Source organism: Aquila chrysaetos, chromosome 24, assembly GCF_900496995.4.
Source record: "Aquila chrysaetos chrysaetos chromosome 24, bAquChr1.4, whole genome shotgun sequence".
Classification (NCBI taxonomy): domain Eukaryota; kingdom Metazoa; phylum Chordata; class Aves; order Accipitriformes; family Accipitridae; genus Aquila; species Aquila chrysaetos.
In genome coordinates this window covers 17,648,347-17,719,958 of record NC_044027.1, presented here as the reverse complement: position 1 = coordinate 17,719,958, position 71,612 = coordinate 17,648,347, and the positions used below count along the sequence as shown (strand labels likewise).

Here is a 71,612-nt window from a genome sequence, read left to right as displayed (position 1 = left end):
TAGTTAGATCTCTGCACCAATGCTTCTAAACAAGTTTAAAAAACATCTTGGTTTTATTTCTACTTCCTGCCTCATTTGGGAGCCCAAGTTGCTGGAAGACTGCTAGGAATGTAGTTCTGTCTTACTAGTACAATTTGGAAGCTTGCTGTATAATAAACACTTTGTTAAGCATCAGACTGATGCATTATGACACGATTCACAGACAAGCGCTTAAAAATACTCTGCCCACTTCCAGGCCTGGGCTTCCCAATGGGAACCAGATTACTGCTTGTGGTTTTCTCAAGGCCAGTTAGATTGATGGTCTGTTATTTCACCTTATGCCCAAGAGTCATAGTAGCCAAAAATCTTTCCTTAGCTACCAGATACAAAGGTCACATAGAAAATTACTTTCATGTGCATCCATGAAAATTCCCTGAATCAGCAATATCCATGTATTCCCAGCCTGAGATGTTTCATGTAGCTCTCTGCAGTTAGGAGGACCCTGGACTTCTTGCAGGCATCAGCAAGGAGTCCTTCTGTCCAGCAAAATACAAGATAGACAGTTTCTACACACGGCATACAAGATTTCATACTGTCACTTGATTAGTTACTTTCAAGAAAGGTTTCAGGACAACCCTTTTGTTGCATTAACCTTTAAAACCTGAAAACAAAACAAAACAAAAAAACCCCAACCCTTTTCCCATCTTAATTTCAAGGGCTCCTCACTCCTGTCTGAGTCATAGCCCTCATTATAAATTGTAAATTTTTTCTAAAAAAGGGTGAGAGAATGATCTGTTGTAGCTGGGAATCCCAAAATAAGCTGTAAAGCTGGCCCATTACCTCTGACCTCCTACAAAATGATGAAAGCCCTTTTCCAGAAGCTCTTGCAGTGGTTCAGCAAGAGAACTACCTTCTGACAGGCACCTGGCCTTGTTTTAAAGACTTCAGTGGCAAGTATCGCCACAGCCCATGGGAAGTGAGCCCAGCAGTGAATCACTAGCACAGCACTGCCTGAGAAAATGTAACAGGTTCAGTTAAGAATTACTGGAGTGAGACAGTTTCCAGAAAATATTGAGGCTCTTTTAGAAGAGATCCTGTATTATTTTTCAGTCTCTTAGAGTACAAGGGTCTAAGATCTCCTTTGCTGAATATTTAGTGAACAGCATCTGCAGCATCTTAATTACAGTAGCTGTTCTCATCTTAATCTCTTGCTTCAGAATAAGGTTAAGTGTAATCTGTCCTAGATTCTTATACAGATGGTTCATTTCTTAAATACTTGAGAAGAGTTTAGTCGATCTTTAATTCCTTAATCTGGGAACCAAGACCAACCAACCTGATTCTGAGCGATATTTTACCAGATTTAACAAGAAAAAATGTAATACACACACCCCTCAACAGGGGTTGATTTCTTTTCAATTTTTTTTTTTTTTCATTCCAATGAAAGTTGCTGGAGGTGAGAAGATCCACACATGACTCTCCCTTCCTCCCATTAACCCCAAGAAGTACACAGCATTATGGATAAAGAGCATCTGAGTGGCAGGAGAAGCTAGCAAGTACCTTTTTCTTTAGTTGAAATATAGCAGTTTCTAAACAGTTCAATAAAACATTCAGCAGCTGGTTTTTTTATCTATAGCCAGATTGCTGGCATTGCCAAAAAATACAAATCCTGATTGGACATAGATTTCCTTTCTACAAGAAAACTGCGCCTAACCAATTATGATTCTGGCAAGGAACAAACTAAGACACAGTTTTCAATTAGGTTCATATTGAAACACAGTGTGATTACAGCTGTGAAAATTGCCGATATAAAATTTTAAAACAAAATTTTGTTTTGTAATTGTTTATCTGAGTCTTGAACCAAACTTCCTGACCTTCATATGCAGCTACAAACAAAAAAGGGTAGATTTTTCACTCAGACTAAGGGAATAAAAACCACAAGGGTTCTGACTACCCTTTTTCTTGTCTGGTTCAATTTCCCTTTATGAGCTGAGTTTCTCTCTATTCTCAGTGTTGTACCAAGGGAACCCCAGCTGATATGAGAGCACAGTTACGCTAGCTGCTCTACACTCCTAGTGAGAAGTGATGTGAGCCCCCAAAAGCAGCCAGAGGAAGCGGTTTCAACTGCAGTTGTCAAATGAGAAATCAAGCCCCAACATCCTGTGGCAGAGTCAGCCCAGGGCCCTGCATCTCTGGAGTCACAGCCCATTGTCCAGCACATGGCCATTCTTTTCACAGGAAATAACTGTGTGTTCACTTCTTTAAGCTAATAATCACTTCACCAATTTAATTCCCCAGCTCTTGGCTTGTGCTTATGATTTCAAGCTTTGCATTCAGTAAGACCCTAAAGGAAGCTCAAGAAATGAGCTCCCCAATACAGTCACTTCTCTTTGTGAACTCTTCCAGAAGCGGCTCTGCCTATGTTGACCTTTGGCAAGCTTCCAGGGAGGGCATTTTCACACCCTTTCTAGCAATCCTGGTAGCTCCACGTAAGAATAATTGACATGTTTTATTTCCCCTCAAAAAACCTGAGTTTGTTATGTGGGCATTTTAAAAACTAACCATGATGCTCCTAATATTGCTCTGTGCTAAAAGCAGCTGGCTCCAGAGAGCCCTTGAGATGTTCCTATTAAATGCAATCGTCGCGAGTTTCTGCAGTACGCTAAAGTGGCACGTGGCAAAGGCATGCTGGCTGCTGCAGTCATGGCCAGGTCTCCTACCTGTCAGCAGGAGGTTACTGCACAGACTTTTCAGGCAAAACTTGTGGCAGAGATGGCAATGAGCTGGTCCGATTGGACAGAAGTCATTCCACCATGAAGAGAGCCCAGAAGGCCCCAGATGAACCCCTTGTAGGCCAGCAGCAGTCCAGACCCCAACCCAGGTGACACTGTTCAGTGCACACTGAGTCAGTGCAGTTGCCACTGCAGTTACCTGCTTCCTCCAGCCCTTCTTTTCTGGGTGTTTCCCGGTCCGCAGCAGACTGGGAAAGCTTCCCCACACTCTGTGTCTCTATGCGTGGGAGAGCGAGTGGCCAAAGCCATACTAGAGCTGCATTGACCCCATCCTGTGCTCTTGAGCACCATCCATAAATCGTGTGTGTTGCTGAACGACCCTGACCACCGTTACCCCGGTTCGAGAAAGATTACCTACACACTTTATGCAAATACTACCTCAGTCATTACAAACACATTTGAGGACGGGGGATGTTATTGAGAGGGATTCATTCTGGGGATGCAAACGCCTGCCAGCGCACAGCAGCAGATCCAGAGATCTCTTTGTTGCCCCCCTTCCCCGGACCGGAGCCACACGGCGGGGCCCTGAGGAGCCCCTCGCTGCGCCGCACCCGCAGGATACCTGCGCCAGCCCTGACAATGCCCCCGGAAACCTCAAAGCCACATGTATTAACGCATTGATCTCCGAATTAACAGTAGTCTCCATCTATCTCTCCTCGATAAATCAGCGGCTCCTCAGGCCGAAATCTCCTCGCGGGCCTGACAGGACCCCTCCTGCGCCGTGGCTCCCTGCGCAGGCTCTTTGTCACAGCCCCTTCCCCCCAGCACACGCTCAACTTCCCCAACTTCCTAATGGGCCTCTTGGCAAGCAGCAATTTTTCTCCGAGATTATAAATTTCAGCTGTTGCCCTGATACAGCAGATGTTGGTCTTCCAGCTCTCCTCGATTGGTCCCCGGTGACAGGAACCGATCGATTTTTCGCCTCGGACTGCGTGGACGGATTAACACAGTGATAAATGGCTAAGGATTGATTTGCACTTAATTGACAATTTGGTGAACCTGTTCTAAAACCCCGAGGTTTGGCCCCGGCAGCGAGCATGCCGGCGTAATATACGGCCCGATCGATGAGGCCTGGCCTGGCCTCGCCCCGCCGCCCGGGCTGAGGCGCCGCGGCCGCGCGCGGGCCGACAGGGGGCAGCAGAGCCTGCGGGACGGCGGGCGCGCGGGGCGGCCGTTGGAACCGTTAAAACCGTTAAAACCGTTAAGGCGCGTCCCCTCAGCGCGGGGCTGCCGGCTTCCCCCTCAGCGCGGGCGGCGGACCCCGCTGAGGGAGGCGGCGGCGGCGGCTGCGCCCTTCCTCATCACACGTTTCTTTCTCCCTTTTATTCCTGCCCGCCCCCCCCCCCAGGCCCATCGCCTGGAGCGCAGAACCTCTGCCTCAGGAGGGATGGTGCGGAGGGACAACCTGCTGCGATGCCCGGGCGCTTTCTGAGGGATTTTTGTGGGAACTGGGAGCAGGGGACAGAGTTGCAGGCAGCCTGCCTGCCCCCCATTGTCACACCCCGCCAGCCACCACGGCTGGGGACTGGCCTTCAGCACGCCGATTCCTGGCATGGTGATAGCAGGGACCATGCCACGCTCCCAGGTCTGCCCCAGCGAAGAGAAAGCCCCCAGGCCTGGACCCTCCATTTCCACACCACATCCACCTGCCCCATCGGGTCCCAAGCCCTCCTGCTCTCTATCAGCCTCCTGTGCCGCCTGTCCCTCCGCTCTCCACACTCCATGGCCCAGCTCTTCAGCAAGCCCCATTTTTTGTGCTGCCTTCGTTACTGCTGAATAATCTTACCCCACCAGACTTAGTGGCGGAGTTTCCCTTGCCCAGCTGCTCAGGGAATGGTTCCAAACTCATTACCCCCGGCTTACCTGCCACTTTATGTTTATCTTAAATGTAACATAACCCCCCCCCAAGGCTCAGTTACCTGTGACTACAGGGCTTTATGGACAAAGCAGGGAATTGGATTGCTGGTAGTAGTGAAAGTAAAGGCCAAGAAGGAAGTTAATTAACAAAAACTATAACCTCCATTTGCCTTTTCTGTCATCTTTTGTTCTTTCCTGCTGTTGTGCCAAATCCCAGAGCTTTTACCCAAGTAATAGCCCCACTACATAGTCTGCATTGAGAGATTATAAAAGCTCTGTGCAATTCACGGCAGCGGAGCAACATTATCCTCCAGTATTTATCTATTATTTATCAGCAAGGACTTGAAGAGTTGACAAGAGAAGCAGTATGAAGTCAACCTGTTGAACAACTTAACTCAGTCCCATCTCATGTGTATGAATTTTCTAAAGGGCTGTGTAACTGTGGGGCTGTACCCCCACAGTGAGCACGACCCAGTCATTCCCTAAACATAAAGGATGTCTGAATTTGAGTTTTTTCCAATAGCTTTTCAATTCCAACTAACCTGGGCTTCGGCAACAGCATCCAGAACCACCTCTGGATTTCAGTCTCTAGGTTACAACCACAGCTGCTAAGTCTAGTAAAATAAATTGCAAACAAAGCTAAATCCTTTATCTTGAAGAATTACCTTAAGCTTCACACCTTCTTTTCCCACTCACCCCAGCCCCATCTCACGCCTGTGAATTTGGCAGAAATTCTGCAACAAGCTTCGGCCTCCAAAACAAATGCAGGACCCCAGACTTTATGATAGTCTGATCGAGCAGAGCAGATCCTGCATTCCCACAACCATGTGCGTACATTCTGTCATTGCAGAGCTCCTCTGAGTAACCGAGGCTCTGAAACTAACTACACAGCCTGCAGCAGGCATCCCCCCCGCAGTGGGCTCTGACACTGCAAGGCAGCCCTTCCTGTGGGGCAATTGGGCTTTGCGGAACACACAGAAATGAGGCAGCGGTAAGGCTCTGATTGAGGGCAGCCAGTTTAATTTACATCTCCCTGCTGCATGCCTGACTTGTAAAGCTGGGCTGCTCACCAACTTTGGGACTGAACTGTTGTTATTGCTTTCTCCTTTGCTGCGTGTCCTGGATTTGAAACTGCCCAGAGTACTAGCCACCAGCCACATGCTTTGCATTTATTTTGAAGCAGTGAAGGGACATTTCGCTAGCACAAAAATTGTAAGGTGACATGATGGCTTCCCAGATTTTTGTGTGTTCCTCTTAAAAGCCCATCTCAAATACAAAGCAATAAGCTTTGTTTTTCCAAATTGCAGAATTTGTCTTCAGCTCTGCTTCAACCAAGGATGCCCAGTAGTACTGAAAAATTAGGCCCACCTTCCCTCTAAGGCAGCCTTCTGGGCTATTTTGTTATACTGGTTATATAATGGAATGGAGATAGAGAGGCAATTAATTATGTGGGATAAAGAAAAGTTTTTTAATGTCACCTGTAGCTTTGTGGCATCTCTGTATTGATTGCACCAAAGGGAAAATAGTAGATTACACGCCAAGTCAGAATGCACCGTCGATACATTTAATTGTAAATGAAAAGACAAGTTTACTAGTTAATTAAGAACTATATCAAAAGAAGGCTAAAATTACATGAGAGAAAAACTTAAAATTTCTCTGGCCCCCGAATGACCTCTAGTCCTACCTGAAGCTTGCTTTTTATATTCAGCATAGCCAAATCTGTGTTCTTTGTCTAGAGAAATGGGAGTGTAGCTGGTAGTGCCAGTAAGCAAAGTGGCTCTGTATTCATTTGTTATGCCAACGACTTATAACTCTTTAGCACGGAGAGGGTTTAAATAATTATATGTTCAATAATTTTATTTCCTTATGCAAGAATCAGTGGGTTATATAAAAGGATTGCGCTGCTGAAACCGCTAGAATGAAATAACATCTTCTGACAGTTTCAGCATGGTAAAAGTTGGTGAGCGCTGAGCATTAGGGTTTTAATTATTGGACACACGCAAATCATTTATTAGACATTGATTTGCTTAAGAATGTTCTGGTAGCATGAAAATAGCTGGTAATTAACCTACGATTAGATAGATTTACCTCCCTTAGCAAAGCAGGGGAATCTCTGAAGGCTTACATTTATCAACCATTTCTCACTGTTAATCCTAAAAACAAGTCAAAAGCTCATATGGCCTTGCTGGGGACATGGAAATGTTCATTTGGAAAGTCAGAAAAAACTTGTCAGAATTCTCACTGTCCAGAAGAGCCAAGAGTAAAGATTCCAGGTTCATAACATTTAGGATTGTGCCTGTGATTTTATTAGATTCCTAAGCTGTATCTGAAGGAGCAGCTAATTGGATATTAGGTGTTCATTAGTTGTTCAGAAAAGCAATATTGGTAGAAAATAGCTGAATCCTAGGAACAGCAGGAGCTGTTTGTTTGATAGAGTTTTGCATAATATACCACAACATCAAGTTCTAAATTCTACAGCAGTCCCGAGCCCAGAAGCTGCTGATATCCAGTATTTCTGGGGAAAAACCAGTTTATCAAATGTGTGAACTCAGGGAAAGAGAAGACATAGTAAGCATCAAGCAGTATCTTTATTCACCCAGAAATGGAATGTTTTTTTCCATTAGATGGTTACAATTGGTACCTATTTCAGCTACAGCTTTCCCTGTGGTAAAGTTCACTGTTCTCTTAGACAGTGTTTCATTGTTCTGGATGGGAATATTTGGGGGGAAATTTGAGCGGAGTGACAACAGTGCATTTTGTGAGTTCACTTTCTGAAGTTGGAGATGTGAGGTGGCAGCCTCTAAATTTGTGCATTCAAATCATCCTGGAAGAATTATTATTTCCATTTCCATAAGAGTGTTCAGCCAAGGATTTCAAATCACCTACTAGCCACAGATGAATTAAACTTTCACCTGGCAAGTACAGAAATATTATTATCCATCATTTTAGAAAAGGGAGGTTTTGAGGTAGTGGACAGCTAGGAAACAGAACCCAAACTTTCTAGCTCCCTGTCCTCTGCTTCATTCCCAAGATCACCCTTCTGGGAAGCAGGTTCAAAATTAGGCATTTTGGGTAAAATCCCAGGCTCACTGAAAACAAGGGCCAGACACCTGCTGGCTCTGGTGAGGTCAGTGTTTCATCCTGTAGCTCAGTTCAGAGGCTTGAAAACTTGTCAGCTGATGAGTTATTGTATTTCCTGCACTCTTACAATGGAGCTTTTAAAGATACTTTCCTCTAAAAACAAACAAGAAGGAACGGAAATGAACCACTTCATAATCAGACAAGTCAGTGCAGCAAATGAGACTGGCTGGCTTGAGTTTCTCATTCGGATGCTATTCAATGCCACTTATTTCTGAGCATGATGGTGTAGCCAAGTCTGGAAATGGAGGGATTTGGAAAACAACAGGAAGAAATTCCATATCCCCTACTTGTCCTGTGAAATGTTACAAGAGACCCAGGGATAATTATTACAGGGCTGTACCGATTGTAATCTGGGTCTGCACTAGGTGACAAAGGGTTAAGCCTGAGTTATTTTGAACAATAGATTTCACTTTATTTTCCTGTGTTTCCTACTTTGCAGACTTACATTCTGAGGCTTTACTACTTAATCCCCACTGTAGTAATAAAATTTTTTAATCCTGTGTTTAAAATATGAGATTTACTTGTCAAAATCTGGATATACAGCAGGAATTATAATCGCTGTTCAGCAAAAGCAATTCCCTTCAAGTTCAGGCTGGTGTTTGAAAGAGTTTGTCAGGTCCTTTGTGTTAGCGCTGGAGGTATGCGGCTTGCAGAGGTCAGAGGAGCTTTCCCTTGGCACTGGGAACACAATCAGTTCACAAGAATTTCATAGGTACCAGCTCAGGTTTCCCATTTTTCCCTTGTGGTTTTTTTGTTGGCTTTTTTTTTTTTTTTTTTTTTTTTTAATCCACCCATTCTTTCTGTGGTGTTAACAGTAACATCGGCTCCCTCAGCCAGCACCTGCCAGACAATTAATGGGTAAAGTCTTTGTCCAGAACTGAAATGTAGAGCAGGTTTGCCATGTCAGCATCTCACAGCCAAGGTTGGGCAGCACTCAGCTAAAGCCTTTTGCACAAGACTTTAGTCAGGGAGTTTTAGGTAGTGGTGTGAATCATGATGTAGAGAAGATACCAGGAGAGCCCTGCAAGCCTTTGCAGAGGTCACTTACCTGCACCAAACACACTAAGCAGACACAGGATGGCCAGACCTCCTCAGCATGGGCACTGCTTCAAGAGGTCAAGGCTAAACTTTAATTCAGGAGAAGTATACATGCTGACAAGGAACAGATGTAGGATCTAATACAGATTAACATCCAATTGACAGTACTGCGTTTCTGGGACGGTGAATTCCAGGCTGGAGGATAGACATGACCTGGCCACTTTAATAGTAAACTTGAAATATACTCCTCACGAACAAAATTTATTTTCTTCACCCAATATTTATTCAGAGCAGATCTGGAATGTGCCACCCACACCTACCAATCTTTTGTTACAGTAGTATGACAGAAAAGATTAAAGTCCTTTATGTTTTAGTGTGGTAAAATTAATGCCAATATCCCTGAGCTGTTTAGTGAATTCTTAAACAGCTGTAAGTTCTCATACATGTATCTGTATCTAGTATACAGATATTGGCATAATTGTTTCCAATAAATGCATCTCCAGGAAAAGGTTAAGTGCCAGTTTATCAGCAGTTATGTCTGATTTTCTTATGTTTGATTGGGTTTGAGACCAATAAGCTGGGAATGTTGTATTTGTCACAATGTCACCTTTCCCAATGTTGATCTCCCGGCTGAGGGGAAAAAAAAAAAAAGTCACTCCTTGGATTCCTGCCCCCGCCTCGCCTTTAAACACAAAACCTGCCACTTTGGTAATTGTACTATTTCCTTTGCTTTTTCTGCAGCTCATCTCACCTTATGGATTAAAAAATTTGATGCTTGGAAAGGAAAAGGAACATACTACAGTGAGCTAACATGCATTTGTAGCAGGGGAGGCTAGTTATTCTGGGGTTAGTCTTCGCAAAATAGCTGGTTATTTCAGCATTGCTTTTAGATTATTTCTAAATTAGCTACTGTTTCAACAGAACAGCCCTTTGTCTTGCTCAATGGCAAAACCATTTTTGCTTTCTGGCTAAAAGAAGGTTTAAATCTAGATGAGGAAGAAAAAGCTAGGAATAGCAATTATTTTTTCTTAATGGAAAAATATAAGCAACTATCAACTAAATCATCCTTCATGCTAGACATGACAGACTTAAGCACTTTGAAATGATTTGTTTTTAAATGATATTATGATTTCATGGTTGAAACAGCAATACTTTTTGCTTCACCAGACCCTGCGTATCAACCCATTCCTTACCCAGCAGACACACCATTAAGTAGCAATTGGGGACACTTATTACTAACAATGGAGATAAAATTACATGATTTCATTTGTATAATGCCCAGGTGTCTCTGCCATGCCAGGTCATGTGTACTACACAGGGCTGGCTTTACCCAGGAGACAGTGCTGCCCTGCCTTCTTTTTCCTGAGAACTGCCCTGGTGGCATCTTTCTGGTGAGGCAATAGGGGCACAGCCTCTGGCTGTCCCACCCAAATCACACCTGCATCCAGCCCTGGCTTTCTCCCTGTTGGTTAAGCCACTGCTTCATCCAGGTAAAAAACTTCAAGGAACACATCAAAAACCTTTAAAATATAATCAGCCCTCAGCTGAAAATCATCTCACTCAGTTATTCTGACTTGAAAACCCATGCCACAGAACCAACTGTGGGTTCCAGCTCCAGCAGCTTGATAAAAATGAAGATATTCTCCCTGCCTCATTGGACCCAGCACGAACTCCCTTCCCAGCACATCCAGACGCACCTTTGTCCAAATACTGTGACCTAAACTGCAACAAATGTAGCCAACCTTTCCATCAAGAAAGGCTTAATTTATTGTGAGCAAAGAACAACAAATCATAGGCTTTCAGATTTATAGCCCCCAGGATCTGAATTGACCATACAGTAAAGCAGCCTCTCCAGCACTCTATTCATTTCTTTAATAAAGTTGAAAATGTAAAATATGCATGCATGCAGAGCCATCCGATCTGAATTTTATGTAAAGTGCACAATAAGTTTATGGATTGTAGTAGCATATGACTCCTTGTAATTTCATTATGTAAAAAGTCACAGTTGGGATCTCTTAGGCCCTTATTAAAAAATTTATGAATTAAATAATAGAATGTATGCAAGACTGGGATTGGAGAACAACATTTTCCAATAGGCAGAATTGATGGGGAAGTGTTTTCAGTATTTTATGAGGCTGTAACAATCTCTTTGCTGCCCAATTAGGAGAGAGAATCTAATAGGTAACAAGGAAAAAAACCAAAGGAAAGCAGAAATCTGTCAAGATGGGGAGAAAACAAAACTTAGTGCAAATTTAGGACCCGGGAACAAACCTGCCCTGAACCTCAGATAGTTCTAGGGTCAGATCTGAGTGCAAACTTTAAGACTCACATCTGTCACCCTAATGGCAGCAGGAGAACAGGTTCATGCTTTCATTGGGCTCTGTTACTAGCATGGCACCAAAGCCTCAGGGCAGGCACCAGAGCCCCGTCTAACCACTAATAAAAGAAGCAGCACCAGAGTGCTGAAAACCAATGAAGAGTCCACCGATGAAGTGCAAGGACTTACTTGGTGGGCTTAGCCACATGCAGCAGTGAACACAGCACAAACATCAGAGGAGTGCAGGGAAGGCAGTGAGAATCATCATCTGTGCTAAACTGTAGCTGTAAACCTCCCCATCCTTTGGCTCTCCCTCCGATCCCCCTCCCTGAATCCACAGATGAGCAGATGATACTAATTCATAATCTTGGAAAGTCACCATATGAGCTCTTCCATGGCCCTTCCCAGAGGAAGTTTAATGACACTATCAGGCACGTGCAGCTATCTCCACTCAAACTGCACACTGTTTGTGGGATCCACTGAGACTGGTGGTAGTACCCAATAGCCACAGGTGGACCCTGTGGCTCCAATCTGTGAATTCAGAGCACCTAATGATTACTACAGCAGCTGTATGCATATACTATGGATAAGATTTTGCTCTATCTTGTCAGACTAAAAAATAAATGTGTTCATGCAAATAAATGTGTTCATGCCCTGGATCTGTTTCTCACCTCACCCACCAACCTTCCAAAAGTCTTATATTTAATTTCATTAAGCAGCTGTCACAAGTTTCTTTGTAAAATAGTTTGGTCACAGTGGCAGTATAACCAAGGAAGGAAAAGCATCAAGTAAATTTTGGTTTTATGATGGTATGCATGGGACATTTTGTGCCCTGAGTTAAACAAACTCTAACCTGTTTGGGCAATGCCTTTTGGTCAATAGAAATGCCATTATTTAGACTATCACAATCAATAAATTGGATTTTGCTTTTGCAAGTGAAAGGGCTGTTATTTTTCATACAGTTTGTCAATAGGCTCTAGGTTATGAGATATATGAAAGATATTCTACGCAGGCCAGAGAGTTATGAGCTCTCAGGCAGATGAATTATTTAAGTTCTTTTCACTTCTATAAAAAATAAATACAGAGATGGCCAAAATGGATGCCATAAATTGTGGTTTTGATGTAGGATTTCCATCTTTTCTTGTCTGTTCTAAAAAGCCTGGGTTCTTTGTACTGAAAATCCTTTTACCATTTGCATCCATGCAGGGAAAGACGTTATTATATACACTGAAATAGTGTCCCATGAACTGGACTTAGAGGTGAAGACTTTCTACACATGAGAATTGAGAAGCAAAAGTGTACAGTTCTGGCTGGAAGCTGGAGGGAAAGATGTAGTCTTCCCGGGTTGAAGCCTTTTCTTGTCCAGTAAAGGTGGCTTGCAAACCAACATACTGCTCTCTACAGACAAGCAAAAAGCACCATCTCCTAAAAAAGAGCTCTGGCAGCCATCCTCCAGGACATCACACTGGATGATCAGGAGCACTGCTACTTCCCAGGACATTTCTGGCCCCTGACGTGTAGCCACAGGAAGGGCTCCAGCTCACCAACACCAGGCTGGCCCAAGCTGTTAGGTCACCTGGGGAACTGCAGTGGCTGAAGATGTTTCATTCTCTCCCCCTTGCTCTCCCCAGAAAGACTCACAGCTCCAGTCCCCAGTGTATCACAGCCAAGGAGAAGGCAAAAGGGCAGAGTTTACCTTCCATTTTTTTCCTGACAGCTCCCCCGTCATTCCTGCCTCTCTGCCACAGTCTGGAGATTACCTGTCCCCATGAGCTATTGTAAAGAAACCTTAGCAAAGGAAACTAATTCACTGCAAACAGAAATTAGTTATTTGAGAATACAATAAAACCTGTTTAATCTGGACAGAGAGCTCTTATGTTCCCATGGTTTGAAACCTGTCTTCCAGCCTGCCCCTTCTCTTTGGCTTCAGTAATTCTCGCTAGCCCTCACAAACCAGTTCAGCAGAGTTTTCTGCCCTACCACTCCACTCTGACATGATCCATTATTTAATATTAATGTGCTCCATATACCGCATCAGCACGTTCAATATATTTCTTTCATTTACAAGTGCGCTCAGAAGAGCCAGGGCAGAGAATGGGGCCTCTGTTGCCAGATGCTGCAGGGATGTTTAAGCAGAAGGGGAGTTGTTACGTCCAATCTCATGTATTAGGATATTGCTTCCTTTTCCCCACCAGCATGCGCTTGAAGCACTCTAAGACAGCCTGCACTGCCCTTGCCATTTCCTTACCCAATCCACTCTAGTTAAATACCTTTTTCATAAGGAGTTTTAAATTATAAGTCTAAATGAGGCCAATAAATTATACTTCATAAAATCCTGTGCACATCATTTTCTCGCAGAAAAGGCTCCAAAGAAATATCTTCCATGCCACCACCTATGTTCCCATCCCTTTGCAATATAACATTTATTCTAATATTAAAATGGCAGCTGCTCTATAAATTGTGAATCATTAGCACTCTTCATTGATTTTTTCCTTGCAGCCTGCAACCCTGGGCAGCAACTGCGTGTGAATATCAGTCTATTGGATTGAGATTCATATCCTATTTGAGGGTCAAAGACCGAGACCTCATGAGCTTGAACTTCTATCAGCCTAAAGCTGATCAATACTTGGAGATATATTTGATCCTGGCTGCTAGCACAGATTAAGTGGCCATAAATACAATCAAAAACGTGAGGCTGCTGGGATAAGTGGCTGGGGAATGGGAGCACAACCACACACATGCCAGTTCCAGGGGGTTTTCTGGGAGCAGGGACAAGTCTGCAGGTGCTTCCTCAGCCCAGGGCTGGGTCCTGCGCTTTTGGGGAGGGGGCTGGAGGCTCAGCTCAGCACACAGCACCACCGATGGAGGACGAAAGGAGGATTTGTAACTTCAGGGACCTCAGAGACAAGATGCCACATTGTTTTCCAAGATTGGTGTTCAGGCTTGGACATGAGATCCCTTCAAGTTCCCCTGCAGTCTGCACCCAGGGTATCCCAGGAGGTGAGGAGGACTGCTTCTGGCATGTACCAGAGCCAGCTGCACAACCACCACTGCACTCAGCTTGGCTTAGGCACCACGGGTGGGCACACTGTGAGGATTAATTGGAAAACAAACAGATAAAATAAGTTCCTTTTTTTTCTGTCTTTCCTCTCACCCTCCTCCTCCATCTCCAAGTAAAACTTTATATATATGATTAAAATGACCTATTAAAGAGGAGAGACTTGTTCCATTTGAGTATATTAATAGTGATCCTGTGCTGGCTGAGGAAAAAAAAAATCCATAATCATAAACCTTATTAAAGAACAATATCCTTCGAGGGCTTTTTGTTTTCCCCTTTAGACAACGTGAAGCCTTGAAAAATAGACATAGAAACAGAAAGAAATAGAGACATTGTGTTGCACTGCTACAGAGACCACGGCACTCAGGGAAATTACCTTCCTATTTTTAGGCATGTTTACAACATGCCTATTTGCAGTATTACCTTTGATCCTAAACTCTAATTTAAATTATTCTTTTAAATGCTTGGGAGATCCAGAGTGGAAATAATTACACATGGCATGAAGTCAATGGGAGTCTTTGAAAAAGCAAGGGACTAGCTCTGCATAAAGTGGTTGTAAGAGGAGATGTAGGATGTAACGTGTCTGGACCAACAAAGGACATAAGCCATCCCTCACCACGTGTAGGGAGGGACCCATTGCACAGGCTGGGGTTGGGGCATCTGCAGGGTGCAGCCTCCTACACCAGGATCTCTTCAGCTGACTTTAGGAGAGAAGCCACTGTCTAGCTACAGTCAAATGCAAGCTAGTGTTTATATTTACATGTCTTCATGTCCTTGTGGTGTCCTTGTGGGAAGAGACTTCATTATCATAAAGAATATGTTTTTATTCCACTACATAAGTACTACTTATTATAGTCTCATATATTTTCTGACACAACCAAGGGGTCTTTATTGTTGTACATCAAGGTCACTGACAAGTAATATATTCAATCTATTAAGTTATTAGGGAGATAAATAATTTGGATGCAAGCTGAACTCTGAACTTTTACCTTTTCCCCTGACAGACGGGTAGTTTCTTGGCGTTCATACTAATCTCGCCTGTGCTTGAATAGTAATTCCATTAGGGTTATGACTGCAGCTGTACATATGCAATGACCTCAAATACAATTTCTTTATGGAGATGGGCAATAGGAATATTAAAATTTTAAGCCAAAGAGGATGTAATGTAACTTTACATTATTTATTGTAGACACAAATCCTTTATAATATTAAAGGATAAAGAATTAATAAAAGAAAGATCCCATAAACAATCCATAAAGTCAAATGTAGTTCTTGATTTAATGCAATTGCTTTTTGTGTCTTCTGGTTACAGACTTGCACCTCATTAAAAAATCTAGTCAAGAATCAAGAGCATCCTCACTAACTTGATGGTCCCTGGGTGTTTTTGGAAGTAGCTTTTCAACCCTCTGGTTCTGCTCCTATCCAGAGATATCCATTCCTCAGCATGTTTGTGACTAATCTTAATCCAGAGGTTATTACAGTTAATTAGTCCCTGAAACTGGGAACTCTGTACCTGCTAAGCAAGGTATCACTCTGCAGGACCTCAGAGCAGGCCCATGCGAGCCAGGTCTTTGCACTGTCAGGAGACCTTGGGGTAGGCTTTAACCTGGCACAGCCACAGGGAGGATGTCCAGTATTTGGGAGTTGTGGGTTTTTTCCCTACCCTAATATTCTACCAAATAGTTTTCATTCCTGATAAACTTAGCTGCAGAACGTGCTGAATTCTGGGAAAGGAAGCATTTGGAGCATCATCCCTGAACACTGTAGCAAGGAGGCTGCTTCCACATCAACACAAGACACACTCTCCAGGATGCAGAGGGAGAAGACAGTCACCCTTCCAATGCACCCCAACTTATGCATGGGTATCGCAAGCGGCAGATGAGAATACAAAGTGCCAGATGCCCTCACCTAGAAAAAACACACAGCCAAAATTGGCACCACAAAGTAAACCCATGCCAAGCCGAGTCCACCATGGTGCTGAGCTGCCGGGATGGGGCTGGCGAGGGCAGGCACAGGCAGCCGGTGCCAGGGGAACACAGGGCATGGCTGGGCAGCCCCGGGGGGAGCTGAGGGGTGCAGGAGCTGCAGGGCACATGGCTGCAGTGGGAGAAGTCATCCTGCCCTGGCTCAGTCCCTGCTGCTCTCCCACATGCCTTGGTCTGACACAGCAGGGCCCAGCCAGCTTCTGGGCCAGGCCGTGAACACCAGTTGTACTCTACGGTTTTAAACTGGGATTTCAGTCTCTCTAGAGTACAAGCACTCTCATCAGTCTAACATCTTTCTCTGGGCTGATGTCATATTGCACGAGACTGCGATCCTGGGATCAAGAATGTTAACTATGCCAAAATCACATAATATATTTAATAGGTGTTGACAACCAATGTGTTAAAGCTGTTTTCGTGTCAATTCTCTTTTTAATTTAGACTTATGATGTCAAGAGAATGTTTTCAGCAAGGTTTACATCGGTAGTCTAAATAATTAACTAAACTTTGGAATGAGCTTTTCTCTAATGAGAACAGAATGAAAGTGGGGAAAAAGCAGTAAGACTTTCCTACCATGACTATTAATTTTCCTATTGCAAATACCAGTATATTCAAATATCTCCTTATTTTAACTAATAGAATACTTAGTTTAATGAAAAAAGGGATTTGAATAATGAAAGTTACCTCATTAAATTCTAAACCTCCAGATGCTGTCAGTAGCTGTCACCTTTTGCTGGAAATCCCCAAAATCCTATTGCAAAAATGATTAAGGAAAAATTTTACATCCATGTTTCTAAGAAAGCAAGCTTGCCACTCCTTACGTTACTACAGGAATTTTCATCTGCCTCACTTTTTGGAGGAGAAAACAGAAACCTTTACCCGCCTGAAAGGTGCAGAGCAACCCAACTGTCAAACAGCAGCATTACAATTTTATCCCCAGATTTTCTTCAGGCCCCAATCTACTTGGTGCAAAAGCACACATGTATCTGAGCCATGGCCTCCAGGACCACAAGGCAGGTGAAAATTCCGCATTGTCTCCTTCATGTCCCCAGGATGCTCATGGGAACATAGGTCAGCATAGCAATCAGGCTGGTCAGTTTTACACCTTCTGAAATGCCCTCCTCTATCAGGGAATTTGGGAATGGGGTAAAGCATCTTCAGCACTATTCAGAGGGAGTTTTGGGTGCAGCTGAGGGGTCAGGCAGACCACTGGTGAGGAAGAAGGCCTTCCAACCATGAGCATGGACAGTAAAACACATACTCCTCTTTCAGGATATTTTCACAGCACTTCAACATGGCTGCAAAAGGAAATTTCCAGGCATGAGAACAGCAGGTGGTTTTACTTGGACCCGAACACCTCTGTGGGACTTCCAACAAGGGGAAAGCCAGGGAAAAGGAGCACGTTTGTTTGGTTTTTTTTTTTTTTTTTTTTTTTTTTTTTTCCCCCTCATGTGGGGATCACACCCCAGGCATGGCCCAACCAGCAGACACCAGATGGTGGTGATTAGGAGTGGGTCTGTCACCCCACACCAGATCAGAGCCCTCCCTGGCCTGGGCACAGAGGCACAAACCAGCAAAACCACAGATCTGAGAAACTCCAGAGCCAGCGAAGATCCCAGCTGCAGTCTCATTCACATAATCCTTAGCATCATTACTAGATAGTCACATGCTGATATCATGTACTTGGTGCTGTAATATGTGACAAGAAAATAGCTATGATTATTACTTTTTAATCTGTATTTATTTGGTATTGGAGTTTAGTTTTTACATATGAGAAAGAGACTGTTCTAATTACCTCCTGGGCTTCTTAGAACTATCACTGTTAACTAACCTCTTATTTTTCTCTCCTGAGAACTAGCTGTGCTGATCCTGCCTCTAATTGTCAAGGGTGATGTTTTATTCCTACTGCTGAATACAGAAGTCAAACCCATCTGTGGTGTAATGCTACTGCAGTCAGAGTTCAAGCACTTCTTTTCACATTCTCCATTCTTGCTTCTTTTTTTCCTCCTCCTTCATTTATCATCCCCTGCCCACGCTCTTTCACCACTCCTCAGTGTCTTCTTCTGACTAGGAAATTGCTCAGGGGCTCAGAGCAAGTTGCTCCCCAGGCACCTGCAACCCCCCCTCCACCCCCTGGCTGTCCCTGGAGAACCTGGGCACAAAACGTCCCTCCCAGTGTCCAGCTCAGACTTGCACAAGGCCTCCCTCAGCCCCAGGGAAGTGGGAACTCTGCCTATAGACAACGTTTGTGAATGTTTTGGGCCAGTAAATTAGCTTGATTCAAATTCAAGGTTTTTATCTGTTTTGCTTTTTTTTTTTTCTTTTTTTGGCAGTGCCTGTTAGACATTTGGGCCAGTCCAACTCTGCTGCTCCGTTACAAACACTAGCTTTTCTGTTGCAATAAACGATGAGCAAAACTCACTTAACATTACATTACCACTTTTAAATCAAATGTCCCACGTGCACTATTAATTTAGATTTAATCAGAACTATTGCTGATGAAATAATCACCCATTGATTATAAGGGACATTTACTGAAAGTGAATCATACCTGGTATATCACATATGGCTGTTAATCCTCCTCTGGCATGCTTTAAATAGTTAATTGGTGGTTACTGAACTTGCAAAAGGAGTCATTAAGTAGTTAGACTGCAGTGAAGCTGTTCTGCTCAGAAGGGCCAGTGGACTTATTCTTGAGAGTGGACACAAAGTCAAGCAGAGCTAAGAGCTTCAGAACTCTCCCACAGCAGCTGAACCCTTACCCAAATCTGCTGTTCAATAAAGCCATATCACATCAGTGATGGATGGGTCTGTCAGGTGGACTCAAGCCCTAAATAACACCACTGAATTCTGTGGACTAACTGTCTGGATACTCCCCATGACATAGGGATAGTCATAGGCCCTTTCAAATGAGCAGTCCTGCCAGAAGAACGGGTCTCCTCCAGCTGGGGTGGGCTGGGTTATTGCTGCAGCATGCTGGGGAGCGCAAGCTCTCATTCTGTTAAGGAGGGAGGGACACATGAGGGTTTAGCTTTGCTGTTGCAAATCAAAAGAATGACATGGATTTGTGGCCTATCATCTTTGACAGCCTTCTTTAAACTGCTTATTTTAAAACAGGATAAACAGAGGATTAATAACCTTGCAGTGCACAGAGAGCCTGGTTCCTCCCAGGGCAAAGGGAACAGGAAAGCCTCCACAGCATCCCTTCCCACCAGCTGGGTGGGGATCTCACCCACCTCCTGCCCCTGCCCTGCACCCTAGAAACTGTGTCCCCAAAAGTAAGCTGTCCCCCTCAGTCCACATAAAAATATTCTGTTGGCTCAGGATACGACCCTGATTCAGTTATAGGAATAAGGTAATACTGCAACTTGACTTTCCTCCACACTGCTTGAATTATGGGGAGGAGAGGTCTGTGTGGTAAATCTGAATATTTTCTTAATCATCAAAATAAAATCATTTCAAGGTCAAGTCATGTTTCAACACTAAGGAACAGAGTCTTTGCTCTGCCCACCCCCAATTCAAGTTGGGTAGAAATGCACACTCAGAGCATACTGGCAAGTTAAATCTGTTGAAACATACAGTTTCCCCCAACTAAACACAAACACATACATATTTACTAGTGAGTAGCTACACTGAACAGCTTGGGGGGGGTATTTCATCTAAGTCCCCATGTCACTCAGTCATTTCAGGGCAGATTTTCCATCCAGCACTGCTAGACAGCCCCACGGAGCCTGCGGGGTGGAAGGGTAAGTGAGTAGGGAAGAGCAAGAAGGTCTCTTTCACACTTCTGCAAGACCTTGCTGACTTGAAAATGCCACATTTTCAGCAAAGCAGCAGCACATCTAATAAATCACATCTGTACACTGCTTTATTCAAAGGCACTGACAGTTTAGGATTGACGACACCCAGGGCAACCTAGTGTCAAGCACTCCTAATGAAAACTATCCCATTTTGCTCCAGTAGTAGCAGCTGCCAACAGACATAATCTACTGGCATATGGAGAAGGCCATGCTAATCCCTGCAAGGTCATTAACAAGAGGGTGAAAATTACATGCAAAGCACCAGCTGTGGCATCCCCTGCTCCCTCACACTTGATGTAGCAGGGGCAACAGAGGTGAAAAATGCAAGTACATCTCAGCAGGCCAAGCATCTCTATTGAGAGCACAGCTTCCCCCACCCCTTTCCCCAAACCAAGGTTCAGTACTGTTGAAATTCTTCCTGTGCAGAAGAACAGAAAGCCTTTCACAAGTGTCACCTGCTTTCACAGTCAGAAATGACTCAAGGGGAGATTAGCTTCAAGTCAGCAGTGCTGCAGGACAGCTGGAGCAGACAAGCTAACAAGGTCTTGGCCCACCTTGTTTTGTGGGCTGTGCTCTGCCACTGCAGGAGGCAGGTAACCACATCCCATCTTTCCTGACAGCCTGTCATCACTGGCACTATTGCCCTTTGTGGAACAGAAGTGGGGCTTTCCCTCATCAGATGCAAAGAGCATCTTTACACCCTTCTTTCCAAGCATTTTTCTTTAAACCACACTGACAAGCCTGAACCTTAATTTTTAACATCCAACCCTTATTTCCAAGGTCCCTGCTGGCCCACCCTCCTCAGATCAGGGACCTCATCTTCTGCATCCATGCAGTGTTTTGCACTTGTATTGACGCTTGACAGGTAAGAGGTACTAAAACCCATAACAGTCCATTTGTGTCCTAGCTGACAGGGACACCAGGCAGATATCTGAACTCCAGCTTTGCATTGCTCCTTTGGACTGGGTCTTTGCTGAGTGCATTACCAGGTACAGACTTTCTGCTACACTGCCAGGTTCACAGAGCACAGAGGTCCAAATACCCTCACAGCAGTGAGGAGCAGCACTGTATGGGGCTAAGGGGAAAACTAAGTCGCCAACCCATCTTCCCTCCAACCCTTAATCTGCAAATAAGGACCCTACCCCTTCAGGCTCACCTCAGATTTATATGCTTTAACATCTACATGCACATACAAGCTCTGCTTCCATAATCCCAAACTCACTGCCAAAGAATATTCTACCCTCACATTTGCATGGGAACTCAGAATCTGTTTTTGTCTTTTCATTAAATCATGCAAACAGTTTTATAGGCAATAAATCAAAAAGTCTGTTAGAACCCTCCAGCAACAACTACCTAAAACAAATCTTTTTCAATTTAAATCCCAGCCTGCATAACGATCAATCCCATAAACCCCATGATTGTTAACATTACTTTGGGTAATGTTTAAAAACATTAATTTCAAAAAATGTAATAGGAAAAAAGCTCTTTAAATTGGCAAAAAGATAAATGGTCTCCAGCAGCATGACCTTTTTCCATACCATGGTGACATTGAATCATTTTAAAGTTATTTACATTTTCATTCTTCCTTGGAAAAATGTTGACAAGGCTTTCACAGGCCATAATGGATACTCAGCAACATCTATGGAAAGTGTAACTGCATCAAGAGCCCTTCCTCAATTCCTCTTCGCTGCTTCGCACCAAACAGCTTTAATTAATGGAGGAGAGATGACTTCAGAGCAAGCCTTCTCATTAGCGCAACTAGCTGGTCTGTGGGAAGTGACACCGCTCCCCAAAACACAGCTAATGCAACCTGCAGTGTGTTGGGGTTTTTTTTTTAAACCACCAGCATCTTTCTGCCTCGAGCATATGTGCCTTCAACTCTGCTTTTCAAAGATGAATTTGACCTCCAGGCTCATAATTGCCATCAGGCTGCAAGTTGTTCTGTGACAGCTGAAAAATACCCGAGATAAGTCTTGGCTTTACTTTCCAATCCGTAATTGGAGCATCCACCCGCTGCCAGCTCACTGGTGAGAGGCAGTATCATAGCATACACACATAACCCATGGAGCCCAACACACATAGTGTACATGTTTTATATAATGCACCTGTAGGCACATAAGGAGCTTTAGCCATATAGCTGATAGAGCTCTCAGTAGAGAAACCTTTCAAAGACACTTGCACACAAGTGTGATGGGGCACACGTAACACCAACACACAGAGTGTGGAGCAGTACATGATAACCGTGGCTCTGCCCTAAGAAGTGCTGGTGGAGAGAGACCTATTACTTTACAAAGTCATTCCCTGGGGTAGGCTAAAGTTTGACACCTTCCCTGCACTAACTCACATCAGGAGCAGGGATGGTCTTACAGAAAGATATAGAGGACTCAGGTTTTCCCTTCCTCCATCCTCTACTGAGCATTTGGGTCTTTCTGCCAAGAGTAGCAGAAAGCAAAACTTCTGCTATGCTGGAAGCAAGATGTGACTCCCCAGTGACTCCTGTCCCCCCAGGCACAGCAAGCTGGGGGTGATGGGGCAGACTCCATCCTGGCTTGCGAGCCTTCAACAGACTTCCATTATATTCCTGCTGCCAGTCCCACCCCAGGCACCCCAGTCCCACCCCAGGTATCCCAGTCCCACCCCAGGTATCCCAGTCCTCTCAGAACAGCAGAGAAAGCACAACCGTATCAAGGCTCCATGCACTGCAACTCGATCTCTGCTTGGCTTGGTATAATATTAATGACAAGTAATGTGTCAACTTAGAGGCATAAAAGCGATCATATTCCAGCTGTGCTATGCCCAAAGGAGAAATACAGGCTCACCTTGACTCCAGGGCCATGCTAGGGCCCAAAAACCCTGCAAATGCACGAGAGCGCAGGGGTGCCTTGCACCCGCAGCTCTCCTGCCATCCTGCGGCACCAAGCGTGCCGGTGCTGTAAGGAGAGGTGCAGACAGCCCAGGAGGAGCAGGGGGACCTCACCCAGCCCTGCGCCTCTCCCCCAGGCACGGAGGGGCTTCCCACCCCCAGGGCAGGCATTGGGGCCCAAGGACATGTCTTAGGGCTGCATACCACAGCCGGGCCTGATACTAGGCACCAGCCTGCAAAAATCTGATCCGAGCACTCACTTATTTCAGTGACAGGTCCTGTGAACGCTGCTTATTGTGGGGTGGCTCAGGAGCCCACTGCATGATGCTGCACTTGGTCTGAACAGTTAAACTTGCACATAGGACATAACCCACTGTGCTATATATTGAAGTGGGAAAGAAATATCCCACCTGATCAAAGCACATCCAATTAGTGTTCTTCTAAGTTAATGAGATGCTTCAACTAACACAAGGGAATTTATTTCTGAAAATGATTATTTTCCTGTTGGCAAATCTAGTGATAAAAAGCAGCACAAATCTGTGTTTCAATGGATCTGGGCTACAGCTATATCTCCAGACTGACTCGGTGTGGTTCCACTGCCCCTGTTGCTGCAGCATGGCTAATATCAGCATCCCACAATTAGCATGCAACATATTAATCCATGCGAATAAACGAGCCTGGTCCTCTAGTCCAGAAAAACACTTGGGGGACCAATTCTTTATTTCTGAGTGTATGATTAGTACAAATTAAAACCAGAATAAGTTTTAATTTTGCCACATCAGGCAGGTTCAGCAAAACACACTTATCCCCCAGAGCCAAGTCCCAATAAGAGCATAACAAGGGGATGTTTCAACTAGAATGATTAGGATAGTACAGGAAAATTAATTTTGAAGTTCATGGCAGCCTCCTGTCAGAAACAGGCCACAGTGAGGAGGGTTTGTTCAGAAAATGAAAATGAAAAGGCTGTGCTAAGTATTGCTGGTGGCAAGGAACAGAAGCAGGATCTGGCTCTGCTCTCTCAATCACTCTCATAAAAACCCCATTTAATATGAAGCCAATTCAACACGATAAACTCAACAACCAGAGCCCACTTCCCAAACATGAAGGTCTGCTGTCCAAATCCTCCCTCATTTAGCTAAAGGCTCCCTGCAGCTCTGGGTTAGGGCTGGCCAGAGCCATCGGAGCAATTGCTGCGAGAGGTGGGCCTGAGGGGCTGTGTGCTGACCAACACGAGCAGGGTACCGAGGACCACGCTGGATATTTAACTTAACTTTCCAAAGAGCATAGTTACAACACATATCTTTTTAAAACCACTACCACCACACACCCCCAACCTTCTGCCAACCTGGGTCTGCTCAGCAGACACAGTCTTGCTCTGCTCCACCAACCCCAGATGAGGCACTGCCTGGGCTGTGGGACCTCCACCCCCTGCACATGAGAAAGCAATGGTTCTGATGCAGCGGTACACAGTGTTTAGCCCTTCCTTAGCCAGAAGGTAATCACCATCCTTCCTCTTCCGCACACACAGGCACACCTTGGTTTGTCCCTCATTTGCCCAGACCCTCCCATCCCCAGCACACAGAGACCCCCCCAGAGACAAGGCAGCATCAGACCCAGGGCAGGACTGCCTCCAGGAGCAGGCAAGCAGGAATTTCAGTATAACAGTCTCCAGAAATTTTTCTGCCTTTCAAATGATAATCCACATTTGAGAAAACAAAACAAATCCTAGTAAATCCTAGTCCAACTTGCAGCATATAGAAGGAAAAGCAGCCACAGCTCAACATTGTGTGGGCTCACAAAAGGAACCAGCAAATAACTCCAACCCCTCAAACACAGGCTGTTTTAAAGTAAAAGCTTGTTGTACATCATGCTGAGATCATCTGAGGTTTGTTTTGGGTTTTCTTTAGTTGAGAAGAGTCACACATTGGGAACCAACCTACCTATTGATATAAAGAAAGACATACTGCTTAGTCTATGGCCCACACAAATGCCAGGACGGATCCTGGGGAAACACCAAGCACCATGTTCTGGAGAGATCAGCCCCACATCCCATGGATTTGCAACAGTCTCTCCCAAACTCAGCCCCACAGCCCACACAACTGACCTTCAGCACAGGGGGAAGGCTCAATCCCGGGTCCCAAAGAGTCAATACAGAGTGATGTTTGAGAGAAGCCAGGAATCAGCAAGGACACACCCCTGGAAAAGGGGCAGCCAGGAACCATTAAATAACTCCCCTCTGGCTCACCTGCAGAGCCTAGGTGGGACTTGTTGAGGCTGATCCCTCTTTACAGGCAGGTTTGAGTAAATCAGCTGCTTCAAGTGGAAATAAACCTTCCACCCCAAGTCCTGCCCAGCCCTGTGTGGGGTGTCTGTGTGGGAGTGAGCCCCTGTCTGTGCGGGGACACAGCCCTAGGGCCCCCATTTCACTTTGCTGCTTTGCACTTCTGGTAAATGCCCCCTGATTTACACCACTTAAGAGAGAGGAGCCTGGTGTCGCACCCCCCATGCCTGCTGTTAATAAGTATTCTGATGTGCTATTTCCATAGATTGAGAATAACATCCTCCCTTGGAAAAACAGAAGTGATTCCTGAATTAATTTAGATTTCCCGCTGCCTTGTTAGACCAGCTGGATATGGCACGCTTCATCTTCTCTGCAAACAGTGCCGCGGTCCCTCTGGGACACTCAGCACTTTATAAACCTGTCAAGCCCTTAAAGCCGGTGACCATGAGGCTTCACAACAAAACGCGTTGAGGTTTATGGCCACACACACACCAGCCAGCCCCGGAGAGGAGAACCAGCATGGATGGTTTTGGAAGTGAGGGGATGTTGTTTTGTTCTACAGTTTCATTCAAAAGCAAGAAAAAAAATGTACTGCATGATTTATTTTAAAGCATCCAAGCTGCTGCAAACTGCGATGCTTTGAGAGCATATGTATATACATGGGAAACAGGAGATTGTCTCCAACATCATTTGCATTTGTCCCTTCCCTCCCTCATGCAGTGAATGTTTTTAAAAGGTCTTATCCTGGAGATGGCTAGAATACCTGGAACTTCTGCAGAAATCAGACACTTCAGGGTGCGGAGCACCTGATCAAGCTGGTTTTCATTTACAAAACATATTGTTCTGCCAGTTCCCCCCCGCCCAGCACCTCCAACACTGATTTATTTTCTCTACTCTTCCGAAAAGCTTCAGAAGATTTTTTTTTTTTACACAAACATTGATCCAGCATCTCTGTGACCTGCCTTAGGACGAGGGCTCCCCGCAGACCCTTGGCACGCAGCTCCTAGCAGAGCGGCACAGGCAATGCACGACCAACGTGCTCTTGCATCCCCTGGGCTGCTCCTTCTGTTTAGGGCGATGCCCATCCCCGGAGCACGAGCTACATGGTTTTGGGCTCGGAACCGCAGGTTGGTCCCTGCGAGCCGCGCTCAGCTGGCCGACGCTGGCTGGCTCCCAGCTGGAGGGGGCTACCAGCTCCCGGCCGCTCCGCTTTCCTCCCACATGGCAGTTTGCTCAGCCTAACAAGTCAGCATCTGATGAAGTCTCTGCCGTTTGGGTCCCTCAGGGATTATAATATGACTGCAGCAGGTCCCAGCTATTCTCTGCAGCCTAGCATGTTGTTGCTTCATTAAACGCCAAATTGTTACATTAATTCTAACTGCCCTGTAGAGATGTAGCTGTCAGGAATGATTTACTCGCCTCCAGCTGACTCGGAGACTTTTTACAGGCTCCGGCGTAGGAGCTGGAAGAGGCCAGTGCCCGAGTGGGAGTGGGATGCAGGATGTGTGTCCAGCCAGATACTGGCAGCTAGTGGCTCTGCCCTCCCCAGAGAGACAGAGACGCTCTTCAGACCACAGCGGAAAAATAACTGGGGAGCTAAAAAAGTAAAAAAGATATGGAGTTTGTTTTTGTCTGAACTGGGGGGTGCTGGTGACCAAAGTTGCCTGTGAAAATGCAGCATCTTTGCTGGAATATTTAGAGAGTCCAAATCTCTGGGATCTCTCCTTCACCCTCGAAGGCAGCTCTGCCTGCGCTGTTGGAGGAGGGTCCGGGTCATATATAAGTGTCAAAAAACATCTCTGGTGAGTCAGGACTGAGCCAGTTGTTAGCTTTCCTCTGTTTTCCCTGGGTTCAGAGCAAGGATCTCAGTGCTTCACACACAGCAAATCGGTCAGAAGAAGGGGAAGGGATCCAGGTCCCCTCCATTGGGACACTCCTCCCTCGGGAGCATCATTGTTCCCAAAGCAGCAGCGAGGGTGCGTTGGCCGGTGCCGGTCCTGGCAGTATCACTGCCGGCTGCCTGGCCCCAGAGCCCCCGGGGCTACACCAGGTCTCCTTTATTCATTTGTTAGAAATTACCTGTGTCTTCATTCCAAGTGGAAAGAAGACAAAACGTCTTGATAGCCAATATGTGGTTTCTGCTTATAAACCAGAAGAGACCATTTGAATAGCATCTTCTGTCAGAGGATCACAGTCTGTGGTTTCTGTAGGCAGTACACACAATTTCCTGACACTCCACTCACACACTCACACACAGATATATATATATATATATATGTGTGTGTGTGTATCCAGCAAGAGAAATAATGTGCAGAAGCAGGCTGTGTTCTAACATGGACAAGTTTGTTTAAGCCCAGAAGCCTTGCATGTTTGACTATTAAATTATTTTTCATCCCCAGATTGCAAAATGCTGAGCACAAAAGCAGTGCTTTTGCATTCTAAATCAACATTTTCCCCAGCCTCTGTTCCCTATCCACTACACCCATGTGCCAACAAACACACCTGCACGTGTGGTTTAGTGCAAAATGCACTTCCACCTAGATGTGTAATAAACATGTCAGGAAGAAGAAAAAAAATCTAATTTAAACACCTTTGCTTTTTTCCCAGCATATTTTTGCTAGCTTGGTTTTCTTGTCAGGTTTTAACAAAGTCATTTGCTGCTTTTAAATGTTATTTCAGTGTATAAATCGTACAGGTCTCTGCTTTCCTGCCTTGTTCCCATGGACCTTGGTGGGGGCTGGGAGAGGCAAGGCGGGATGCGCAGGGCGGTGAGAACGCCTTTGCTCGGATGCTCTGACACATCTGGGAGAAGGCACCGGAGGGGACCCCGAGGGTGACCTGGCAGCAGCCACCTTCCCTGCTCCCCGTGGGTGCGGGCTTTCACCTGGCCCACGTCCCCAAAGGGGCACTAATATCCCCAAAGTGGCACTAAGGTCCCCAAGCCCTGCGTCCCGGGGAAGCGGGCTGTCCCCAGACCAGCCCTAGGACCCCAGCCGGGGACACCCCCCTTTCACCGCCTCATTCCCCCGGATCAGGCTGGATAAAACCCTCTTGCCCCGGCCCTGTTTGTCTCAGCTCGCACCAGCTCCTCAAGCGGTAGCTCCCGTAGGAGCTGTGCGAGCGGAGCCGGGTGGGTTAGCCGCCCTCCCGGCACATGGCTCCCGCTGGCCTCGCTGCTCCCAGCCGGGCTCCCCGGCGTTGGGTTACTGCCCGCTGCGAGCGCCGGCAGCCTCGGCCGCTGCAGTAAAGAGGTTCCATTGCAGAGCTGACACCCCCGCAGACATTGCAGAAAACATTTAACAGTAAGGTGGTGTCTATCCCTCCTAGCATGAGGGGTTCGCTTTCATTGGCTTCATACAAGAAATCAGAACAAGAAAAAAATAAGTTACTTCTACTGTTTGACACAAAATCTATTAATTTCCTGCATCTGTAAGGAATGCAAGTTTAGGCACAACTGCTTCTAAAAGACGAATAGGCTGTTTGGAAAAAAAGATTCATACTTTAGATTTTCCTCACTGAGAGCAAAAAAAATTTCCTGCCTCCCGTGTCATGCACTCACGCAAATCAGCAGAGGTTGTAAAGCTCACCTGCAAATTGAGCAATGCAAAACCCCTCTTCCTAATTCTGTTTGGGTTTTACAAGCTGTCAGTCAGTTGGATAGTGTTAGTTTTATTTGCTTCTTTCAAATTGGTTTTCTTTTTAACGGGAAGAAAGCATTTATATTAATGGAATCCCTGAGCCTCAGCCCTGAAATGAGAGGCTGAAATGTAACCCCTGAATTTTATATCAGGACGTTCAGGGAGCTCTTCTCCATGTTCAGAGGAGCACAAGCGCTGGCAACTTTCAGCCCGTTCTGCCTTTCAAAACAAGGCACAAAGGCAGAGGAGGAAATCTGCATTTCTTCCTTTCTTAAATTCAGCTATCCACTGGGAATTCCCAGAGTGAGAGGAACAACAGCACCAGTTATTTACTGAGAGGGAAACAACAAAAAAAAGATCTGTAAAATATGTGTTCAATTACTACAGTTTCTAGACAGCGGTTTTATAACAGCAGCATTATCCTAAAATCAACTACATTTCTGTCTTTCTGTTCTTATTTCTTCTTTTTTTAGGAAATAAGTCTTTTAAGTGTTTTTTAGTCTTTTATAGGAAAATATTATTTATACTTGAACTGCCCAAATATTTTGGTGCAAAACACTTACCCAGATTTGGTGGGGGTGTTTCCAGATCATAGGGCAAGAGAGCAGAAACCACAGAATTCTTGAAAACACAAACTCTTGTTTTCTGTTTTGTAATGTGCTTTTTTGCACATTACAGAATGTGCAAAAGTGAAGTTTTGTAATCTGCTTTTTAAAATACCATAATTTTCTATTACTCCATGAGTTTCATGGTCCTTGCAATATATACCTATGGACTAGCAGCAACAGCTGTCTTTTTATTACTCAGTTCTGGAGAAGGAAGAAAAAGCAGCTCCAGACTTTTGCTGCTGAGCCCAGCTCTGGGCTCAAACTCGAGAGCTCAGACCTGAATGAGGCAAATTTCTGCCTTGGCTGCGGGAGCCACAGCTTCAGCCATCTGAAAAATCCCCCAGGAGCAGACACATGGGCAAATTTGCACTTGTCACCCCTGGGTCCAAACTGGCTTGGTGTTTTTTAAAGCAAAAACCCCATGGTGTCACACAGTGGGGCTTCTCCTTTCCCTGCCGTACCTCTTGGACTGGGTCTCCTGAAAAAAAGAGTGAGTTTCTCTATTGAGTGAATATTACAGTGCTAAGGCAGTATGCAGGTACCCATTTTGCTTTTGGGCAGGCTTCTGATGGCTCACTGAGAGCAGAAACTGGACGTGTTTCTTCTCCTCAGGTGCAATGCCTGTGTAACAGGAGGGGGGAAAGCTGTAAAGATGCTTACACAGAGCTGGTGGTGAACAAGGATTTTGCAAATCTCAATCTTTCTGTAAATACTGTCAATACCTGCTCACTTCTGGAGACATCCCACCCTCGCCGAGCAAAGGCCCAGGAAGCGCCGGCCGGCCGCGTGTTATGGCAAGAACACATCCCCCCGCAGCTGCAGAACAGTGAGGGCGATTATAGCAAGAGACCAGAGACAACGCCACGCCACCCCTGTTCCAGCAGTGGTGATGTGTCCTTTAGAAAAGGTAAGGAATAAAAGCCTGGACTTTCCAGGTGTCTTCACCTGACATCTGGTGAGTCCCTGGGGCAACGTGAGCCGTGCCGGGGTGCTGGCAGCCTCCCGGGGCCAGCACTGCTCTTGCCGTGGGGTCCCCAGCAAAGCGCAGGACGGCGTGTGCCAGAGCATCGCCCGCGGGGCCGGGTCCAGAGATGGCTGCACCCCCGACCCCCGCGCTGCCTCCCTGCCAAAATGTGCTGCTGGTCTCAAATCCACACACTCTCAAAGATGCTTGATACACGGAAGACCCCGGTACAAATATTCCCCGACTTCCCAGGGGAGTGAGAGGCTGGAAGCCCATGTGCTTTAAAAAGTGTCTCCCACCTGATTCTTAAATCAGAGACTTCAGCAAAGTGCTTCGCTGTGCTCTGAGGAGCGTGACCACGGACATTTGTATATGAAGATATGCGTGTGCACGCGCCTCGTGGTGTACACACACACGGGCTGCCTATGTTCGGTCAAGCTTCATTCCTTAGGGTTTTTTTTCCTTTTCTTTCTGATTTCTTTTTGATATATTCCAATATCTGACTTTCAGTGTTTCATGTGCACAGCGTTCTGTCCACAGACAGACAATATTAGACTCTGCTATTTTCTCTTGCTTTATCAGCACAGATTTCTGCTTACACCTTTGCAAGGAATGCTGAAAAATAACCATGACCTGTCAAAAAGAGCTTGACCACGATCAAAGCCTGTGCATGCATAGAGCACTACTGTTTGGATCTCCCAAAGATTGCCAGCCTCCAAAACTGTCATTTTTTCGTTTCTGCTTACCAAAGCATTTTTGCATCAGTGGGTTTGCTCCTGTATTTAAAGAGGAGAGTGTATTTCAACACTTTGTTGAGACATGGCATCGAGTTTTGAGGGCTTTTCCTTCTAGTTTCAGGTACTGTATTTACCTATATTGATGCTTATGATGTGAATTTAGCAAAAGACTATTTAAAGTTTAGCTGACAAATTTATTTGTAATCTTGAAGTATTTGATCATCAGAGAGAGAGCAAGAATATAAATAAAAGACACTGGACATTCACATAATCTACAGTTAATTCAATAATTTTTACAGAGAACAATATACATATTGTCTTGCCTTTCCTCATAATCAGCTTGCACTATATCTGTGGAAATACACAAATGCCTGGAACAGAGAAATGTCACCAGGAAAGCATGTGCTCACTCCGACACGCTCCCAGCGGTGCCTGGAGAATGGCTTGAACTAAACCAGCTGAACCCTCCTGCTGAGAGACACCCCCTCCCCCCCCAAGGTATTTGGCAACAAGACATCAGGGTGATTTCTGGGACATTTTGCAGTAAAACTGTTGCAAAAGAATTTGAAAGAAAAGCGTAAGATTCACAACCCAGAGCCACTAGTGTTCCTGGGTCAAGAAAAATTACCTCTTGACCTCGTGATAAAAGTGTAGTTATTTGGTAATAAATACATCTATTCATGGTTTAATGCTTATATGGAAGAATAAAACTAGCAATCTACAAATTAAAAAGATGAGAGGCAGAATTAACATGTGATTTTCATTTTACAAAGGAGAAGGGTTGTTGATAAATGATTGGCATATTAAAGAGCATTTCATTTTAGAAAAGTTAATGTAAATTCGAAATAAAACAAAACATACCACATCGGTGCGCTTTTTAAAAAATCTGCTGGAAGAACAGAGAAGTTTTCTAGCATGGATTTCTGAAGTGATTCACTATTAACATTTCTCCTATAGAAATATAGACATTGTCACACCTTTTACCGTGGATGAGGACTTTATTTTCTCTTAAAAAGGTTTCGGTGTGGATGGGTGATGAAGCAAGTCCTTGCTTTGGAGAATGCACTGACAACAGAAAGCAAAATACCTTATATCAAATTTGTAAAGCACAAGTCTTGGTGTTTAGTAAAGACACAATAATCAGTTTCTTTTGGACGCTCCGTATGCTAATCTCTGCGGTGCAACTGCCTTTGCCCACCGTCCTCTGCTAACCGGCTGCTGGGTCGCCCTCCGAAAGAAAGCACGTCCGCTCTCTCCATGTCGTCACGCTTTCCTGCCCCGCTCGGCAGTCCCAGTTTGTCCCTCCTTCATTTCCAAGAGTAGATGATGTTTAACAGCACCGAGTCCTTTCCCTTCCCACTGCACGGTGGCGGACCCTGTATCAAAATTGAGCGTGGTCGACTTCATCCAGCCAAGAGGCCGGGCTGGCAGGGAAATCTGGGTATCCCCCGCTGCTGCCGGTAGAGAGGTCGGAGCTGGGACCGTTCCCGGCCAGGACCCTCATGGACTGGGGCACCCCTTGTCCGCTTTGTCCCATGATGCCCAAGCCGTTGTCTGGGTAAACCAAGCTGGAGATTAAAGGCTGGTGGCCTGGCAGTGCTTGCAAGGAAGCTGGTGACTGGGGTATCCCGTAGGGGCTGTTGGATCGCAGGTCGTGGTACTGGTCCTGAGCTGGGATGCCGCTGTGATCCAGAGCAAAGCTCCCGTTGGTCCCAGCCTGTCTCCCCAGAGCAGGGGACGCTTCATTGAGATTGCTGTAAATCCCATTGGAATGGCTCATTTCAGATATTGAGGGCTCATCTGAAAGGGAAGTGGACTGGTTTTACTGGGAGAGCAATGGTCATGGCTGGCGGCAGTTGCACAGCTGGCAGTGGTCGCACAGGAACCTCTGCAAGCTCTGGGTATAAATAGATTAGATGGATGGGAGCAGGGCAGCCACGCATTTGCCACTTGTAATTCCTTACTATTCCCGTTCTTGTTGATGGATCTTCATAGAAGGCCGCAGGATTTTTTTTTTCTGAGTACAAACATCTAATATATTTTGGATTTTAAAACTATGCATGAAAAGTGCATATTAAAATCTAAGACTGTGATTTTAAAATAATCCTTTAAAGGGGAATGGGAGTTCAGTGTCTTTCCACCTTTTGTTCTGCATTTCTATTTGGCTTTGAGGTTTATCTTAAATTTTTATATAATTTTTAGGAGCTACCTGAACACTCACCGATGCAAGAAAAACTCTTCATTGATCAGAAAAAAAGATACCAAAACTCAGCACTATTTGTCTGCTCAGGAACAGGCTAATGAAATGTATTTGTATGATTTAAAAACAGTTCTGAAAAATGAGTAATATTTTTTAAGTTACCGGCAAAAATTGTTTGCATTCGTTAGGGGCTTTATGGACAGTGAGAGCTGCTCTGTTGCCTAGGATACAAACCTGTTTGTGGCATCAAGTTATCAATAATTGTTCAACATTTTTTAGTTATTATTTCTAGTATATTCATATTTAATGATGCTGATGCACAGTGTGTATAAACAGACTTGAAAATCAAATAGTTTTTAGGAACACGGGAGAGAAGCTGAGATGCAAAGCTGCGTGTGTATACACAGACACGCATTATAGACGTATGTCTGCGTAAATATGTACACACAATTTTGCATTTCAGCTTCTCTCCTGTATTCCTAAAAATGATACCTGCACACACTCACATTTGGGCACAGACCAGGTAACATCAGCACAGACCACTTGGCCCTGGGGCAGCTCTGGGCTGGAGTTGGGGCCGTGCAGAATGTGCCCCCACGCAGCGCTGCAGGTACCCCCCCCCCGCACTCAGCACAGGGCCATATCCTGCTCCTGCAGTGGGTGCCCTGGGTCCAGATGGGCCTACACAGGGCAAGAGCTAGCGTAGCTATGTCCCCGGGTTTATCAACAGAAATCTCTGCTCCAAAAATGGGACCCTCTGATGCAGGAACCTCTGAACATGCAGCGATCGCCCTATTACAGCACAGGGGAGAGGTAACAACTCCTGCAGAACTGGGAATGGAGTCCTGACTAGGAACTACGTAAATAAAACCACCCCTAAATAGGATGGAAAAAGAAAAAAATCTACGTACTTTTCCCATAGAAACATTCAGTGATTCTGGACTCTCTGGGGTTTTTTTTTATTTCCAAGAGTCCCTTGAAAAGGCTGCAGATAAGCAGCAGCTCTAACATCCGCAGCGCCTGCCCGGGGAGTTCTCCCTGCTCTCCCTGCACCTTTTTGGACCTGACCCAGCCCCCTCGGAGGAAAAGCAGAGTTTCCCCTCCAGTTCCTCAGCGTCTGCTGCCCCTCGCTGCCGCGGCTCCGGCTCCCCCCGCCCTGCAGCTCTGCCAGAACCGGGCAGCCGCATCGCGGTAAATCCCGCAGCTCTGCACCTCTCCCTCCTTGGGCACTTGTTTTCACTCATTATATTATGGCTGAAAATGAATAAGGTAGCATCGAGGGGGTGTAAGCAGCCTAGACACGGACAGCAGCTTTGCGGGGGGGGGGGGGGGGGGGGGGGAGCACAGACCGCACCCGGCAAAGCCCCGGCTGGCAACGGGGGAACCGACCTGTGAAGGAGACCTCGGCATCGCTGTCGGGTCCCTCCTCCTGGATGCTGTCCTTGTCGGACTTGGAGGTCCCCCGGGATCGTTTCATGTTCCTGAAGTACTGACCCCACCGCTGCCTCCCCGCGTCCTTCTTCAGCCTTTTCTCCTTGGCCCTGCGGTTCTGGAACCAGACCTGCAAGCAGGGCACGCCGGGGAGCTCCCTCTCTGCCGGGACGGCTCCTTCCCCGCCGCCTCCCACCCCACTGCCCGGGCAGACCCGGTGGGGTGGGGGGGGTGAGGGTCGCCCCTTCTCACCTGCACCACCCGCATGTCCAGCCCCGTCTCCGAGGAAAGCTGCTCCCGGACGTGCCGCGCCGGTTTGGGCGAGTTGTTGTAAGCGTTTTTGAGGGTCTCCAGCTGCTTGGCCGTGATGGTGGTGCGGGGCCTCTTGGCCGTGGACTCAGCCTCTGCCGACACGGTGCGAGTTAGAGGCGAAGTCACCACGGAGTGGCCCCGGGGACGTGGGAGCCCCGTCCTCCCTCCAGCCACCCCCCGAGGACAGACGCTCCCGGCACCCCTCCCGTCCGCTGCATGAGCGTGTCCCGGGGGGGCAGGAGGGCCCCGGGCCGCCTCCCTCCTGCCCTCGGGGGGGAGGTGGGAGGGACGGGGCAAGAGGTACCTCTCTGCTTGGCCGTCTCGTAGTCTGCCTTGCAGACCAGCCTGCTGTCCTCCATGAGGTAGAACTCGTCGCCGGTGGCCAGCTGCCGTTTGCAGACGATGCAGGCGAAGCAGTGCAGGTGGTAAACGAAGTCCTGGGCCCGGCGCACCACCTGGGTCGGGGGGATGCCCTGCTGGCAGGCGGCACACTTCGTCCCGAAGCGCCTGGGCGGGGGGGGACAAGCGGCGGCCGCTGAGCGCGGCGGGGGCGGGGGGGAACACGCGGGACGGGACGGGACAGGGAGGGGGGTCCGGGGGTCGCTCCCCGGCCCGGCCCGCCGCTGTCCGCGGTGCTGAACGCGGCCGCCCCGCCGCTGTCCGCGGTGCTGAACCCCACGCGTGACCATCCGCGCCGCTGCTCGCCATGCTGACCACCCCCCCCCCCCCCGTCGCGGCTTCTCCCCGGCCTCCCCCCGTCGCGTCCCGTCCCGTCCCCACGCACTTGAAGAAGTCCTCTTTGCAGTAGACGCCGTCCCCGCGGCTGAAGCACTTCTCGGCCAGCTGCGTCTGGCAGTCGGAGCATTTCAGGCACTTGCTGTGCCAGTGTCGGTCCAGGACCTTGAGGATGAACCTGTCCACGATGTGCTGGTTGCAGCCGGCGCACAGCGGGATCTCTGCGGGGAGGCAGCCCCCCGTCAGCCGCCGCCCCGACGGCCCCGCTGCCTCCCGAGACCGGCCCGGCCCGCCGCCTCCGGGGTTGCTGCCGCCCGACGGCGGACCCGGGGGTGGCCCGGGAAACGGCACCCAAAAAAATGAGTATTCGTTCAAATTCGTTGGCTCGGCGCCGTGTGAGCCTCTCCCCGCGCCGCGGAGGGCAGCGAACCGCCGGGCCGCGCACACAGGGGGAAGAGCCCGCGGACACCGAGGAAAACGAGAAGGGAAGCGATGGGAACGGAATTAACCCCCGGGCCGAGCCGCCGGCAAAGTTGCAATGCGATTATTCCCGGCTCTTTTTCCGTTTCCTACACTTTCAAAATTCACCTGCAAATAACGGCGGGGTAGCCCGGGCGGTGTGGGGAAAGAAACCGCCAAAAATTACGAGAATTGCACTGGGAATGAAAATGCGGCAGGCTTGTCCCGTCACCCTGCAGATACCGACAGAAATGATATAGAAAGAGATGACGTAAGGATACAGATAGAGAGAAATAGAGATATAAAAATAAACAGATACAGTAGAGAACGAAAACGTACAGATATATAGACATAAATATATAGATATCAGTAGATAGGTATAGATATAGATAGGTAGGTAAAAATGTGGATATAGAGGTACATAAATACAGATATATCGGTATAGGTACAGACGGAGAGATATATAGACACGGCTGTATAGGTATAGATAGACGCAGACATAAGAGTATCTATATGTAAAGATAACTATATATAGATATATAGAGATGTATAGTTGTGCGTAGGGGTAGAGGTGGAGATGATATCGTTACAGGTATTAATCGTCTCCTCAACAATTCACCGCGTCCAAAGAAATAACTTCAATAACGGCAGCGCTAAAGGCAGCGGCCCCAGCCCCGGGCTGCCCGGGGAGGACTGGGCTCCCGCACCGGCACCGGGCACGGTAACACGGCACGGACCGGGCACGGTAACACGGCCCGTCCCGTCCCGGTCCCGGCCCGCGGCTCTTACGCTGCATGACGACTCCGCGGGCCGCGGCAGCTCCGCTCCCTCAGACGGGCCGCGGGCACTGGCGCATCTTCCGTGGGGCGCGGGCGCAGCCCCCGCCGCCCCCCCAGCCCCCCGGCCCCCGCCGCCGCAAGCGCCCCCGCTCCGTTGCTGCCGGGGCCGGGCCGGGGTGCGGAACCTCCGCGCTCCCCCCCGCCGGCCCTCCCCAGCCCCCCCAAACCACGGAGGCAGTTGCCCTACCCCCAACCCCCCCGTCCGCTGCCCCCCCCCCCCCCCCGGCGCCGGGGTTTTAATTCGCTAAAGCGGGTTATTTTTAGATGCCGGCCGTCCCCGCCGGTGCCGGTCTGAAGCGCCGGGCAGGGCATCGCGGCGCGTTGTATTTAATCCCCCCGCCCTCTCCGGGGCCGGGCGGGGGGACCGCACCGGGGTGCGGGGGGGGCAACACCAGCCGCTGCCCCGAGCTCGTTGTGAGTCGCAAACCCCGGGATTTGCCCCCGGCCCGGGCAAAGCACCGCGCAGCTCTACCCCTCCGGCGGCACGAACGGCCCCCCCCGCCCCGGTCCCGGTCCCGGTCCCGGTCCTGCCCCGGCCCTCCGCCACGGTAAGCCCCGGTGAGCCCCGCTGCTCCCTTCTCGCTACCTCCCCGGGCCCCGACGGAGCCCGCCCGGGGACGGACCGCGGGGCCATAAACGAGCGTCTCGTCCTCCGGGCAACCGGCGTTTTCGCCTCGTTCCTTCTACCGGGGCTTCGCTTGCGGCCGTGTCGTCTCCTCCCCCCGATAGCAAAAGCATCTCCCGATTGCCGGGTCAAACGCGCAACTACCGCGGCTGCGATGTCCGCACCGCGGAGAGCCACAGAAAAAGACAAACCGGGCGCCGTGCCCGGGGTGGGACCGGGGGCACCAGCCCGACGGCGGGGGGCTGCCGGGCTGCCCGGTCCGCGGAGTCGGTCCCGCTCCCGGCGGGGCCCCCGTCTCAGTTCTCCGTTGTTTTGTTTTTAAGCCCCCGTCGGCCGCGGTCGATGCTGGCGAAAACCGGGACGGTCCCGCACCGGGACCGGACCCGCTGCCCCGGACCCGGACCCGCTGCCCCGGACCCGGCTCTGCCCCCCCCCGGTGAGACCCCCGGCGCCCCGGACACGCCAGGGGAGCGCGGCCCGGTTCTCCCCGCCCTGACAGCGCTGGCTCCGTTCGTTAAACGGGAGGGGAAAAAATAAAAACAAATAAAAGCATTTAGGAGAAGAAATAACGGGAGTTTTTTTAAAGGGGGAAAAGCCGGCTCGGAGCCGGGCGGGCTACCCGCCGTCGGGGGGGGGAACCGGCAGGGCAGAAACTCCCCGTTTCGTCCCTGCCCTCGTTGCGCGGGGAGCGGCCGGACCCCGGGGCATGAGCCGCCGCTCCGCGGTGCGGGGCAGAGCTCCCGCCGGGGCTGGGGCCGGGGAAGGGAGCCCCGGGCAGCCGCCGCGTTTCCCCCCGGAGCGGTCGGGGAGTCCCGGTCCAGACGGGACGGGACCCAAAGGGACGCCTGGAGCGGGCAGCCGGGGGGCAGCGGGGCAGTCTCCCGTGTCGGGGACGAGGCAGGAGAGAACGAGAGGGAGCGTGGGGCGGGAGGGATGGACCGGGACGGACCCCCCCCGCTGCCGTCGGGCCGCCCGCCCTCCCCTGCAGCCTGCCCCGACGGTGCCCCGTGGAGCGCGGAACCGGGACGGGCTGGGGCACGGCCGGGCCGGCTCCCGCGGGCCTCCCCGCTCCGGCCGGGGCTCCCAAAGCCGCCGCCGTTGCCTCCGCGGGGAGACGCGGAATTTTGCGCGCCCTCCCCTCACCTGGGCTCCGCGGGAAGGGGCAGAGCTCCGTTGACTTCTCCGAACCGGCGCGGACCCGCTCCAGCAGCATCGCGGCCTCCGCGGGCGCGCCGGGACAGCCGTCCGAGGTGCGCGGGTGACTGCGGAGGAGTGGCGGAGAGGCGCGGAGGGGAGCGCAGGGAGCGGTGCGGGGGCTGGCCGCCGCCCGGGGCGGAGCGGGGGGGGGGGGGGGGCCGGGGGCGGCACCGCACCGTCGGGCCGGGCCGCAGCTGGGCCGCGGTTCACCGCGGGGCTCTTTAGCATCACAAAAGCGGGAAGGGAGGGGGCGCTGCCCATCCTCGTCGTCCCCCCCCCCGTCCCCGTCCCACGCGTGGCCGGGGCCGCCGCGTGGGCTCAGGCTGCAGCCGCCGCCTCTCGGGTGCAAAGCGGCCCCGGGGTCCCCGCAGAGCCCCCGACGGCGGCACGCCCGGGCGTCGAGGGACTCGCCGTCGGGGCGAGACTTCCCCCGGGACCGGCCCGTCCCCACCCGCCCCCGCGCCCGGATTTCGTTTGCCCCCCGTGTCGCGGGTCTCCCCCGACGCCGCCCGTGGGGAACGGAGCGGGGGGGGGGGCGCTCTTCCCCTTCCACTAATTAGTTAATGAGCGTGGAGAGGTAAAGGGTGAGGACTCATGTCTGACCCATGGCAATCGGCGTCCTGCGGCCGGAGGAGGTTAATGGCAGTAATTGAGGACGGGGCGCGCACGGACGCGTTTGTGTGCGTGTGTGTATTTGCACGCTCGTGTGGGTGTGCAGGAGCACGCGTGGGCACACAGGGGTGCAAGGGTGCGCACACACGGGGCTGCGTGTGTAGCTGGGTGCGCGTGCATGGGCGTGTGCTCGTTTGTATGCACTCTGTGTGTGTGTGCGCTTGTACGTGCAAGAGGGAGTGTGTTCCAGCCAGTGTATCCCTGCGGGTGTGCACGTAGGGGTGTGCAGGTTTCCGTGTGTGCGGGTGTGCACGCAGGTGGGTGTGCCTGTGTCCGTACCTGCGTGCTTGTGCTCCATTCCGTGGGTGCTTGTGTGTCTGGGTGTGCGGAGGTGTTGTGGCGTGGGCACGTGTCTGTGTGCTTGTGCATGTCTGTGCGCCGGGGTGGACAGCCCCGTGCGTGTGTGCGACGCTTGTCCCAGGCAGCCGGAGCTGATAATTGTGGTTGTTACTGTGAGCCCGTTAATCCCCCGAATCCCTTTACCTCCTGCTCGCAGGGGATTACAAATTAATAAAAGCAGCTTAGGGGCGGGAGCCTCCAAACACACATATGTTCCTGCCGGACGGCAGCATAGGGACTTTCGCCCGCCTGTGGGGGCAGCCAGGGAGCGGGCCCAGCGCCGAGCCCCCCCAGGGCCCCGACCTGGTGGCACCCGCATCGGCCCTGTGCCGCTGCTGAGCACCCTTGGGTGCCAGGGTGCCTTACTGCCTTCTCCCTTCCTCCGGGTCCTGCACAGCACGGGGCTGCGGGAGCCAACGGCTGGGTCAGGACTGTCCCCTCTGATGGTTCATCTGGCCAGGGGACAGGTCCCAGCCTGGGGGACAGCTCAGACCCATACGATTGGAAAATAATGCAGGGAGACATTTTGGGGACCAGGATCTGGGGTCCCCAGATAAGGTGCCTAGAAATGCCAGGCTGGAGTACAGCTGGGGTACAGGTAGAGCACTGGTGGAGCATCACCAGTACCGTGCTGCAGTAATGCTGGGTACCACGGTGAGCATCAGCTGTGCTGGGGCACCTCGACCCTCCCCAGAGCCCTGAACAGCTCTTGGAGGGGGGGGGGGGGGGCAGGTGATGACCCACATGGTCTCTTTTAAGCTCAGTTTTATAAGTGGATTTTTAGTCTGATCCTTTAAGGAAGCAGTTTAAGAAAAAGTGTGTGTGTGGCGGTGGCTGTTCCCCAGTGCATGTGGCACGGGGCAGGGTCGTGGCAGCTGTGGCTGTGCAGGGTGGAGGGCAGTGGCCGATGTCCCACTCAGGACCGTCGATGGCACACGCCAGCCCTGCACAGCCTCATGTTTTCAGCCCCACAGGTCGCTTGCACGGTGGCACCATCTCGGCAGGTTTCCACGAAAGCCCCTTTGGATGATCTCTGCACGTTCTTGTGCCCTCCTGCTCAGGCTGTAGCAGGCATCAGACCCTGCACCTGTTTAAAACAAGGCAGCAGGTGTATTCACTTTGGGTGGTAAGGACAGGTCACATCTACCTCTGCCCCAGCAGGGACAATGTCTGCAATGCCCTCAAGACATTTAGGCCATGAGCCCATACATCAGGTTCCCGGGGGAACATCACTGTTTTCCAGGCAAGGTCACAGGCAGGCAAGGAAATGCACGTTTGTCTGGAGAAGTGAGTTGCAGTGCTAAATTTCAAAGAACCTTATTTTACAGGTTTAGAAATCTTATTGATTTCTAAAAATATCTTGTAGTACTTCTGCAGATAGATAACCAATATTTTTAACAAGTCACCCGTCCCACCTCAGTGGCACTGCGGATGCCAGCAGAAGCTGCAGAAAGATTCAGAAGCACCCAGTGGAGGTTAGCACCATCCTGGCCAAAGAAGAGATGGTCAGGTTTAAGAGAAAGGAAGATTTGTGTATGTGTGTATATAGAGAGATAATGTGCAAATAATTGGTCGGAAACTGACAATTTTTCCATCACTCCTGCAAACACTCACTAACATTTTATAAAGTTATGGGATAACAGTGAAAGAAATGGAGTAAAAGTTTACCTGTTCCTGGTATTTTTAAAAATTAAGTACCTACATAAAGTGACCAATGTGGTTTGAAATGGACATGTATGCAAGATATCCTTGCAATACAGTTTAGCTAAAAAGAACTTGAAAATACAGGTTAAAAAGCCAAAATGCACCACTTTGCCCAAATGTTTGCAATTTATTTTAAACAAGCACATTAGTTTACAATTTAGTACAAAACAGTCACTTTTCCTTCCAAGAGAGGTATGAGACTGAGTAAAAAAACCAAACCAACCAAACATGAGAGACTTGAAATGTCAAGTTATTGAATTAAAATAAATAAAACATTTAAATTACTGAAACGGTACATTCACTATTTTTAACACCTCATATGCAATGCACAGACCTAGACAACACACCTTGGACCTCTTGCTAAGATTGTAGTTCTTCCCGTCCAGTTCTGAGCAGGAACAGCAGGACGGATACACTGCTGGAAATTAAAAATCAAGAGTTTTCAGGAATAACTTCATTAGCTTTCTTTAGCACTTGCAGCTTCCTTTCTCTTCTGGCACATTCCACAGTACTCCCTTTATTTTCTATGCAGGTTTAATATTTCCTCTTTAAAAACATCCAAAGAGCAAAGAAGCCTCCATGAATTACAAAGGGCCAAGAAATCCTTCTTGGAAATGACTGCCGCTAGTCCACAAATGAAAGTGGCATTGAAGAAACTTCTGTGGTACAACACAATACACAAATAAAACCTCCAGGACTGAGGAGATGGTGGTTTGAGGCAGTTTTGAAAAGGAAACACTTTCTTGTAACTCACCCACCGATAATGCACCACGGCAAAGCAGCATCACACATTCACCAGCTGACATAATACAACTTTACAGTCAGAGTACATAAAAGGATGTAATTTGTCATTATAAAGATAGAAAATAAGAACAAGTAAACCAAGATTTACACAACTGAATTCAAAGTCAAGAAAACTTTTCCAGGTGAGGTCACTACTAGCAATTAAAGTGAAAGCCTTGGCCGGTTAACTGGCAACAGAGTTAGAGCACCAACACAGGTAATCAACATCCTAATTTCATGCTTTTACACTCTTAAGAAAAAAAAGAACACAGGAGGTTTCAGTATCGTTTGGTTTTGTCATGTTTCCAGCAGGGTCACAGCAACATGAAAGTTAATGGTGTGTAGCAAAAAAACCCCCTTATTCCAAAACCACATTTGCTGCTGTTTTAATGGCAAAATCATCCCTACAAACCTTCAAAGCCTTTTGTTTCCATATGCAGATGAAAATAAGCAGAATGAGTCAAAGCTAACAAACTCAGATCTATATATTTGGTAGAGTTCTAAACAACAGCAGTAATGACCTATTTTCAACTTCAAAATGTGCAACAATACTGACAGCAGGAAATTCAATAGTCCCACAGAAACTGCCCAAACTTTTCAGATCCAATACTTGCTATGCTGCGGTTTTGGTTTTTTTGGTGTTTGGGTGGGGTTTTTTGAGAAGCTATATGTCCTTGCTTCTCAGCTGATATCAACGTCTCCCCAGATTAGGTCACTTAAATGTCTGATTTTCAAAACTAAATTTGGAAACTCTGGGCTTTCTTCTTAACGAGCCTCTTCCTGGGACCTCTCACTGGATTCCAGCACAAAGCAAGTGGCACCAATGAGCCAGCCTGGACGACCCTCCACCATTGGTTCACTATCTTTCTAGTTACTCACGAGTTGTTTTAATATTCAAGCCCAGGTGCTATAAAGGTAATTATAGGGACTCTTATAAATTCCTAAAGAAGAGGGAGACCCATGATGGCTCCTTGTGCCAGAACTCCTGAACAGTGAGGGTTCTTAAAAAGCACAGACTGACTTAACGTCACAGACTTAATGTCAAAATTAGAGAAAAGTTTTCAGGTCAGACCATAGGCAGCAGCAGCTGCCCACAGGTGCTCCCAGCAGCTCTTGGCTCCGCGGAGGCAGCATATGGCAGAAGGGAGGAGCTGGCACCCAGCTTCGCCGAGAGAGCATGGAGTCAAGTTTCTCACATTGGAGCAAGAGCCATCGGGTGCATACAATAAACAGTGAAGATGGTTTAAGAAAGCCTGAAAATGCGCCTCTTTCTGTATGTCACACCAACAGTGTCATGTGAATGGAGCTTTTTTTTTTCCTCTGACACGTTTACAATAACCACAGAAGGTTATTACTTTGTGTATGTTATTCTGATAAACTTAAGGAACAAGGGACAATAAATCTTTGAAGCCCAATTTTGCTATTCCAATTGGTAGCTGTAGAAACTCGTGTCAGAAATGTTCAGTTTTGTGAACAAACAAGATTTGATTACGAAAAAACATCCCCGTTGAGTTTTTGTGCTTTTAGACCATTCTTGTTGCTAGGCTTTAAAACTTTTTATCCTAGAGCTTATGATGGAAATAAGAGGACGACACACTAACAGTGTAAATACAATGAATTGGCCAGGGACTATTTATTCCTTCTCGTGTAGCAGAAGAGCCAGCAAACGTTCAATTAAATTAAAAGTTGCAAATGTAGAATTGAAAGGAAAAGCCTTTTTATATAACATAATTAATCTGTAGAACTCACTGCCACAAGAAAACATTGAGGCCAAAACCTATTAGGATTAACTAAAGATTAGGTAATGGATAACTAGAACATGCTCAATTACATTGGATAGGATTATAAACTTCACTATCCAGGACGTGAATTATCCCCCACAGCCAGGATCAGAAAGGAACTCCTATTCCACATGGTAATTTTATAATTGTTTTCATGGTTTCTTCTAATTGCTGCCAGCCAGGACCCCAGGCAACCAGACAGACCTGTGAAGGCAACTGCCATATTCCCAATTACTGCCACATCCCAGAATGGAGCAGCTCTCAGACTTAACCATTAGTTAAACCCTTCCTGACCCAAACAGAGGAGCACTCCAGCAGAAGGGCAAGAGAAATGGGCTGTTCTTCTAAGTACTATACAGACAACTTTACAGCTAGCAGGTGATATTCTGTGAGCTCAGAACTGGAAATACCAAATGAAGTGCTTACCCCACCTTACAAGGAGAAAATTACTAAATTGTAATGGAGTTATTCAACATCGTAAGAAACTTAGTATTTCCAGATCTGTAAATTTGTTCTGGCATGCTGATGCAAATTTCACTGTCCTTCACTGAAAACACTGTTTCCCTTTATTAGAGTTCATCAGAATTGGCTTCCATCTGGATAACACAATAATTACTCAGCTACTTTTCTGGTTCATAAATGAGTGAGGCGAGTTATCTAATGCTCCGTTAACACATCCAATAGAGGAGCAAGTAATGCACTGGGTCCAAGGCTGTCCTTGCTTACATTTAAACTCAATTAAAATGGATGACAGCATTAGCAAGTGGAATCAGGCTGCTTACTGAGATACAAACTGCCCCAAAACTCTCACCCTAGCAGAAACATACACATCCTTGGCTGGAACGCACACGAGAATGGAAGACTTATTTGAACATGTAATGCTTTCTACTTTAAATATGCAGTGTAAATAATATTTCAGAAAGTCACATAGGTTTAGAATGGATTTAATCAGAATAGAACTCTTGTTTCCTGAAAAAAAATCAGAATTCTTGCTTCTCCAAATGAAGCAGCCAAGGTAACAGCATAACTGTTCAGTACTCTGGTAGGCAAAATCAGCTCTGGATAAATTAAAAAAAACACCTGACTTGAAGTACACAAAACAATATCCAATTTCCTTCTAAAACCAGGCACAGTTGATTGCATAATGCAATGTTTACTCTGAAAATGAGTAAAGGATGTAGGTGGTAAGTCATGGAAAAATCTTAACTGAAAAATGCAATGCTTCCTTTAGTGGACATTTTATGATAGCACTGTTGCCTCAGTTAAAGATTAGGGTTCTTACAGCGAGCTCCATATATTAAGCTAGAACACTTGTGAAATGACTTGGGGAGAAAGGGTTTTGAAACATGGAATACTGTATATAAAATCCCTGATCATAAATATTAAAGCTGTATCTGGTACTGAACAGCCACGTACAATGAAAACTTTGTTTCCGATTTAAACTTCTATACAGATGAACGATAATACTTCACTCTCCACCGTTTAGATCTCATTCGGAAAAAAAAGTACATTATCATTAAAAATAAGGATGATGCTACATACAGTATGACACACAGACTCATGTCTATGTTTGAAAATCCAATCCCTAAGAAAGACACGGCCTGCTTCGTCTCTTTAAGGTTAGCTGATCCAACTGCGCTTTTACTGCTATCTTTGACAGGTCCATGGTTTGCTATTAGCTTATCTAACACCTTAGATTCTGAATCGAGTATGCTTTCTTTATCCTGGATCTTATTTTCTCTGTTTCCACTTGGTTTCTTCAGTAGGCTTTTGTCTTTCAACTCCCTTGTATCTCCCTGTTCAGTTTCGCTGGAGTCAGTCTGGCTTTCAGTGTATTTATATAGAATATTTTCAGTGTTATAGTGACACTTCATGAATTGTAGAACTTGGGCTTCATTCCAGCTATGTAATCCTTTAATTTCTTCATGACATGCAGGACAAATGTCTGGAGTTGGCCACTGAACTTTGGGAAATTTTGGATCTTCAGTCAAATCACCTAATTAGGAGGAGAAAAAACGTAAAACTATCAGAAGTGAATGAACTAGGGAAGCTGAACCATCAGACATTTCACTGGAAACCACAGAGAATATTTTCCACTCATAAATAGTGAGGTTGGCAAAAAAAGCACAGCCCAATAATGTTTGTATTAAACTGAAAACAATCATGAGCAAATTTGGAAATTCATAGGTTTCCTTATGGATGCATCAATTACGTTCCAAAGTGTTGCTTCCTCTTTCAAAACACAAACACTAAATAATAATTATTTTCCTTTTCTCTCAGTAAAAGCTGTAGCATTCAAATTCTAATACAAGATACTACAATTGCTATGCTTTTAGAAGGCATGAAAACACCACCATCTGGGCCTTTCAGGGGTTAACTTGAATTATGGTTCAAAACAAACTGCTCTTTTGCACTCAATACTCTTTAATCCTGAAGCTTGGTTTGCAGCAAGCAGTTTCAAGGCCAAAGACTTGCAGATATTTTCATGTTTCTATATTGTGAACCATTCTATCCTAAGCTTGCTTTTTCATAGCTTGCATTGTTACTATAGCAAACTATTTTCAGTACTTTAAAAACTATTATCATATTTAAGATGTATTTTTCAGCTTGCTTTTTAGCATTTAAACATATAACGGTGTCGTGAACTAGATCCAATTTTAACATTTCAGTTGCTCATAGCTCTGGCCACCTTTCTGTCTTGATGGCAGAGCTGAACACTGTAGCTAGTGTTGCACTTTGTTCTAAAAAAAAAAATATTTTTAAAATGTGGATGGAGATAATTTTTAGAACAAAAACCTGTACCTGGTAAAAAAGCTAATTTATTTATCTGATTGTTATTAGTACACTAACACTTAAAATATTTCAGAAATAAATATAGATTCTTATTTTATTGTTATTTTTATCATTTTTAAAGGCAGGAAACTTCCCCATGATTTTGAGCAAAATATTGTTTAGGGATTCAGAGAAAGCTTAAAATATTTGTCTCCTTGATACCTGCAAGTATGAGAGCAAGTTTGCATTTCAGATATCTTTAAATAAGGATTACTCAGTAATCAAATTGTTTCAGTAGAGAAAGTAGAAACAAAATGTCTTACGATAAGATTACAAACAGAACACTTGCTGTACTTCATGTTTTCCTGCCAAAAAGAAGAATACTATAAATTCTGTACATTCTAAAGCAACAGGAAAGAATTAAATAGGGCAGAGCCATATACAACAATCTCATGACCTGCACTTGAAGGCTGTGCCAAGGTGTTTTCATTGACCAGTCAAACATAATTTCTCATTGAAAGCTATATATATTACCAGAAATACAGATGCAGCTTTTAGGAATTAAAATAAGTCACTGTCCCAAAGAGAAATTTTAGTAAACTTAAAAAGCATAATTTAATATTATTAGTTATTCCAGTACGTTTATACTTCTTACTAAAAGGGTATTTTAGCCGGCTGTTGCATCATCTAAATCAATATCCATGCAAGTTTTCCAATAACTTAATGTTCTAAATAAGTGTATTGCTCCACTACTTAGCAACTTCAAGTTAACATGATGACTTTTTTTCTGTATTCAACCTGGCAATAGTAACAAACATTAGGGGATGTTTTTATTTAATACCTCATCATTTACTTTTCTCCTTGGAGAAAGGAGACAAACTGTTTATGCTCACAAGAGTATTTAATACTTCATAAATCTTGGGAATTCAGCATAACCATAATATAAACACAATATAGCATATTTAAATTGTAACTAATGCTACGTTACACAGATCCATAACAGCAGACAGGGATTAAGTGTAAAGAGAAACCAATTTTCTTTAGTGCTTTAGTTACTTGATATTCCCATAACAGAACGGATTAAATACAACCAGTATTTTAACGGTACTTTTAGTCTAACTGAAAACATAGCAATCTAGCAGGAGAACAGATTTTCTTCATACAGTAATTTTATTTTATTCAGTTGCTGATCTGCTAATAGTTTAGGCTCTTTTATCCTGAGAAAGTCTCCTGTTCAATTAGCATCATTTTCTATACAGCATCTCTCCAGAACAAAACAAAGACAGGTTTTAACATCTATTTACACTGTTACAGAAAGAAATTTAATTATTTTTTATCCACTGATAAGTAGCTGAACTGTATGCTCCTTTTTGAAAAGGCTTGATTTGTACTCCAGAAAGATCCTCTCATCAAGCAACAGGTAAAATCTCAGAAGAAACAGTATCTTTGAGAATGATGTTTTTTCATTATATATGATAAGAGATAACTATGTTACTGGAGGATAGCATATCTCAAGTATATATTTCTCACTCATGCAAAGGTTAGCATGTTGGTCTTAAGAGTTATAGTTGATTGGGATGCTCTAGGTTTTGCTCTATACACAAGTACCCTTTCTTGTACACCAATGTAAATGTGGAGTTAGTCTTTTGAAGTCAGTATTTAATAAAGGAAAGTCAAGCTGGAACAACTGTTACTGTTGCTTCTAAACTCTCATTACAGAGCCTTATTTGCACATCCCTTTGTTCAAATACAAACCACATTGTATAAAATGCCACAGCCTTGGCTTTCAGACACAGCTACCTCTGGTGGGTTTTCCTAAGCAAGGTCTTCCATACCTGCGAGCCTGTTATTCACTACGTTGTGTTTCTCCCAGAGCCAGAGAACAGCCTTGTCTAAGGTTTTAACGGAATCCATGGACTCTTTAGCCATTTCTTCAAAATGCTGAGCACAAGCCTTGCATCCAAAAAAGTGGTGAATGTATCTCCGCATGATCTGAAGTACTATTTGGGGATTGTCTTCAAGACCTAGGAAGACAGACGATAGATGCATTTAGCATCATCTGGGCAAACATAGCTTGAACATCAGCACTTTAATGTACATAAAAGTGAACTGTGGGAAAAGGAAAGGACATGTTGCTATCTTATATCTTGAATATCTTACAAGTTGAGAGGTGGAACAAACTTAGCTAAATGAAAATCAGACATTAAAATTTTTTCAGAAGCCCATTATCAGAGTACATTTTGAAATTGTTAAAACGTGCGAAGTCCACGCTGTCTATACTTCCCACAATTCTTCTGGAAGTAGAGCCTTTCTCCAATATCTTGCCCAATAACTAAATGAATATTTATGTTATGTATTCACCATTACATTTATGCTCAGGCACTACAGTTATGGTGACCTTGCCACTGAAAAACCAAGGGTCAAAAACCCTCTGGTAAGTATTTCACAAGGTGCCTGTGATATCTGTTTGTTACTCCGTAACTCTGAGGTATTACAGAATACCAGAATCTCATTACAGTTATTAATTCCACAGCTTTTTTGGCAGGCACTGAATGCACACACATAACAGCTACTTAGCGACTTTTGAACTTTCAAGAGTAACTCAGGAATTCCTCCTAAAATAAATACAAAACACATTATTCTTTCTATAACATTCACACTTGTACACTAAAGATAATGCAAAAGAATTATTATTTTATTGAGAAGGAAGCTAAGGTCTTTACAGATTGAGAACTTTGTCCTGGGCCTTTATTGTGACAGCAGGTAGTCCCTACATCTATAAGTGGCTTGAAAACCTGATATAATTTGTTGAAATCCTAATGGTTTCATTTCAGTCTCACAGATTTTCTGATTCATGCTTAATTGACCTAGTAAATTATGCCAAAATGTATTTACAAATGTACTATACATTATCACGAACACACACTTGTCAAACGAAACACATTTTACGATGCAGATTGATCAAATTACCAATGCCTGCAGTTGAACACCTCTATCACGAGTAATTTACAATGCAGGTTTTGTAGGTTATGTAGTAAAGGGTTACGGTGCTTTGTTCACGGTCCTATTCCGTAGTGAGTAACAAACAGTTTGGTAGCACATATGCCCTCCGTACATGTGTTGTTTTTTGGAAAAAAAAAAATCCTCAACAAAACCTATTCAAAACTATCAGAGTACTTATCTGTTATGTATAAGAAATGCATTTAGACTGTCATAAACACCTTTATTTGGAACAACAACACTACATTCTTAAACATGGCAGCAAAAAAGTCTTTAAAGCCAAAAAGAAATCATAAAAAGCAAACAATCTCTACTCAGACATTCAATATCTGTGATTGAATAGGCATGTATAAATAAAAGCTATGAGATTAAAGCAGATTAAATTACCGTATTAAAAGAAAGGCTGAAAAATAATTTTGGAAAGTTGAAATGAATTTCAGGCAAAACAGTTTTACCCTGTATACTAAAGCATATATTTAGAAAAAAACAACAACAAACACAACAAAAGTAACTACTAGCAAATAATCTCTTTATGGAGGAACAGAGATTCATACACAAATTTAATTATATCTGCTCTCCTGTGTAATGTTACGCTCTTGAAAATTCATTTTGTGGTGAGGTCTTTCAAATTCAGCAACAGATTAAAAAGAATCCAGATAATTTTTTTATAAAATCCACAAGCCTGTCTTATTCATGCCAATAGATCCTATTACCTAAAACCACATTTCATATAATTAAGTGTGCTCAGGACTAGATTTCTACAATGATTTTATACATCCTCGGATGTGAGCAGTTCTGTTCAGAGTTCCTTTGGATTCCCTTATGCTGATCCCACTGCAGGTTCAAATTACACCGTTCAACAGTAAAACGTGTCAAATATAAACCAATAAAAACATTATATCAAGAAAGCCATAGCAAGTTCACACTGACTGCCAGACTCTGCAAGCAGAGGAAACTATCAAGAAAAATACAGCTGCTTTAAAAAGAAAACAAACAATTGCAAAATGGCTCATTTTGTTTGTTTTTCTTTTATCAGCCCAGAGATGAATCTTCTATTAACATCTGCCATGTATCATCGTGTAATCCTCCTTTTCTCTTTCCTCCCAAACTACTGCAATTCAGGGTAACCCTAATCTTTAAAATGGACAAGAACCATAAAACCCTACCTGTGGTGGGAAGGATTAGGGAGTACATCATGCTTTTTAGTAGATGGGATTTAAACAAGCAATAAGGAGAGGAAAACCTCCCAAGACATAATCCGACAGTCTCAGACTGACCCAATTCTTTCGCCATAAGAAGTGATCATCACATATCTGTCCCGATTTAAATCGATGGTTAAGTGTGCCAAAGAGTTTTCAGGTTCTACAATGTATTTTTAACTTCAGACTAACTGGAGCTCACGCTTGAAACATGGGAGCAATTTAAGACGCAATTTTGTATAGTTACATATTAAGAACATTTTTACATTTAATTAGAACACCTTTTGGCAATTGGGACAAAAAGGGAAATTTAACTTATCCATGATCCCCTTGAACAGCTAATTTATCATCCAGTACAAAAAACCCCAAACTCACCAGGCAGAGCACAGTACTAAATTAAAGGGATTCAACCTACCGTTCCATGAATAACAAACAAAACAAGACAAAACAAAGAGAGAAACAAAAAATCAACAACAGGATGATTAGCTATCCAAAAAAATCCCTATTCTGCAGGAGATTCCGTATTTAGAATTGAGAGATTTTCACTGTGATTGCAAGTAATGCTGGACAAATGTATGTATCCGTAATTTGAAATAACAAAATAATTTATTTATTTTTTAACATACAATCAGCAACTGACAAATTGCAAATTTCTGAGTTTTATGATCTAGTAACAGTCCATCTAGCATTCTTATATTCCTTCAAAGAGACATTAAAAAGGCTTTAAATGAAAACTAAATAGAACTATAACCAAACAAAGCACTGTCCTGGCAAGAATAAAAACATATGAAGGCGAATATTTTACCATTAGTAATTCTATTTCCATTGTGCGAGGAAAATAGATTATATATCCAGCACGGTTCTTAAACGGGAATCATCACCAGAATATTAACACTCTGCTTCACAAGATGCTGCAAGTCTAAAAATCAGCAATTTTACAGAGTGCTTGCAAAGTAGTATATCACTGCACAGATTAATGGACACTAGGTACATTCAGCTGAAAAAAAACCCCCAAACAGTCACAGCATTCAGTATTTAAGAAATAACATTACAGAAGGATTGGCTAATGGTTGTACATCTTTTATAGCTACTAAACTGCATGGTTAAATCTCATTCTTCTCAAATTAAATTAGCAGTGTAACCTTAGGTAACCTGAACAATGTTCATCCCTTTTCAGGTAGTTCAAAATGTCTTTGTTTGAAATTCTCTCCTTTTTCTGCTTTATTGCTCACATCTTTAGGGCCACATACTTTATTTACCACATTTCAAAGCAAGGACAAACTGACACGCTTTCTTTCAAAGCCTTCCCGCTGCAGTAAAGCTATGCTCTGACCTCTGCTGGTGCAAACCTGAAAGCTAAGCCTTGAAAGCCAATGTCCTCCACCAACATGTTGTTAGTTGAGTATTTACATGCAAAAAAAATTTTGCTCTAATCCATTACTTATTCTACTGCGTAGCAGAACTGCTGTACATATTTGTCTCATCCTTCAAGTGTCTCGCATAACTGCTGCTTACCTGTATTTATCAAAGCTTTCGGTCGCAGTGCAGCTTGAACAGTTAGGGTATGAAACAGCTTCCACAGGGAACAGGTATAACCTCTCAGCTCTGGTCTGCTGCCCTGACATCCGACCCACTGAACTTTCTTAGTGAGAAATATCCCAGAAATCTGGGGGGGGGAGGGGAAAAAAAAAAAAAAAGTATTTAAGATATACGCAGCTCCGGGACTTAAATTCACTACTGAACATAACAGCAGTCACAGCTGATCCTACCTTGAAATTGAGGTGATCCAAGGATAAAGAATAGTAAATGACTCTCTCTGCACTTCTGCTAATGAGTTCATGCTTAAGGCAAACAAATTTTAAACTTATAACAATCCTTAAGTCTGAGATATTCTGATGCACCATTGTAAAACTCATCCCTCTGGCAAACATATTACATGATATACAATGTACAGTCACTGGTGTCAAACCTACTAAAATGCACATCACAAATGTCTAATTAGTCTGACAGAATACCTTAAGTAGCTTAACTTGTAAAGTTTTCTTTAAGCACAATAGGAACACAACACGCACACACAAATATTACTGTAAACTCTGACAGAGCTACAGCTTCCCTGGGCACATTAAAAATTCCATATTACTCAGCAAAGTTTACATAACTTACAGTGGTAAAGTCTTAACAGGCTAAGATGTAGAATTCATCATTATTCCTTAAAACAAAACCACTACTTATTCATTATGCCTAAAATCCAGTGCAAAATTTTAGTTTCTCAGACTTCTCTCTCTGCTTCCTAAAACACACAGGAGGTTTCCAAATTTCAGATAGCAATCCCACTTCACAGGAAGAAAGACTCATATTAACTTCTGTACAAAGATACCCCTGTGATAGGGCTTTGCATTACCAAAGTGAGATGGGATTCCTAGCAAGGCCTTTACTGTGCCGGGAAATTAAAGAGTGTTTGGGGAAACTCTTCAGGAATAATATGCAATTCAGTGGGTAAATTTCCCATCACTTAAACTCTGACCTTTAAGAGAATCCTGCTGACAGCAGGCACAGCAAGCAAAGGCAACTCAAAAATATCCGCTGGGAACCCTGCATCATTTGAAGCTGACGTTAGGGAACACGTATATGTTAGAGATCGCTTGCTCATTATAAGACTGAGACAGGATTGTGTATTTCAATTCTCTCATTTCAATTCCTTCATGTGGATTTTTTTTCTGGTAATGATTTCACTTTATTTTCATTTTAACCTTCTTATAACTCCATTATGACTGAGGGACCATCAGTAAGTGATGTCTTAGATTTATATAGAATCTTATCCTTTACTAATGCTGTATTTTATGCTGGAAACTAGTAACAGCTTACCCGCATTTTGTTGTTGACCAGATCTAGGATAGCATCATAAGGGATTTTGTCTAATGGAAGGCTCACCAGCCACTCTTGCAAGGTCTCTAACAACTTTACCACAGGCTGTCGGCCAGGAAAAAGCTGTGAAAAAAAAAAAAAACCAAAAGAAAGAAGAAAATACCCATATTTTACCACATTTTAAAGCACAAATCTCATTAGCAGCAAGACACTTATCTTTATCTAAATGTGTTTTACCTGTCTTTAAAATGCTTCAGATTTTTCTTTTGTTATGAGCAAATTAATTACTTGTTCTGCTTTCAATAAAAAGCCATCTCACACTAATTTTTGCTTACAAAATACGAGTTGCATGCACAAAATATTAACCAGTAGAATGAAGCTACCCAACAGCAGGCAGAAACGCTACAGAACAACTTTTGACAGATTATGTAGAACTTTGCATTAAGGTAATTCAGCTCAGTGTATAGCTCAGAACAGAGCATAAGACCTAAGTGAATCAGAGAGGCTGAAATCCTTCTCACTCTTAGAAGATAATCACAAAAATGAGTTCTTATAAAATATTTGTTCAGATTTCTGTAAATGTAGATGATATTGGTTATCTAGAAGAGCATTTTCCTTTTCATATGTGTAACAGTGATTACCAAAGTGATTTGGAAATAGTGACTTCCTTAACTTGCAACTTAAAGAAGCCAGTCTGGCAGATGAGTGTGAGGAACTGTAAATCAGAGGTAATGCCATTATTTTACACTAGAAATGGAATCTTACTTTAGTGATGGTTGTAATTACTACAGAATTAAGTAGAGTATGCATACCATCCTCTAAGTACCCTTCCAGAAGAAGCAGTATTTCAACAGATGGGGAAATAAAGTATGACAGAACATGCTATACATATGCCAGTCATTCTGCAGCCATTGTCCAACTATCGATAATATCTCTAATTCATAGACCACTCACTTGATACCATGCAAATCTAATGGGCAGGAACTCCCTCTTGCTAACTGTCTGTATTGTGTCTAACAAGGGGCCATGTGCATTGTTTGGGTTCAAAGACAACTCTTAAACAGTCTAAAAAACCAGCACACCTCTGAACTACTGACTGCATACTATAATTACATTTATTCCTGTAGGAGCCCCAGAATATCACCCATTACTTTCTAAATGACAATAGTATCTCAGGAAGGTACCAGTCTCATCGAGGATTCAAAAAACAATGGACTTCTGCACTGACTGCCAAAAAACCTAATTCTGCAACAATGAAAATCCCCCAGGTAGGGAACCAGAGACCTCTGTGACTTAAGATTTATCACCATAAATGCTGTTACACAGGAGGATAGTATAAAAAAATTTCCTAATGGAAACACCTGAGAATCATGAATGAGAACTACGAGGAAAGTGTTACACAACAAGAGAATGCAAATAAAGGACAGCAGTCCCCACTTGTACAATGGCAGTCTGGAGATGAGCATGCAACTAAAAGAGAGCATTCCCCATTTATGCACTAATAGCCAGTGAAGCAAATGACATCAGCTGGCCAGGAGCCATCAGGAAGAACAGAGGATGTTTTAGGGATAATATGATGGCAAGATTACCACCACACTTTCTTAAAGAAATGAGGCCAGCTAGAGATTTCTGACCTCTGATGGCCGTGGGGGGGCAAGAAACTGTCTGTCTGATTTTCAGATAAATCCAGATATTTGGAAATAGTTCATATAGGCCTTATTATTCCCTTAAACAGATATTGATTCACTTTAAAATAAAACAAAGTGTTAGCTGCTCAATAAGTAAATATAAAGAGATATTGGTCATTTCAGTAGGCTGACATTATGAAGTTAAATTATTTCAATTTTTTTTCAAGTCATATCACATTGTATTATATATATAGTCCCTTCACTCAAATGTAGTATGTAAGCATCTTTATTTTTTAAATACTCAATTATACTCAATACTACCATTATTTTGAAATACTCAATTAAATTCAATACCTCAATTATATTCAAAATTTAGACAGAAGTTACTAATATCTCTAAACAGAACACCATTTGTCAAGTATGCACTAAAGAAATCCAAAAGTCAAGAAGGCAAAACAAAGGTTTTTTTTAATCCCACTCAGTTACAATAGCTACTTATCCTGAAAATCTGATAAATGGACTATATTCACAGTGTTTGTTCAATATGTTGCAGACTACTTAAGCTTTATTTAATTTCTAGCCCTCTGAGATTAAATTAAATGCATTTCAACCCTCCAAGTATGTCAGAACGGCATACAGTAACTCAAAAATAACATATAAAGAAACGCACAAAACTATTTTTTAAGCTACTGAGGAAGCATATACTTAAACATTCTGAAAGACATTTTGAGAGACTTATGTCACATAATAAATTTTATGTTAGAGTCACTTTATTCTTACAAATAATCAAAGACTAGAAGTGTATACCTTGGCAGAGACAGTAACAAAATCCTTGAAGGTCTTCAGCTCAGCTCCCTCAAGTGTCTTGTGCGTAGCAAGCTCTACCCTAAGCAGGTAATGCAATCCCGATTCAAGGTCAGCCATGTACAGCTTAGATCTGAAACACACATATATAATGTTATAAAGCGGCAGGTTTCTTTCGCTCATTTTCTCACCAGTCATGAAGGTAAAATTGATATATAGTAGGTGTCATTAAAACCTCAACATTTGCCACTCCACAGTGATTGCAGTATAACCTACACCACTATGGGAAGACACAGCAGTTACTTCAGGTGCTCGGTATGGTGAGTGTCAAGTTCAGTGAGTTTCACTGTATTCTCTTCAAAGAGTAATTTTGTGTCATTTTCTTCAGAGTTTAGACAAACGAAGCATAACCACATACAAGAATTGCCTTTATATTTGACTAAACTTTTTGCCTCCCAGCCAGCTTTACCTTGTAATGAAATTATAACCCTGACATTGCCAGCAAGGAAATAGCTAGGGTAAAGAAATTATAGCTTCTCTTCAGGATTGACCTCAAATAGAAAAATAACATGCTATGAAAAAAGGGAGGCTTCTGTTGAACAAAAGTAGATCATACACAGAGCAGGAGCGCAAACAAGACTGAAAAAGTTCAACGTTGGAAAGGACTGAATCTAGAAATCCTCTCCCAAATGCAGTAGTTTTACTGTAGGTTGTTTGCATACAAGTTTAACAGTCAATTTTAATCACACCAGCTCTTAAGACAGAATTACCTACCTTATGACAGGTACAAGTAAAACACGTAAAGCAAATCAAAGAGTTTAAGAGTTCCTTCTCACAACCAAATATCCTCCTAACAACAAAAAACACTTTACAAAGTACAAATACATCAAGTAAAACACCCTATCTTTCAATGCTTTCAGAGTACGAGCTCTAGACAGTATGATACAGAGTAATGTAACCAAACAAACAGAAGTTCACATTGTTAACAGAGTTAAACACTTCTTGTAAGAGTTCAGTAACATTATTATTTCTAAAAACAAATACAATTAAAAGAACAATCATTCAAGAAACTGGCTGGTCCCACCTCTTAAATAACATGCAGGAAATAACATATTAAAATACAGAATAATCTATATTCTTAACAACTCAAACTACAGACTTACTCTGAATTTATCTCCTTAATTAATAATGTACTTGCTTAAATTTAAACGAACTGCAAAATTGTGCTTCAAGTTTCTTAGATAAAGAGACATCCAAGTGAATGCACGAGGTTCCCCAAAGAATCCTATTTAGAAGATACTTGGACTTGAGATTCACATCAACAAGATTTTGTCTTGCTGGAAAGCAGCTCAATTTAACTAAGTTGTTTTGACAACAGAATAAAATATTTTATAATAGTCATTAAAAGAAGATGACACTAATAGTGTCCATGAAAGGAAAATAAGTACAAAATGAAAGCACTCAGTCCTACATCTTTTCCATCTAAAGATGCTGAGGGATTATCTCTCTGCAAAGCCTTTGCGTCCTTCTCTCAAGCAGACAAAGAGGGAAAGAGGGTGAAGATAAACCTTACCGGATTTGGTATGATAAACATCTTTTACAGTGACTATAGTATTTTCTATTATACTTGCATTTGACAAGCACTTTTTAGTGGGCACTGATTCACTATTATAGACACACAGAATTCTTGTTTTCTACAGAAACGTTATAGCTTGTTATTTTACTATTTATTTTTTCAGGGACACCAATTACTTGCTGAAGTTTTCCAACAATTCAAATCAGTGATCTATATACTTCAGGTAATCGGTGATAAGTCCTTGGTATTTTTAAGTCAATTAAGCATTTAACAATACTTTTGGAGAAAAACATTAGCAGTGCAGATGTTTGCTGCTAAAAACCAAATACCAAAAGCCCCCAATAATTTCACCTCTGAATTGTTTGAAACACTGCTCACAATCATAAAGAAGTTGTAACCTTGATGCTAGAATTGAACTAATTCACAAGTGTTACCTGAATATACTGGGAAATGGATGAAGTTGAAGCAACAGCTGAAAGCTTTGCTCTCAGTTTTGATGCCATAATTTCTCCAGTATTAAGCATGAACGCCTTTAATTTTACCCAGCAGAAGAATGCAGATCATTCAGTAGTGACCAACCTATTCAATTCAAGGTGCATCACCTGGGATGGAATGAAGTACAATTTTGAACTGCCCTAGGGTTTTATAATAAATTACAGCACAGCTTTCCACATGGCAAGAAAAAACTGCAAGCAAATTTTAATAAACAAGCATTGATCTGAAAATCGAGGGTATCACTTACTTATCGAACTCTTTCCACACCTTGATTTCTGTACTCTCCTCTTTGTTTTCTTGAACAGGTAGCTGAAGTGGCAAAAGAAGTTTTTTTCTTACACCTGGCAATGACTTTAAATACGAAGAAAAGAAAGACCGTAGAGGCTTCAAACTGCATATAAATGGACAAAGTAAAGATTACTTTTAATCTCAGACTAAGTGACTATCCAAAGCAAATTAGTATATTTATAAATTAAAATATTCACTTTGTTTTATGTTTTTCAGTCCTAGTGCAACATGTTATGTTTTGATACAAAGTGAAATTAAATAATGTTCAATTTAGGAATAGTAATAACAATAATTTGGATTAGAGGTTTGAAATTCCATCTAAAATTAGAAACATCATTTTCATCAAAATGTCAGTTTGCCTTACACAGGCAATGTTCACATGGAACAAGTATTTTGACTCAGAAGCAAGTTTAAGAACTTTGATGCTTCATTAATTTTTTTCACTTCTATTCCAAAGTTTTTTCTTTTCAGAAGTATCACAGTAATAGGTTAAAGCTATAAATAGGCAACAGTAGTATGTAAAAGTAATATTAGGTCTTTTATTAAAAATACAGGTAACAATATTAAATGGTTCATTAACAATCAGCTCATTGCTCTCAGCATATCAAATTCCAAACAACAAACTTCGGCCTAGAGCTTTTATTTCCAGTTAGAAACTCTACTTCAAAACATCTACTTCACAAGTGAGTTTTGTCAGCAGTATAAACTTGTTATTGTAGTCAAACAACACAAAGGTTATAATTAGCCACCACACCATTTTGGCTAGTTTTCCCTATTAAATGATGAAGTCTAACTTCCACTGGCATAACCCACGTCTGTGTATCACAAGCATTCAAAGAGTAAACTGTATAACAAGACCACTAGATTAGTTAATAATTGCTAGAGAGCATTCAAGACAGGCAATTTTCAAACACAAAGAAATGGAACACACAACTTCAGTCAGTACAGTGTATTGATTACATGCCAGGACACAATGTCATTATATACATGCAAAAGGTTATAGAATAACTTACTTTGTATGAAAGGAAGCTGTGGAAATTGTTTTTATAGCTTAACTGAACCTCCCCATATTCCTCAGAGAGATAACTACTTACATGTTAATTAATGCATGGGACCCATTTGGATGGATCAGATAGCATGAAGGGACTGAGGTAATACCAAGTTTCTCAAGAAAAGGCTTATCAAAATTCAACGCTCTCTTTACAATGATATTTTCATACTGGATCAAGTCTAAGATAACCTGGGTAATGAAAAGATGACATGAATTATACATTGTTCAAGGAATATCCAATCTTGTAGGACAAGACATACAAATAGGTGAAGTGCATCATCCTTTAAGGGTATCATTAAGCTGTTCACCAAGGAAGTACATCTATGAGTATTCTGTGGACACTAACAATTTCAGTTAAAGAAGATTTACTCTTCTCTGGAAATTATTACTCCTATCTTCCATTTATTTTTTTCTTGATCTATCCTGATCTTTTCCCTTTGAAGTCTAACATCTGAAGAAAACATTAGAATGAATGATAAAATGTCCTCATAAACCTCAAAATAGCCCAGGGGATATTCCACAGGCACCAACAGGTTTATGTTTCATGTTATATATGTAAGAGTCTAAAGGCAAATTTTCAGGTAGTGAAGAAACACTGGTCCCACCACTTTACAGCATTCTGATGTCAAAGTCCATGATTTAGAAGAAAACAATTACGGGCTCCACAGGAGTTAAGGCTTTGCCTGGCAAGCCCTGCCAAATCAAGCTGTGTAGTCTGTGGTGTCACAGCACCCAGCTGTCTGTTCAGCTCTTTTTGTTTACCAACCCCACAGCAGAGACTCTATATAGAGATAGGTGCTTATATCTCAAGAGTTCCAGTTCACAGTCCAGCATCTTAGCTCAAACCAATCTTCATCAGTTGTTTAAACCTGATGCTGGGGTTTTGCACTAGAGCAGCTGGGAATAGGCACAAATTTTTTTGCAAAGTGTAAATTACAGCAAAGGTTAGAGGAAGCAGAAGAGGGTGGTAACATCAGGATGCCTCAAAGATTTGCCAGGACTCAACTATCAGGTACAGCCAAAGCTGCACCTACAAATACGATGATAAATATGATATGGTTCTAAGTAATGAAAATTTGTCCTTTAAACAAAAAAGCTTAAATACACATTGCTTCCCTTTTTAAATCCTTCAAGATCCCACTGATAAAGGCATCCTCTTTTGCCATTCTAATGGCCACACTCCTCACATCCTTCCATTAGCCTATGCTCTTATACTACCATTTCAAGTATTCCATTCTTCCCTACAAAACCTTCCATGTGTCCGACTCTTCTTACATTTCTACTTCTCATTACTTTTACTCCTCTCTGCCTCTTCTATATCTTTTTCCTGTCGTTAGTTTCCCAGTTTCCACTATACTTTTCCCTTTCATGTGAATATTATCTTTGCCACGTTTTCCCTCACTTTCAAATTTGTAATTTGAGACCCTTCATTCCTTCCTTTCATCAGTGATAAACACATGGCCTTCCTTTCTTCAGCTGTTGTGACTTCTATTAGGTTTGTCCATATTGTCTTATACTGTAAACTTGAAAACAATGTTATTTTCTATTTCACTGAACTATTCTATAAAGCTAAAATGCTACATAACATCAGCAAATATTTTTTCTTCTGAAAGCAGACTCCACTTTCTGTTAATCAGATGACACTCAGTCTTTCCCTATAACAACAGGTAATAAAGCAAGTGTGATAAAAAGCTGAAGAACTTTATAATCATCACGTTTCTTCTCTTCAGTAATGCCCACTTGTATCAATACAGCAGCTTCCAGAACACAAATGTCTGGAAGCAGCCTGCTTCTCAAAGCGATTCTGACTTTTGGCAGCACACTCTCCTCCGCTTATGCAACTGGGCCATCCCAGCATCAAATCTAATTAGAAACATTTCACAGACAATGGATGTTTCTACACAGATTATGCCTAGATAATTATGCAATTTATTTTCTTTACTTATCCTAGACCTTTGCAGGAAGAGAAAAGTAACAGTTGTCTAAGCTAACAGCAGGCTCATTAGGTGGTGAAATGATGCCAAATCAAATATTTTATTTGGGGAGTGGGGGAAGCAAAAAAACAAAGACTTCTACCTCCTCAGTGCCTCAGAGCTGTGAAAATAATTTTATGTTATCATCTTAATTTAGAATGTAATTTCCTAAAACCTATATGTGAAGAAAGAGAACCAGAGAATTTTGATTATTATAAACAGCTGAGATCACAAAAGCTGCCCAGAAGAATGAATATTATGAACAGTTCTCTAGCTGTAACAAAACAATAACATAATTTGACAATATTTTTGTTGTGGTCTTCCACATCTTGAAAGAAAAAAAGAATTGTGCTAGCAATGAAATTGATAAATTAATCTTCCACTAAAACGTGAATGGAAGAAGTTAACATGACATCACATTCATCTGTAAGCATGTTCCTCTGTGTGACTAAATACAACAACCCTATTATAATGCCTTGACTTTGTGAAATCTCAAATATGCATGACCTGCCCTTTATGACCCTTTAATTCAGTCTTATAATCAGAAATTTTCTTGCTTGGCTAAATAACATAAAATTCTTCTGTGTTATGATAACATTCATTCATATTCATTATGTCATTCATAAGTCATACATTACCTCTCGTCCAACATAGGAGTTATTACTTTCAAACACAATGGCAGTATAATGATGGCTGTTCTTGTCAAAAAGAGAAGTAATATCACTGGACCTTTTAAGAAAAGAAAAGCTATTTAACATAGGTAGAATACAATACACCCACTGTTATGGATGGTATTTCCTTTTACAGTCTCATAGCAGAACTGATAATAAGAAAAAAAGCTTACTTCATCTTTAATGGGACCTTCTACATTTTATTTAATTAACATAGTAAGCATACACCAGCTGTATTTTAAACAAGGAACTTACGAAACTGGATCCAATGGTGGGCAAGCAGGCGGTCTCAACTCTTGGGAATGGTTCTGTAAGAAGTCAATCATCATCTGACGAACTGTTTGCAGCTCTCTATCTGCTCCTGCTGAGTACAGGTTACAAAAAACTCACAACACTTCAGAAAACTGGGAAAAAATTATTCACATGCAGGTTTTCATACATTCTCATGTTTTTCTGTGTCAGGTTTTTGTTTTAAATTTGGACTTAAAAACAAGAATACTATTTGGCTGAAGAACGGGGACTAAGGGTTTGTTGTAGGATTTCACTTTAATGTTGAGATGAGATCATTTTTAAAAGCTATCATCCCACCCCAAAATTAATAAAACCTGAAGACTTTTCCAAATCTAACCATCTGTCTGCCTTGCTGGTTTCCTCTTCAAACAATGCTTCATTTTAAATCTGTGCTCATTTTGACAATAGTTGGTGTGGGCAACTTCAATAGCTTTTTTGCAATAAGGATATTCATCTTGCACTAAAAACTGCAAAGGTGTACCATTCTTACCAAATGGACCAGGTGAGGTTACAAAGCCATGTAACAATACAAGGAAATAACTGAAGCGTGAGAATATTTTATTTGCTTTAAAAGAAATAAATTAAAAAGCAGAAGCTCTCACAAATGCCAAAAAGTAACAGGTACAACTATGGTCTACTTCTACATTAAGGGTTAATGGTGCAGGTGGTCTCTCTTCTGACCTCTGGCCTTTTAAATGTTAATCCATTGAAAAAGACAACATTACTTTTGTTCCCAGACAAACCACCTCAAGCTGTGATCCCTTCAGACACACAGGATAAGCCTGTTTTCAGTTAGTCAACATCTGAATAGGGGTTCTCCCAGTGAGATTCAGGATGCCTGGAAAGTGGCTGACAGATCAAAAAGCACCAGAATCAGGATTGAGCAAATTGGATCTCATGCTGATGAGGTGTGTGGTGGAAAAAAGGAATTTTAAAAAATTACCTAGCCATTTGTGAAAACTACATTTCAAAAAAATGAGGAATGTGAGCCCTTAGTTCTTGAACAAATGTTTTGCTGTCTAAAATTCTGCCTGACATTCTATTTCCACGCAGTACTTGTAATATCACATCTTAAAGAGCTATTTAGTGTCCATCCCATCTCTAGCTGTCTAAACTAATTGACAGGCAAAGAGATTTTGCTTATTGTGTGACACATCCCTGGCTGATAGGATAACTGCTTTGGGGACTTCTTACAGTAGGATATTCTTACCTTTGTAATTTTCTCCAGTAGTAAACTGCTTTGTAAATGCTTTGAAGTACTATGTGGGAGAAAAAAAAGTATTATTGCTTTGAAAATAACTCACTGTGCAAGGCGAAAGCTCAGTTCAGAAACAAAAATGGCTTTCAAGAGTTTTTACTTTTTACAGCTCTAATTACAAAACATTTTTATCTATCTGTTCAGCAGACAGTTTTCCCTTTTAGCCTATGAGTTCCAAAGACCTGTTTCTCAGCTATACGAGGGTAGCTCATAGGTACCAATCGAAACTCTGATATAGAATAAAGCCAACTTTTAGAGGAAAAATACCACAATGCTTAATTCAATACTGTATATTGATCCATTACCAAATCAGTACTACCAACTACACATATACTTAGAACACTATTCACATTTTCTCAACTCCCTCCAGTGGTTAAACAGGATATATAATGGAGCTTGACTGCCTTCTGCTATAAAAAATAAAATAGAAAAGGTTCAGTGTCTAATAAAGAGTGCATACCAATTTACACCCAAAACTTTAAGGAGTAAAAAAAAAAAAAAAAAAAAAAATTTAAAAAATTGTTCTTTCTATCAGGGTAGAACATCACAAATTCTACAGTGAAACATCTCCTGTTCCCTCTCCTGTCATAACAAACACAGTTTATTCAATACTCTCCATCTATCACATTCTGCTTACACTTACAGTTAATAATGTGATTATACAGATTGGCAAAGACAGAGAAGTTAAAAATTGCACTTAGACCTGAAGATGAAAAATGGTAGATAATTTTGGCAAACACAAGATCCCTTTTAACAGACAGTTTAAGCAAATTATGAAATTAATTAGAAAAATAGTAAAGGATCAATCAAAGGTAAATTTTTAATTAGAGCCCTGGTCATGAAATTAGCTGATTTCATGATGCAGTTACCTGTATTTTCACATACCAAAACTAAAACCATTATTAATAATCACAAACATTTGAATTGAAGAATACTTATACAAATTATTATTATCAAACAAATATATCACAATGAGGTGTTACATAAATGTAACAACATAGTACTTATTCTAGAATGGTATCTTCAATAAGAATTTTTCAGATTCAGAACTGAGGACTAAATTACTACTATAAATAACTGCATCAGCTATTGCATTCAGCAAGAACTCAAATTAATCTTTTATCAACCCTGCAGCTTTATCACAAACAGCAAAGAAAAAGTCCAGCTAAAGAACAACTCGTTACACGTAACACTCTGCACAAGCAAGTTTGTTACAGTTTTAGTTACTATAAAGCATGCATCATTTACCTAAGGCAATATACTATGCCACTTACCCTAAAAGTTGGGTAATAGTGAATACCATATTCTTTGCACGTCTCATAGTTCTCTTCTTCCCCACAATCCAGCACACCAACTCTAATTGCAGATTCCCAGTCTGAAAACAAAGGTATCTTTCAATTTTCAGCAGAAGCGATCACGGATCCCAGCTGATGGATTACCCTGCTTCCCATAGAAATCAACAACAGAGCTACGACAGATTCCAATGGCATAAAAATCAAGCCCTCAGTCGATTCTCATTTGCTATTCATTTCTATCCTCAAGTGTAATACAATCTACTGATTTTTAAAATAACTGTGTTTCTCAGCTGCATCAGTATTTTCAATACACTTAAATAAGAAGAATCCCAACACACAATGTAGCACTTCCAGGGCCGAAGACATTTTATTGAATACAGAAAGATGAAATAGGAGCCAACCCAACACTTGCAAGATACTGGATTGTATTCCCTAGCTTTTCCCATTAGCTAAGCTCATAAAATAAACCATGCAGAGTATATATAACTGAGTAAAATTAATCCAAAAGTTACTCATCCACATGGCTGTCAATTACAAAACCATAAATTTGATGCATCTTGTATTATAGTTGTTTTAACAAGGACTCACTATTTACCAAACTTAGAATTTTCTCAGAGGCCTCCAGAATTGCACACAAGCTAAGGCTCACATATCGTCTACTGAAAGCCGTCTTTACCTTTTAGTACCGTTCAGGAATACATTAGATACACCTCAAAATATATCTGAGTTTTAACCAGAGTGCTAAAGAGTTGAATTTGAACATCACTGTAAGTTTCCTTTATAAATGTTTCATAGCAATAACCACAAGAGGTCAAGTATTTCCATAAATATGCTTATATAACTTCAATAAAAGCTTTCAATTCATTTATAGCTTTTTCCTTCTCATTTTGCTAGGAACTTATATTTTTGAGCCATGCTCTGCTGCAGCAATCACTTTAAGGAAGAACTGCTCCAAGAGACTCCTTAGACAGTTACTTTTTAAAGCTAAGCTAAATCAAAACAGCTGTGGGCAGAATTTGAAGGTACACCACAATTCCCAAGTATCAATAAAATTTAAAAAGCACTAAAATTAAACTTGTTTTTATAGCAAAGAGCATGAAAGCTTCATCAAGTTCAAGATCTGATTGACAGTTGCATGCCTAGCTGCTTTTGAAATATAGCTTGACCTTTATTTGTCTTTGGAGGAGGATGGGGCAGCTGATGGAGAATTTCAGTTGTGCTGAACATGCCAACAGCTGAACAGGCACCAGGAGTAACTACAAGCATGCTAGAGCAGATGGGCATGTATTCACAGCAGCACAAAAGATACAACAGTCTATTTCATCAAATAAAATGCACAATAAAAAAAAAAGTTTGGCTTCTGGGTATCTATCTCATTCAACTTTCACCACTCCTCCTTTTTCCACCTGTTTTGATCCTCCTTCATACAATGAATAGAAGCACTATGAACCTAATGCAAATAGCCTACTCACAACAATGCAAACCCATCTCTAGCTAAATACTTGGGTTAAAGAGCACCAGCTGGGATGTGCGCTGCTTAGCATTTGCTTCTGCTTTAAAAGGAGGTTTTCCTTTTTAAAGGATGCAGAAGTTGCTGGAGTGCACAGACTAGACTGTGTAAGTTTACAGTGGCACTGTAGCCTGGATTGTTCTTTTTAAATGCTGATGAATTCGAAATTAGTATTATTATTTTTGATATACTAACTCACAAACTATATGAAAGGGGTAGATGAGTGATATCATATTAACCAACACTATTTCTGTTTATGCTAAACAAGTTCCAATGAATGACACGAACGTATTGGACAAACTGGAAATCCAGCAGGTTGGTCAAACCTCCCACTTAAGAAATACTACAGAATACCAAAACACCAGTCATATTGCATTACGAGGAAGATACTTTCTTTGCATAAACCTTGTGTATTCCCTCCAGCAGGCAAATGCAATGCCATGTGTTGTCTTCCATTATGAAGTTTCAGTCAGGGAGATAAAAGATGCATCACAAGGAACCTCTCCCTGTGTGCTACTTAAGAGTTACATATTTTAACACATAGGCTGCTTCCTGAATAATGACAGGGTTTCTGCAGCTCCCCACAAAATGTGTTTAAAGAACAATTTCTAGAAGCAAATCATTATTGCTAGATTTGGAACAATTGCTAGATTTGGAACAGTTGTTCCAAACCCAGAGCAGTGGATTGCTTCTGCATATAAACCAAGGGTTGTCATATATGGGATTTGCATGGGTTTTACTTCTACACAGAAAACTATTGCACATAATTCCAGCCCACAGGCATTTTGGTGGATAGATTCAATCACCTTTTGAGACAGAAAAAGTACAATTAACTATAATGGCCACTTTGGATACTACTGTAATAAAACTAAATGTGTGATCAGGAATGCAGCAGCAAGGACTCTAAGTTTAAAGCCTGTTCTGAGACAAGAGGAGGTATCAAACTCAAAACGTAAATTACACAAAAGCAAGCACCGCTCCTATTTTTCAGGAGGATTATGTTCTGCTATGACGTTTGCAATGATAATATTGCCAAGATTTAACAAATGAGAAATGAAATAAAAATTAAGTATATTAGCACAGGCCTTTTATGGACAAAGTAGCTGCACCAATTTAACTGGACTGTACCAAATTAGCAAATACAACCACACAGTGATTTAGGAGTTCTCTAATGCAGATGAGTCTGCATCCTCGAAGATAACTGTAATATCCTAGCAGATGAGTACATATTTTTGAAAAATAAATGTTGAGACAGCCTAAGTGGGCAAAACATTTTGGGGTTTTTTTTTGGATGAAGCTACCAACAAAAAGTGTGACTGTTCTCAGTCTCCGACTAAAATCCATTCATTCCAACTTTAAAATAGAAACCTTTTCCTGACAAACAACACCAGAAGCCAATTGCATTTGCTGGTAGTGCCAATGTCCACAAACATAAAAATCCACTTTTTAAATGAAAGTCTTCATAAAAGCTCAATGGATTAAAGAGTAGATAGGCCTTTAACTGGTTATAGTAATACAAGTGCATAACATCATTTGCAGTTATCGTGACTCCAGATGAGAAAGAAAATATATATTTGAAGAAGTCATTACAAGTTACAAGAAATATTTCCTACAAAGGTATCATGCTGCTGTAGTAATATATAAACATGTCCCTGTCTTATTCTGACAAAAGCTCTGGTCAGTTCAGGCTCTTCATGACCTTCACTGCAGCATTCAAACACCTTGTTCTTACTTTTCCTCAAAAAAAGAAGAAAATCTAATACTATTTTAGCCACAAGCAAATCAAATCAAAAGGTGAAAATGTTACACAAACTTATGCAAAGAAAACAGAAAAAAAATACTGCTTTTATAAACAAAAACCCATGCAAGTAAGGAGCATTTGAAATATTCTGAAACCATTACTGCTCCATGTTTCTCCGTTTTTCATTTTCTGCTCATCAGTCAGCAATCCTCAGCGTGTGACGAGTTCATCAGGACCTATTTTTGGGTAGGCCTCCATTTCTGTGTATCTAAAACCACGTGTACCTAATACTGCACCTGCATTTCATGTTAATCACTAACACTTTTCACATACAACGCTGCCAGAGAAAAGCCAGAGCTCTTCACTCCCTCTCAAACTGAAACCATACGAATACATTAGAACTGCTGTCTCCATCCTGAAAACGTCTCTTGGGTCAAATGCTAAATTGAGTGGTTTAAAAGCCTTTAACACCACTATATTAAGCATAACATTTCCTACAAACTCGGTCTTCTCACCACCAGAAGTATTTAATTTAACCCATACCTGAGGAGCCTGTTTGTTTCCTTTCCTTAGATCTACAAATAGAGTAAAACACTTCAGCGCCTGCCAGAAAAATCGAGCAGACTAAGACACAGCAACGCAGGCCTCCCTCAGTATAAACCGGGGAGGCCACCACTTCTTTTTAAGTCACTATTTGATAAATCTGAAGATCTGACTCTCGCTTAGCTTGATTTTTGTATTATTTCCTGGCGGTCCTTTTCCCCCTTCTAGTCCATTTATGCTATATTGAATTTGCAAGATATAAATCAAACACATGCACAGCCCCTCCAGTACCACAATATTTATTTTTCGTTTATCCTCTCATATAGGCTAGTCTCTTTACAAAACATTCAGAAAATAAAGATCTTGCCTCAAAGAGTTTAGCCTAAACATACCTCCTGTGCCTCAGCGCATCCACTTGCACGCTGCAAGGCACAGAGACGCTTGCGTGTAAATCCGCAGCCGTAAATCCGCTCGGCGTGCGTGAGAGGCGGCGGTGATGTTTTACCCCTGGATTCCTACGAAATCTTTAATTTGGAGACTTGCTACCAACACCTACGCCTCGCTTCGTCCTGCCTGCCATTCCGGCAGCGTGGCGAGGGACGTGCCCGCCACCGGAGAAGCGAGAAGAGGGGCGACCCGCGCACGCCAAGGCACCACGGCGCAGACCAAGCACGCCCACGGCTTCACCGCCGAAGCCCACGGGTGACACGGCCGGCCGCGGCCCCGCTGCCGCCCACGCGTGCCAAGGCCCCCGCTGCAGCCCAGCTGCCCCACGGGTGACCACGTGCGGCGAGGCAGGACGAGGCACCGCTGCGGCCCACACGGGTGTCCCGGTCCCGACACCGGGGAACCGGCGGCCGCGGCCCGGGGAACCGAGGGCGGCCGCGGGGGCGGAGGGGCCCCCGGCCAGCGCGTCAGGCCCGCGGCAGCCCGGCCTCAGGCCGGGCGGAGCTGTGGAGAACCGGGCGGCGGCGGTGACCGCTCCCCGGCTGCGGGGGGCCCGGTCAGAGCCCGCCGCGGAGGGGGCGGCGGCGGCGGCGGCGCCTCACCTTTGACGTCCCCCGCCAGGGCCCGCCAGGTGGGGGCGAAGGCGATGCAGTGGCCGCAGGACGAGCTGTAGAACTGCACCACCCAGGCGGCCGAGGAGTTGAGCAGCGCCCGCCGCACCGAGCCGGCCGCCAACACGGTCAGCGGGTCCTCCCCCGCCCGGTACAACCGCGCCGCCGCCGCCGCCAGCAGCAGCACCAGCGGCACCAGCAGCGCCAGCGGCCCGCCGCCGCCCGCCGCCATGTTGGGACGCCAGCGGCGCGCGGCGAGGGGCGGGGCGGGGCCGCGCCATAGCAACGCGCCGGCCTTGGCGACGCGGCCTAGTGCCGGGGCGGCGTCCGCTGGGACCCGGCTCCCGTCCCCGGCTCCTTCCCGCCGCGGCGTCGCGGTGCTTTGGCTGACTGAGGGGAAGGCCCGGCCCCTGTTTCCCTGTGAGGGGAGCGGGGGTTCTCCCCCCCCGCCCCGTCCAAAGAAAGCGAGGCGGCGCCGCCCGCTGCTCCCAACGCCACAGCGGCCGTGGAGGGTGACACGGCCTTTCCCCGGGTGGGGACCCACCTGTTGGCAGCCGCCCCCCCCTCCACGAACCGCCAGCCGCCATGTCCTTCCCCCCCCGCCTTAGCCCAGGAGGTGCGAGGCGAGGGAGGCGGTAGGGTCGCTCCCTCCTTCCCCCTGCACGGCCCAAGTGTGTTACCAAGCCCTGGTGACAAGGACATACCACAGATAAAGCCTTTGCCGCTGTGTTTAGAGCCACGTTTCCCTCGGGGGGGGGGGGGTACTGTCTTGAGGAAAAAAGTAAAACTAATGAGGTTAAAACAACAGAGATAGCTTGGTGGACGATTTTATGGGGCAATCTGCTATAGAAACAGAAGTTTCAACTTCACGAAGCTTCTCGCTGAGAAGAGATCAAAATAGCGCAAGCCTTTGGGTCAAGAAGTGTTTGATCCCAAAGTACATCACTCGGCGGGAGAGAGCCGTTTCTCCTCAAAACTGAAGATGCGATGAAAGGCTGCACGTAGGACGCTGCGAGCTCTGAAGAGGATGTTAGAAACTCTGTCCTTTTAGTAAATTCGGATTGGTTGTGCACTAGTAGTGGATTTTAGCACCTTTTATAGCTGTAGCCACAGTATGAAAGTCTCCTTTTCATTTGTAAGTACAGGCTCAAGAATTTTCATAACAGAGGCAGAAAACCAATGCGAAAACGTCCCCAGAGGATGACTTCAGAGGAGTTTAAAACTCAGATCATGAAAGACTGAGGTCCCCGAAAAGATAATTCTTGCTTCTGTTACTCACAAACACTTCTTTTAATCCTTCAAGAGCAAGTGGGAAACAAGTGGGTCCAAATACTTACTTCAGGCCCACCGGTGTAAATTCAGAGGTTAGAATCTAGTTTATCATTGTTTCTGGCCAGTAATGCACAGGCAGTACAAGGGTGGGAATCTTATATACAGTAAAAAGCCTCTCTTCTGAGAACTGAGT

At 44.1% G+C, this 71,612-nt stretch overlaps 2 protein-coding genes across 4 annotated transcripts; both read right to left on the bottom strand.

Moving 5' to 3' along the window:
- Positions 1–31,225: 31,225 nt before the first annotated feature.
- LHX3 (LIM homeobox 3) lies at positions 31,226–38,959 on the bottom strand. Of its 2 annotated transcripts, none has more exons than XM_030001028.2 (6): positions 38,797–38,959; positions 35,780–35,951; positions 35,300–35,502; positions 34,936–35,087; positions 34,642–34,813; positions 31,226–32,852 (listed from the first exon to the last, which is right to left on the bottom strand). In XM_030001028.2, exons 1-6 carry the CDS (start codon positions 38,864–38,866, stop codon positions 32,434–32,436), a joined length of 1,188 nt encoding a protein of 395 aa, XP_029856888.1. In that variant the 5' UTR covers positions 38,867–38,959; the 3' UTR covers positions 31,226–32,433. The 2 variants fall into 2 exon arrangements, with proteins under 2 accessions (XP_029856888.1, XP_029856887.1); XM_030001027.1 differs by lacking the exon at positions 38,797–38,959 and adding an exon at positions 36,979–37,108.
- Positions 38,960–41,672: 2,713 nt separating this feature from the next.
- Positions 41,673–70,413, bottom strand: QSOX2 (quiescin sulfhydryl oxidase 2). Of its 2 annotated transcripts, none has more exons than XM_030000332.1 (12): positions 70,139–70,413; positions 65,275–65,375; positions 63,953–64,001; positions 62,707–62,815; positions 62,419–62,509; positions 59,851–59,996; positions 58,716–58,859; positions 56,401–56,530; positions 53,966–54,088; positions 52,616–52,766; positions 48,737–48,925; positions 41,673–46,125 (listed from the first exon to the last, which is right to left on the bottom strand). In XM_030000332.1, exons 1-12 carry the CDS (start codon positions 70,377–70,379, stop codon positions 45,575–45,577), a joined length of 2,025 nt encoding a protein of 674 aa, XP_029856192.1. In that variant the 5' UTR covers positions 70,380–70,413; the 3' UTR covers positions 41,673–45,574. The 2 variants fall into 2 exon arrangements, with proteins under 2 accessions (XP_029856192.1, XP_029856193.1); XM_030000333.1 differs by having other exon boundaries at positions 62,707–62,812.
- Positions 70,414–71,612: the final 1,199 nt, after the last annotated feature.

What these genes read in the sequence shown, in the direction of transcription:
- LHX3 (XM_030001028.2), bottom strand. Translation starts at nt 38,866, where the DNA reads ATGCTGCTGGAGCGGGTCCGCGCCGGTTCGGAGAAGTCAACGGAGCTC. An exon ending in CCCCTTCCCGCGGAGCCCAG is followed by an intron (nt 35,952 to 38,796) that starts GTGAGGGGAGGG and finishes GCCTCCCCGCAG; the next exon opens with AGATCCCGCTGTGCGCCGGC. An exon ending in TGCAAAGAGGACTTCTTCAA is followed by an intron (nt 35,503 to 35,779) that starts GTGCGTGGGGAC and finishes CCCCCCGCCCAG; the next exon opens with GCGCTTCGGGACGAAGTGTG.
- QSOX2 (XM_030000332.1), bottom strand. Translation starts at nt 70,379, where the DNA reads ATGGCGGCGGGCGGCGGCGGGCCGCTGGCGCTGCTGGTGCCGCTGGTG. An exon ending in CCACCATTGGATCCAGTTTC is followed by an intron (nt 62,510 to 62,706) that starts GTAAGTTCCTTG and finishes TTTTCTTAAAAG; the next exon opens with GTCCAGTGATATTACTTCTC. An exon ending in ACTCCTATGTTGGACGAGAG is followed by an intron (nt 59,997 to 62,418) that starts GTAATGTATGAC and finishes TTCATTACCCAG; the next exon opens with GTTATCTTAGACTTGATCCA.